Here is a 66,741-nt window from a genome sequence, read left to right on the forward strand (position 1 = left end):
CATGGCTACCAATGCCACATACTATGCAACCTTAGCAATGCAACTACATGCTATTTGGAAGATCCTCCTTACCAAGCTAGCTGTGTGGACAATGAGGAGACACAACGCCTTCTTGGTCCTTAAAAATCAGCTGGAACAACTCTGTGTAGTAAAGCCATGCTTAGAAATGAATTAATTTTCCCTTTATGTACACCAGGACTGCAGTACCACTAAGCGCATACCGTATTTATGTCCCTGCCCGGCAGGAGGCTTGGCGCTCCTCTGCATTTGCTAATGCTGCTCCTCAGCATCTTTTACCTGGATTTTTAAGGAGACGCCTTCAACTTTACAGAGCAGCCCGCTCGGCGCTGGGCGCTGAGGAATGGCACACGGTACGGGGGGGTTGCGGATGTGCCGAGCGCCGCCCGCGGAGCGGGGCACGGGGGGGGGGGCGCGGCCGCCCCGCCGGGAAGCGCCCACGGCCCCGGGGGCGGCGGGAGCCGCTGGGCCAGAGCGTGCGCGCGCCCCCGGGAGGCGGAGCCGCGGCGCGGGCGGGGCTCTGCGGCGGCGGCGGGCGGGACGGGGCGTGCTGCCGGCGGGCGGGCAGGGACGGACGGAGGCAAGCGGGGGAGGCGCTGGCTCGCCCGCCTGCTCCTCGGTCCGCCGGTTCCGCGGCGCTGCCCGGGCAGCAGAGCCGCCGCCGAAGCGAATGGGGAGGCGGCGCTGAGCGGGCTGCCCTCCGCGGGAGTCGGCAGCCGAGGGCAGCGGCGCGGCGGGCGAGCAATGCCCCTCACTTCTCTGCTTGCGCTGCCTTTCCTCCTTCTCCTCCCGCTCCCCGCTCTGAAGCTTTTGTTTTCCCCGGCCGCTGTGATGGCAGGAAACTTCCCGGAGGGATGGGCTCAGGCCGGGCTTGTGCTGCGCCGGGCTCCGCAGGGCTCCGGCCACACCGTGAGGTGAGGCGAGGCGAGCGGCGGCGTCGTGCCGCGGCCGCGGCAGTTCCGCGGGACCGGCTGCTGCTCCGCCCGGCCGAGGGCGGCGGGACGGGCGGCGGGAGCGCGGACAGAGTTGCGCCGGGGACCGCGGGGAGCCCCCGCGGCTGTGCCGCTTCCCCCGGCCGCGGTCCCACCGCCGGGACGGCGTCCTAGCCCCGGGGGTCCGTGCCCGTGGGCCAGGACTGCTCGGGGGTCGGCGCCCCGAGGAGGCTGCGTGGGCACCGGGCGTCTCTTCTCCCGCCGGAGCCGTCGGCGGGCAGCGGGGGCAGGAGCGCTGCCGGAGCCGGGTGGGCGCGCTCGGCCGCGTCCGGGGCCCGTGGAGCCGCCTGTGGGGGGCTGCTCCTCCCCCGGCGGCGGCGGGGGCCGCGCTTCCGGCCGGGGCTCCCTCCGCTCCCGGGACCGGCTCCCGGGACACTGCCCAGAGGCACGGGGAGCTGGCTGCTGGCTGTCACCTGCCCGTCTGGCTGCTGCTTCTGCTCAACTCCTGAGCCCGCCGCTGTCGGTACGGTGTGTGTGCGTGTCGCTCCTGCAGAAAAGAAATAGAAACGCCTTGCTTGGTTTTGATTGTTTTTCATCTACTTAAAAGTGTATGTAGTTTTTGTTTGAGTGTGCCACATGATGTTCCAAACTTGTTTTGTAAAAGTCAAATGATACAGTACAGCCTAGTATAGCTATATATGTAGATATGTATAGATATGTATATATTCATATATATGTATATAACAAAGCGTACAATAAACTTTTTCTTGTAAATTAACAAAAACACTTTTTGAAAGATACAGTTGATTTACAGGAAGATACAGATAACATAGGAATTTTCAATGGTCAGAGTTAGGCATGCCTGGAAAGTTAGATCCATGCCCAAGAAGCTTGCTAAACAAAATTGTCCTTACTGAAATGGATAATGAATGCTTAAGCAGTGGCAAATAGGTTTTACATAATGCATTTTCTGTGGGACATATTGCACATTCTAACATTAGAGCAAAGGCGTCAGAGGCATCAGATTGTGAGAAGGGCAGTTTTAAATAGACCATTTCAAGTTAACTGAAAATGTAAAGAAATGTCAAAGAGATGTATTTCAAGATTGGTAACATAGAATACCTGTGTATTGTCAGGTGTCAAAAATGGGGGTTTTTGTTATCTGTTATGAAAATATATTTACCAATGTTGCTGTAGCTCCAGCATAACAGTATAGACCCACTAGTAATTACATTCTTAGTCTACAGAAGTGAATTTGGTAATGACTAATAATTAGAAGTAGAGTAATTTCTAAATAATTTCCCTTTGAAATATCTACTGACAAATGATCAGCACTCTAAAGTACATTCTCTTAGCTGTTCTACCTTACTCCTTTTTTAGAGAGCAGCCTTACTGTAAGAACATATTCTAAATGTACAAAACTTTTTCTTTTAAGTGAGAAAATAAATGAGACTGGAAATTAGTAGTTCACATGCAGTGTCTGCCTACTCAGAGGAAACAGGAAGAAGGCAAGATGAGCTCTCCAAGTTTCTAATTTTCTTCGTGTGCGCTACAATGCGTAGGTGACTTTTGTCAGGTGCTGCTGATCAGGCATTGCTTGTGTGCTTCATCATTGCATCTGCCACTTCTAAAATATTCCTCTAGGAACAGTAGCACATAAAGCTTGGAGAGGCTGTGATTGCTTCTCTGCAGTTAATGAAATGCACCCAAGACCATTTTCTGGTTCTGAAGCTAAGTGCTGTGGGTTAGCCCTTGTCAATGCTGTTTAACTCTCTTGCCTTCCAGAACAGTAAATTTGCATGAGAGACCTGTAGCAGCCCTGTGTTAGAAGGATGCTGTGCTGGTGTGTGGCAGCTCAGCAGTCTGTGTGACAGTGAATTGCATTTCCAGGGAGTGATTCCTGGCATTGCTTGGTTTACTGGTGTGGCCGTAGTCTATCTGTAACACTGTCTATCTGCAGGTAGACTCCCTTAGCTCTGTACTCAATGGTAGAGATTTAATTTCCCTGCATTGAGGATCTCTGGCACTATAAAATGCTGCTTTTCATAGTCAGCTGCTTAGAAGTGCCAGGACTGCTTTCTTCCTGTTTTCTCTGCTTGTGCATGTGGTTGAAGACGGAGTAGGTGAAGGCATGGTGGTTTTCCCACTTGTCCATAAGAGGCTTTTGAGACTTGTTCTGGTGGTCTGGGAATGTTCTCCTAGGGCAATGCATGTTCATAGGCAGTCCTGATGGCTGGATGTGAAGGTCCTTGGCCTGCAGTCACGTGGAACTTCCATAATTATTTTGCTACAAGTAGCAAGTTGGGCAGAGCAAGTTGGGTTTGTTCTTTTTTTGGTGGTTTTTTTTTTTTATGCTACAAAGGAGTCAGACTTAGTTGTTAAAGATGAGGGGAGGCAAGAGGAAGTGTATCTATCATCTAAGAAATCCTACTTGTAGTATCCAGAATTCAGGTCAAAAATTGTCAGATCCTGCTGCCTCTCATAGACATATAAAATACTTTATTAGAATGGTGAACTTTTTATCTCTGTAATGTGTTGTCAATCTTTATTTTGCTAACCTAGATAGTAGCACAGTTTGAACTTGAGTAGTGAAATTGTTTAACCATCTCATTTCCAGCTGAGGGTAATACTTGGATACTTATGTAAGCCTGAAGTATGTGATGTGACTGGGCTAATGCTCTTAAGTACTTTCCCAAACAGGCAGCTTGGCACAGTCAGATTCCTGTTGATTTCATTAGAATGTAACCTCATAAAATACAATTCTTAATATTGAGCAATTTCTGTGTGTAGTTTAGGAGAAAGGTGAGCTATCTTTTTTTTTTCCTCCTTGCCTGTGTAAAAGCACTGTTTCAGTAAGGTGTATTATACTTAAATAATGTTGGAGGTATCTAAGGAGTCCCACTGGCTTGAATGGCACTTTGAGAAATCTCTTGCATAACTGTAACCTAATTTACCTCAATCTAGATGTTTATTATACACAAGCTGTGTTTAAAAGAATATTACCAAGACCACATAAGCACAGAAGAGTTTGGAAATTTAAAGCTTTGAAGTAGTGAAGATGTGGCCTGTGGGAACTGTGCCTTATACTATCTAGGACCCAGTTTTTTTCAGAATGCTTTGCATCTCGAATAAGGCAACCAAAATTAGTGACTGGTTATCACTTTTGCATCTCTCCTGGATTTTCTCCTCCTTGTAGTTACTAAAGCAAGGCTTGAATCATGTTGATTAAATGTAACATGGTGACATACAATAATTGTGGAGAAAGCAAGGGTTTGAACTCTTGTTTGTCTTAGTGACCTTCCGAAAGAAGATGGATTCTGTGGGATAAGCAGAATTTAGTCACATAGTTAAAGCCTATGTCACAGGGTTTGACTGCTACTTCTCAAGTCTTCAGAGCTTGACTTTTGAAGACTAATTTTTTAACAATTTTTGGATGTAGTTTTGGGTGTAATTTTCTCAGTGCTTTTTTTTTTATCCCTAAAAGAAATAGAAGCAAAAGTTGTAGTTTTTTTTTCCTGGGGTATCTTTGATAATTTCTGATATCGTTAGCAAAGTGAGAACCTCTAAATGCCAGCTCAGGCTGTAACTGTCTAAAATGTAGGTCATGATCCATAGGTGGATTGACAATTAAGAGAGATAGCAGCCTTTATACATTTGTTATGAAATAACCCGCCTACTCTTTATGTGATATAATATAACTGACTTGAAGCTTTGATGCCCAGTTCCAATTCTGTTGGCCACCCATTCTGTGGGCAGGTCTGTCTGGTGACTTTACTGTTGTTTTCCCTGCAATATTCTACCTACCTTTTTCTTCTTGGGTTATCTTATTACCCTGCTGCTTTCTACATTTTTCTGCCACATCCTTTTCTTTGTTGATTTAATAAACTGTAGTTGCTAGTCACTTCATTTGTGCAGTGTGACTATTTTGTCCTAATCTAGCTTGCAGCCCTCTAGTTGCATGGGTCAGGTCAGCTGGCCAAGCAGATCAGGTCTAGAAAGCAAAGAGAAAACTGGCTTTCAGACCCAGTGCTTGGCTTTTGCAGGCTGCAGTGAGGAAATAATCACTTTATAACCTAGGTGAACTGAGGCTGGGGCACAGAACTACAGAATAACTGAGATTGGAAGAGACCTCTGGAGGTCGTGTAGGCCACCTCTCTGCTGAGAGATGAGTCTGGTTGAAAGTTAGATGAGGTTTCTCAGGGTCTTGTCCACTTGAGTGTTGAAAATCACAAAGGATGGAAATTGTACAGCCTATGTGAGTAACCTGTTCCAGTGTTTGACCACTGTCACTGTGAAGTTTTTTCCCTAAGGCCTAATTGAAGTTACCATACTGTAGCTTGTGTCAGTTGTCCTGGTCCTTTGCTATGAGCCTCCAAGAATATTGAGGTTCTTGTGCTCTTAAAAGCAACAGATACTTTTCTAATGCTTAATAGCTCACTTTCTGTTTGGAATATAGATAACTTTTGCCAAGTACATAAAAAACAATTCTGTTCCAGCCATGGTTGCACACCTTATTCAGTAACAGGCTGATCAAATCAGTTGGATTACTTTTTTGTTAATGGGGGCAAAATAAAAGTCTTTGCCAGCCTTGCTCTTTGAATCAGATGAGATGTTTGAAATTTCTCCTTTCTCACCCATGACCATGCATTGTATTTTCCATCAGGTGACTACCTCATTGTGTGTAGTGAATAGATGCCAGTGGTTTAGGAGGTAAATTTAAGTCTACAAGCTGGGCTTCTGAAAGACAGCTTTGTCATCCTGCGGGGTTTTTTTCCACCTTATTGGGTGTATGGACCACCTGCATAGCAAATTTAAACCCACTGACTACTTTTGAGGGCTCTGTTAGAAATGATCTACAGAGTACTACATTGACACTGAAGTAGTCTCAACCAGCCTTTCAGGCACAATCAGTGGGGAGAAAATGAGCCTGTTCAGAAAGTAGTTTATTCTACCTATTTGCTCAGTGTCTCTCTGCTTTGTGTCATTAGAGTCTCAAAGGCTCTTAGCCTTTCTATCCAGCTATGTTAAGGCAAGGTTAATCCTTAGTGAGCACCTTTCCAGTCCTTTATTTTCTTGCCATTGCTCAATATATGATCACATGTCTTACTTGCAGCCAATTCTGAATGCTTGATAATTAACTTCAATATGTATTTCTTTTGTGGTGATGTTCATCTCTGTATCTCAGTTCTTCAGGAAAAGTTAAATTATCTTCATTACCCTACTGCCTTGTGCAAGTTATTCTGCCTCTTAAAAAGGCAAGAAGGGATAGGACGAGGGCAGAAAATTTCACAAACAAGAGGTTTTGATTGCTTTGAGCACAAGGGGGAAACTGTGCAACAAAGCAGAAGAAAAAACGTGTTTTTAATGCAAATTGTGAAATAATAATCCTGTCTTTCTAAAGCTGTCTAAGAACTTCAAAACTTGCTACTACTTAGAAGTGGTTATTGCTACTAGTTTTCCATATAAGTAGTGTAGTTCATAAAATTATCCCTTTCGAAGGATTGTACAAGGTTCATTCTGTATAATGATAGAAAGAGACTGATATCTTGTGAAAAATAGAGATTACTTTCTTTTTGTCAAAACTTGAAATGTAATTTGGAAACACATTATATATCTTGATTAAGTTCTTATTTTCAGTAGATGTTCCAACAAGCCTTTTATTACATGATCATTTTGATTTTGACTCTTTTGTCAGTTGTCACTTCTGAATTTTCTCTAGATCATTTTCTTGAGTCTTACGTGAGACTTGTGGGTGTGTTTAAAAGCACTGTACATCATATACATGTGATATTTTGATATTGCTAACTATATGTTCATATGCTTTTGCATATATAAACTTCAAATAATGATTTAAAATTCATGCCCAAATTTCCTGCACTTCATCCTATTACCAAAATGACTTTAAGAACCAAAGAAAATCTCCAAACAAAAATCTAAACTTCCCACAAACATCTAGCCCAAGACATGTTATGAAATGTAGAAGAAATGAGCGTGGTGTATTTGTGCTTCCATTCTCCCAACAGGGCACACATGCCCACTAGTACCCCAGACCTTCATATGCTTGAGTATTCTGGGAAAATCATGTGGCCTGCAAAGGAAGTACCTCTTTATTTCTGAAGCAAAATCAACTGAATTGCAGTAGGGCCTCCCACCACATGCCTTATTTCTGGTTTGAAGGGTTTGTGAGTTGGTAGAGCTGAGAAAAGCTAATTCTATTCTTTACACAACTGAATTCATTCAGCATGTCTGCCCAACCTCCAAGTGTGTCAGTTGTGATAAGGAGGTGACATTTAAAAGAAATTTGGCAATATTTAATAATGACTCATAAGGCATGTTGAGAGTATTTATAACAGGGAGAAGTTGTACTATGCATTACTGATATTGGGACATCTGCATCTGCTCTCAGAAATTTCCATTGCATTTATTATGGCAATAGGGTTGGGGTTGAGTGCATTTGCTGACTGAAGTTAGGAGTGTTTTCCCTCTCCATTCCATTCATTTTGATAAGAAGGCAATTTCCGACTGCATTCATCTTTTCTGGAGATATCAAATCAAAGCATGAAATCTCAGGTAATAGCACTTATGCTGTTAAACTGTTAGATCCAAATGAACTGGATTAAATGTGTTTTCAAGGCTGCCACAAATGATAGACTTGGAAAAGCATCTTCATGGTACACTGCCAATATGGTGATACGCTTCAAGCTATTTTCAGCAAGGCTGAAAATAAAATAGCCCTGGAATATTCTCTCTGTTTTTTCTGCACTGTTTGCAAAGTCTGTCTCTGTTCTTGGATATATAGCTATTTGAAAAAACAATCAGATTCTTTGTTTATTGATGCCAGTATAAATGAGTGTGAATTAGGCATTGGTCCAGAGACTCACCTGTTTCTTTGGTGGTCTTCCAAGACTTCACACGTGTGAAATGACGGGAAAGATGGGTTATCTTGATTCAGTTACAGTGTTTGTGGGATCCTGGCAAGCTCCAGAGCACACTGAGGATCTCAGCATCTTAACTCCAGGGAGCAGGGCCTGGTGAATCACTCCTTGGGGAGGCTGGTGTCAGCTGTTGACAGGGCAATTTCTGCAGTTTGCTGAAACTACAGAATTGCAGAATGCACCTATTAAGTATTACGTTACTCTTATATGGAGTCCTGAGTCAGATTTTCAGGCAGATGTGTGCAGACCATTATAGGTACCCAGAGGTGTTCATATACAGTACTGTTACAAAACAAGAGAAATAAAATAGGTACATGAAATGATTTGGATGAATTCACTTTCCAGAAGTGCATGTTCTGTCTGACTGCTGAGCAAGCTTATGTGGTTACCTGAAAGCTGTTGTTGAATTAGGTGGGATCAGTCTCAGCCCTAGTAGGAAGAAAAGGAGGAGGGGGATGGTGTGTGTCAAACCAGATGCTGGTAAGGAAATGGAATTCCCTAAGGTCTGAGGTTGGGGATTCATATTGATAAACACTTTCCAATTTTGTCACACATTGCCTAAAGGGCTACCCAGTTCAATCCTCAGCCTGCTCAAATATCTCTTCATTGCTGTCAGCAGGTCAGGCAATGAGGACTTGTGTGCCACCACTGTACAGCTGAGTCACACAAAGTTGTGCAGAACTGAAATGGCTCACTGCATGCCAGAGGTATTCTGTGGATTAAAGACTGGCTTGCTGTTAATGAGTCTTTGAGATAGAGGCAGTGGTGGTTCTATTCTGCGTAACTTTGCAAGGTTGAAGTTGCCAAATTCACGCAAAACAGTGTATGTTTAAGATGCATCCTGTGATTTTAAGTTGTATCCATTCATCCTGTGATAGAAGGTCTGATGTTATCCAGTTTCACTGGGAAATTGCTAGTTACCATCCAGTTCTTCGCCTGGATATCCTGAATAGTTTGACTCTGTTATTTATACCCCATTACTGTTGTGGACTGGATTTTTAGTTTAGTTTGTATAGATGATGCTTGTGGTTTTAGATGCAAAAAGTTAAAGAGTAAGTACTTCTAAGACAAGTGGCTGTATTTTGTAATGTGATCAATTTTCATCAGGGTTTTTCTGGCTGTCATTCATGGCATTGCATTCTGGGTCTTGCAAATTACTTCTCTTTGAAAAGTCTTAAGAGAACTGATTGACCAGGTGCAGTTCTAAAGGCCTCTTCAGCTGGACATGGTGAAACAAAGATGAAGTATTTCATTTCTGAAACTCTTGGTGGAAGATATTCTCAATATGGGAACCAGCTTTTCAAACTAGAGAAGTGAGAATTTGTGTGTGTGTTTTAAGGACATTACTGCCATTTCAGATTCATTTACATGCTCAGTAATCACGATAACTGTTTAAAATATAAATGGTTTTGAGCCTATTTCCGGTGTACGGGAGGATATGGTTTGAGAATTTAGCTTTCTGCAGCCAGATGGATTATAGTGTTGCTAAGGAAACAGACTATAAATGAAGTGGCAACTGGGTGTCCCTAGAATATCAGACTGCTTGAAGCTGGTATTTTAAACTCATTTGGGTGGGTAGCTAGATGATGTGATGAGAAGTTAATTTCCTGTATTTTATGGTTCATTAATTTTCATTGCTTTATTAGTACTTAGAAAAGGTACCTTAACTTCCCACTCCCACTACCTGGCGTGTGGGTCACTGAACCAAAAATTGCTATGGGAATTAGAAAATGGACAGAAGCTGTACAGGGACACAGGTTCTAAAATAATCATTCAAACTACTGGATAGGTAACAGTGTATAAAGACCTGGCAGCAGTGTGGTCTGACTGAAAAACTGATATAAGGAAGTGAGCTGAGTTGCTTCAGAGTACTTGGGAAAGAACAGAGCTTCTACAGACCTGGTGAAGTTACAGGTTTTGAACTTCATGTATAAACATATATTATTGCTATTTGATACACATACATGAAGTTGCTCAGAGTAGGAAAATGATACTTGCTCTGTTCAAGAAGATACTTAGCTCTTTTTTTTCCTAGTGCTTTTGCTGAAAATGTATCAGATTCCCAGACCAGGGTTAATGACTGATACATCAGAGTGGTGGTTTTGGTTTTTCTTTCCTTACCAGTGAAAAGGGCAAGCATACCTGAGCCATTCTAGCTAAGCATGCAGCTAATAGATCAAGACTTAAGTAAGCTGAGCCTGCAGGACAGACAGCAACCTCTCCTGTTGGGAAGGTGGACTGGGAGGAGGACAGGCAATGGTTCAGTCTGTGGAGCTTCAGAAACTTGCCTTAGCTACTTCTGTAACAAAAAGGTCTGGAGAGCTCTTGGTAAGACTGAAAATTGTAAGAACTTGCCAAGCAAAGATAGTTTGTAAGCTAAATATGAAGTGGAAGGCTAAGGAAGGTTTTCAGGTATGTACAGGTGGTGGGTAGAATTTACATTCTATGTTGTGAATTGAAATTAAACTGTTTCCAATAAAACGCATTCTTGAAACCTTCTCAACATACAGCATTTGAGCTGTTGTTTAGAGTACATTTGAGAGAACTGTTTCTGGTCTTTTCTGCCAGGTAGGCAACAGAGGTCTTTGCGGAGATGGCATTAAAGCACTATAACTTTTCCCTCTGTGATTGTCAAATGACTGGATTTATTGCATTTATATGAGTGCTGTCAGTTTGCGCACAGATCAGGATCTGCCACTGTCTTTTCACTGGAACAGTAGCTAGGCACAGGCTAGAACTTCATTGCATGTAAGACATGACCTTTCCTCTAAAATCACTCCTTTGCTGAGGGGCTTTGGCACTGAGCAGGTTCAATTGTCCTGGTGGCTGGTTGCTCCTGATGCCTTGAATCTTCCTGTGTCACTCTCTGTGCTCATTGTGTGGTGGAAGGAGCAGTAGGACCCCTGAGAAAGGTGTCAATAAAGAGGTTTTTTTATTTTTTTCTCCTGAGCTGGAAATACAGGAGAAGCATCACTTCTGATTTATGTGAGTTGGTTTTTTATGTCTTAGGCTGAATAATGTTATTTTCAGCAGTATCATTATGGTCTGTAAAGAGGTTTACAGAGAGCAGAGAGACAAGGGTTTAGTTTTCTGATCTCATGGCAGATGTCATTGCATTTGTTTTCCTATAAATCATGCCTATAACTTTGAGTTATTTCTAACTTTTGTGTGTTTTAAAAGGTTGGTACAACTCCCTCGGTCTGAATTTTTCAGCTGTTACTGAGTAACTGTAATTGAATTAGAAATTATATGTTACAATTATATGTTACATTTATGCTATTCAGAGTCATTCTGGTTGCAGGATGATAAATTCCATACAGTATTTTCTCAGCTTCAATTTCATGTCTAAAGACAGACTGAATAAACTTCTCTGTAACAGAAGAAACATTGTAATTATTTGCAAAATTCATTAGTTGAGCATATTTAAACAGCCTTTGGTTGAGTAGGGAAATATGATCTTTAGCTACCAAAGTGGAAGACAACAGGAATTAATGGATTACACCTTTCTGGTAAGGTAATACTTTGTAGGTTGGAGGGATTTGGGATGTTTTAATTTTTCAGTGGGTTTTTTTGTTTTGTTTTGGTTTTTTTGTTGTTGTTGTTTTGGTTTTTGTTTGTTTGTTTGGTTTTTGTTTTTGATTTTTTGTTGGTTTGTTTTGTTTTTTTTTTTTTTGTTGGTTTGTTGTTTGTTTTGGAGGTATGTGTTTTTTCAGATTTTTGGTTTTTTATTTCTCTACATTTTAAAAGTAGTGTAAAAATCCCTAACTTACTGCTGAAGAAGCTTTTCCATGGAAAGAAACCTTTCTTAAATATGAAGTTTGTGAACTCAGAACTGCTGTAACAGTCTATGGAAAGCATTTGATTTGGTCTTCTGTTTGCTTAAAAGGTCCCAAGTAGCACAGAACTAATTAGTAGTACAGAGTCCATTCGATTAACTGTTATTTTATTTGTAACAAGGAATTATAAGGTACTTTAAAAAATCATTCCTAGAAAGGATTTGAATTATTCAGTTGATATTTGTTTATGTTGCATATTTATGATTAAAAAAACTGGAAAAAATTGAAGTACTGATCTCTTGTATTGCTTGAAAAAAAAAGTGTGCTTTAAAAATCATTAGACTAGCTCATTTAAATGTTTTTGGCTTGCAAATGTAATCAATTTTTTTATCTTTTTGGGATGTATGTTACAAGCCCTGCTTGTTGGGTCTGAACAGAAATTGTTAGTGCCTGTATTGCATTGGGTCTGAATGTCTGCAATATGTCATCTCACCCTGAGAGTGTCCAGATGGGAACTCTTAATTTAACTGTCTTTTAATTCCTAGTGTGAATAGATTTCTGACTAGGATTGAATCTCCAAAATAGCTGCTATCTTAAAGTTTTATTCCAGTTGGCTGACATGACCCAAAAATAATTCTGAAGCTATCAAATGAGATGACACAGATAACTATCAATAATTTGATTGCTTATTTATTCCCCCTTTCTGTATTAGGAAAAAGGAGTTACTATTGTAACATGCAGCTGATTTTTAATAGACTAATTTAGACTAAAAGCAAATTATAGGGTAAATCTAGGGAAAGAATCAAAGGAACCTTATGACTTAGATGATTTTTTTGTATGAAACATTTTATGTTTGTCTTTGGTTGAATAGAGGTCATAATAACTATTTGAAATATATGCACATGTGTGTATATGAATGAGAAGAAAGGTTATAATATAAATAGGCATATAAAGTAAATCTTTGCTTAGTTCTCAGCTGAATCTTGCTATTGCAGCCTTTGAGCACTCTCAGAGCAGAATGCTGTGAGTGGGAGTTGCCTCATTTAACTCGCTACCAGCATCTCTTCCATGGGAGCCAAGAAGTGAGATCCACAACACCTGTATTGCAGCAGCAGCACTCCTGGGCAGGCACAGAGCTTGGCTCCAGCATGGCCTGAATCCCTGAGGGAAAAGCAGAAGCAGGGCTGAGGGCTTTGCTCTGGGAGCTAAATCAAATCCCAGGAATCTGTGAGCAGCACACTGTGAGAAGAGTGTACACATCTGGCCATTCTAATTGCTTTTTCATTAGCATCCCTGCATCTTTTCATAAAGAGATGAATTTTTGTTAAAATAAATTTCGTTTCAAGAAGCAGATATGTTTCTGTGGGAGATACAGCTTAAATTCCAGCAGTGTAGAGTGCTCCTGCTGGCATTACCATTTTTATAGGCTGAGTTTTCTAAGCCCTTGCTTACAAAAGAAGACAGTGTGCTAACAGCTGTTGTCCAAACTATGAACAGAAAAATTAATCTTCCCCTGATTTTAGCAGAAGGCAATGCAATAGTGTATGTTGGGTATGCTGGGGCACTACAGAGGAAGTAAGAATGATGTAATGCAAGGAGCCTTAAGGTCTTTACCTTAAGGTATGTGAAGGTGGAACATTTTCACAGAGCTCAGAGAATATAGTGGAGAAGTTGAAAAGCCAAAATAGCCTTAGGACAACTCTCTCAAAGCTTTCTGACTTGAAGCAGGCTTTTTTTCCTTGCTTATTGTCTTCTGATGGACTGACTCTTTTGTGAAGGAAGTAAGCTTTCAGTATTTCAGTTCACTGTTGCCTGTGGTTTGACTTAGTATCTTAAGAAAATGTTAGAAAAACTTGATAAAATATGGCTACAGACTAGGCATGAAGAGACATAGAGAATTGTCAGTAAAGTGTGTAACAAAATTACAACTGACTTGAAAAGCAATTTCATAATATTTCTGATCTTCTCTAGGCACTTGCTAAGTCTTTAATGTAACCTGGGTATTTGTGGGTAGCACCTTAAAGTTTAATTATGTGTAAGATCTTTGTGATTTTAGTTCCACTATTTCAGTTTTTTGTAAATGACAGCTCCTGATTTGGGGAATCAAAGGTGCAGATTTTTCTGTGATCACCTGTAAGTACAGGTTTTGCACTGTTCTTGCTTGTGGCACAGGACTGACTGTTAAATTAAAATATCTCTTAGTATGTAGAATCTAAATCTACATCTTAAGCCTTGATCTGTGTTCCCCAGCATCTCACAGCTTCAGGCCAGAAATGTGAGACTTTTAAATTTGCTTGTCAGGGTCAGTTTTAGTTCAGTTTATTCCTTCTGCTTTGGGATGGGGAGCTGGGTTCAGGAATGAGTGAATGAAGAAGGAAAAGGTCAGGACTACCCTTTCAGTAGCTCTGCCAGGTCTAAATGCTGATATCATCAAGGTTGTAATTCCACAGGTAGAGCTCCTTGCAGGGTCAGGAATCCTTGCACTCAAATTTCACGAAGGGTTATGAAGCTTTTCCCCTCTGTTCTTAGAAAAAAGCCTGACTAATAATTTATAATTGAGTGGGGGAGAAAGGAATTTCATTATGAAACACTTTTAACCCCTAACTGTCAACAGAAAACTACCCAAAGCAATCTTGCCCAGCAAGCTCTGCAATGTACTCCAATTTATTAAAATTTTCCAGATTTACTTTGCCAAAGTACTTGTGTTTTTTTTCTTCTTGGAGGTTAGAAGTGAAAGAATTTCCTAGTTCATCACGGTGTTTCAGATGCTTGTCTAAATTGATTTTAAAGATACTTTTATTTTAGTGAGAGTTAGGAATATTTTCTATGATCATGTAAGTAGAGATTGGAAATGGCACTTGTGTCAGAGGATGTGCTTGTCTGGTGGGAAGATCTTACAGGTTATTGAGGTATTTAATCTTGTCCAGGCTCCCAGTAGTTTTCTGCCTCCTTGCAGACCTATTCACTTCTTTGACACTTCAAAAAGCAGAAGAGGGAAGATTACCAGTTTATATTACTTATCTCACGAAAGAGGGAACAAACCAAATGGATAAAGTCTATAATAATCCAATGGCTAAATTTTATTTTTTTTATACAGAGGTATATCTGAGAATTGTTTTCCTTCCCCCCTTTGTTTTTTGGAATAAATGCAAAGACCAAATTTTGTGCTCATGGAAAACAACTTGTAATAATAGATTATCAGAAAAATCTTTCAGACACCAGCTTCCCTTGTGGCTAGATGATGTGTTCTGCAGAAGGCAGATGTCTCAGCAGACTCCAGTCTGGCAAATCAACCCTTATGTTTTGGGTCTTTGAAGTCCATGTTGGGTTGGCTGCAGATACAGAAACTCTGCACTGAGTGATTGCAGGGGTCAGTACATTATGGGAGGTCTGAGAGTGCAGCTTGTTACTGCTTCCCTTGCTGAAGGCCATGTAAACTCATTGGCTGGTTTGTCCTTCAGCCCCTGTGTGCATCATTTATTTAGAAACCTGTTCCTGAAGGATCCTGATATCTTTTGTTCCAGTGTGGAGGTGACAGAGATGTTCCTAAAGCGTATTCTTGCAGAAATTAAAAGTTGTGTAGCCTTTTAAAAGCAAGTATATAATGTGTCTCATATATTTGTCCTATCTATATCTAGGTAGATATAAATTTCAATATATAGATATATAGATATTTATAAATTAATTAGATCACTTAAAACTATTAGTGTGACATAAACTCAGTTTTCAAGGCTCACTGAAATTTTATGGCTTTCTTCTAAGAGTATAAGGAAAAGCTACCTCGAAAATTGACATTCTTAGATAAGAACTGATGATATCTGATAATAACTGATTCTGTCATGAGAATATGCAGCTTTTTAGCTATGTTAGGTCCAGTTTGCAGAAATAATTTAGCTATCTGAGGTATATTAGCAGCGTAATGATGATTGATTGGTACAATCATGCATAAAGGAAGTGCTGAGATCCTGCATTGAAACTTTAATTATTTATTCTTCTTTCTAGACCTGTTTTCTTGTCTTTTGTCCAATGCTGTTATCTTTGCTGTTCGGGAAAAATTTATTTGTCTTCTTTATGATGCTCAGTAGTAGATTTAAATGTTGCTGTTTTGAGCTCCTTTAGGGATTTAAGGATCAGCATCCCGATGGTTAAGGGTAAGAATTTATTTTGATAGATGCAGTAAGACTTACACCAGCTGGCGGCTGTGTGCTTGTCTACAAGCAGAATGAGACCTGAAACAATGTGTTACTCCAGCCCTGACAGATCCTAGTATGAAATGGTGAGGTTGTTACCATCCATAGATGACATAGCTGAGGATTTCTTTGGTTTGATGAAACTTTGATGCCTTAGTCCTTTCTATACCTTCTGCCAGAAAGCAGGCGTGCAGTCTGCCTTCTGTCAAGAGACACAGAATATTCTACTTCTCCCAGTAAAAATAAAGTTTTGTTAAAGGAAAAATTTTGCTATTCTTGTCCTGCCTTGAATGTGAATGTCACTTTTTTTTCTTTTTCTTTTTTTTTTCCCAGGTTATTTGGGAAGAGAATAATTAGCTGAACAAAACAGCACAAGATGACTTATGATTCCTGTTCTTCATGGGAGCCTGTCTGGATTGGTATGCTTTGAGTTCTTTGTGTGGAGTTGTTTTGGGGTTGTGATTTTTTTTGCTGCACTGACATACAGTTGCATGTCTAATTCAAAGATTCACTTAAAATTTAGGAATTTAGGAAGCTTTCAACTTGTTAGTCGCATGTTAATAACTAGGTGGAGACTATGAATGTTTTCAAAAATGTTCAATGTTTACTCAAGGTACTACAGTACTTGCTCAGCTCTTCATCATGGTGATGGTTAATGTGACCATTGAACTGGTGGAAAAGTTAGGAGTCAGGGCAAATATGACAGAACTAGAAATGAACCTAGAACTGCCCAAGTCCTTTCACATGATCTGCAAATTGAGAACATGATTTTTCCCAAGAGCTAAGAAAGTAGCATTATTTTTTACATTTTGAGTATTTGTGGTTTACAGTAGTGATAATGATTACCATGACTAACATTTCTTGACAGTTAATGGCTCTCTGAATGAAGGTCATAAGGAAATATCATCGAGAGACCAATTAGTTGTACTAAATGACCCAAGGCAGAGGTGACTGTTTCCCACAGTACTTTCATATGAAAATTGCCACAGCAGTGTTTATAGAGTGGAAAAAAGAACAATTTCCTAAATTAAAGTAATGCCTCTTGTGAATAGTTTTATGGGTCATCTGCTCATGCAGTGTAGTTGATTAGTTTCAATTTAGGTTATATGTAAATAGGTATTAAAACTGAAAACTGCTGGTTTCTTTTAGGTAAGAACATTGTCCCTGTTGCTTTGTGCTCTGACTCATTCTTTTCACTGGTGTTAGCAGAAAGGATTCCATTGTGACATGTTCCTGCCTCTGCTTAATTGCAAGGGAAGCAGTGCTTGATTCGTATTTAGAGGGGTGTGTCCTGGGCTTATTTGTACAATAATGTGGTGTCAGAGAGCACATACTTGAGTATTTTCTCATGGCACATAAATTCTTTTGAAAATAAAATAAACCCATGTCCTTCATGCTTCTTTTTATTGTTTTTCCCCTAAGAATATTTTGCTTTTTAAATGTTTTTTATGTTGTGAAAAATATTTCTTTGTCGAAGTTTGCCTGTAAAATAAAACCACTGATAGTAGCTATAAAGCATGCAAAAGCTTCTGGGACCACTTAAAATATCCCAAAGAAATTGGATCACTGTACCAGGCAGTGCTGCCTTCAGGTTTCTGAATTATTTTTGTGTGCTGGATGAAATCGTGGTGGTGGTCAGTATTGCCAAAATATGCTTGATTTTAGCAGACAAATTTATGAAGTCATTGAACATTTTGGCAGCTATTCATAGTGTGTTCTGATCTGTGTTAAACTTAACTGTTATTGTGACACTGTTGTGCTCCCTTTTTTGTCTTTTTTTGGAGTTCCTGGCTTTGACTGATGTCAGTTCTGCATATAACATATAATCTTTTATTTCCAGTTGAGCATGCTATCCAGATTTTGAACAGGAACCTTTTAGCTTCTGAAGCTATTATAAATAGACGCCATAGTTCTAGCAATAATTATATTTGATGAATGGAATTTGTGTGTTATTTAGCTTTAAGTATGTACTTCATTGAAATAATTGTGTCTATTATGTTCCATAAAAAGAAAGTTGTATATGAGTGAGAACCTTGCTTGAGAGAAAATGTGCATACACAGTAAATTTCAGCGCTGAAATTGAAAAAAGTGATTGTATGAAGCTTTTTTGCATCTGAAAAGAATCTGTGAGAGTGCATGTTCCAAAAGTGAGAATGCTGGGACAAGGTACCTATCTGCCTCTTGCTTGAGTACCTGACCATCAGCAGACTTACCCATTTAAACTGTCAAAGCATGGTTGTCTTTTACAAGCTGTGTGATTACCCTTCAGCAAGGACTGGGCTTTGAAATTACAGGATCTGCCTTTCTCAAAGAGCGAGTGAGGACTGAAATGCTGTTGCTTGAAATTGTCTTATTGGTATCTTTCATCTTATATTTCTATCTTTACATAACTTTGGAAACGTTGGAAGGGTAGGAAGAAGGGTGGAGGCACATGTTCAATGATCATGTACATGCTCATGCAAGAAGGCCTTTAAGTAGGAAGAAAAAAAAGGAGAAAAATTGATGTGTGCTGGCAATAGAAGGGAACCTCTTGAGTTTATTGGCTGAATTGGTCAGTCACTTCCATGAAGGATGATAGGTAAGAAAGAGCATTGCCTGCAGGTTAAATAAGTGTAAATCCAAACCAATATCTGAGCATGCTGATTCTGTGTGTGCTGCACAGAGATATTTCACACTCAGAGTGATAAACAGAGCCTGGAGAATGGTGCTGCTGGAAGCCATCAGGAAGTAAGGAACTCAGGAGCAACACAGGATCCAAAGCCTGCAGTTCTCTTACTAGGTTAGGTGTCTCCTTTGCAACAGCTGATCAGCGCTCACTCTCTCATTCTTCTTGAAAAGATAGGGCTGATGACTTATGCAGCAGCCAAATGGCTTGTGCTCTTTCCACTGTAAGCATTAGGCTGGGTCCAGGCAGCAGCTTGGATGAGATCATTCTCCTCCTCTTCTCTTAATGCTCTATGGAGAAACATGCAGAATCACACAGAGGGGACAAAGCACAAAAGGGAATGTAGCTATTTGCATAGAGAGTTGGGGTGGTGAGAGAACATATGCGAGATTATTTTTCTTTTTTTTTCTGTGTTTGTTAGGAATAAACTGTAGACACTTGCGGGTCCTTTGTCCTTTGCTTTATACTGTGTGCTACTGACTTGAGAAATGCAGAGTAGCACAATCTTTTCAGCTGAATTAAGGATGCAGAACACTTTTACTCCTTCTCCCCTTGTCTGGTTCCTTCTGTTAAGAAGGAAAATTTAGGATGTAGCAGTATTTCCTGAAGCTTTGTTTACTATAAAACATTAGTAGTTGTTTCTCTAGTTTTTGTTTGATTTGTTTTCCTCTTTAAACCTTTTATGATACATGTTATCATCTAAGCCTCTGCTGAACTTCATATTTCAGAGTGTGAGGTTGTGTGTGAGGCATAACGGATGTAAACTTAACTTGATGAGTAAATTCTGTTATGGGTATTTAAAGCTAGTCAAGTAACTCCATGTATGTGCTCAGATGTCTGTATTCAAATCAGAAGGCCGTGCATCCTTTGCAGTCAGCAGAGACAGATGGGTGATTCACCTCTTTCTACATGGACATCTGTATAATGATACGAAATATGCCCCAAATGCTGTCTGAATTCACAGAAGCTCTATGCCTTCCACAACATCCTGTAACAAGTGTTTTCATAATTACTTGTGAAATAATAATTTCTAAATGTGGGCTCCTCAGTTTGAGAGAGACATGGATATATTGAAGAGAGTAAAGAGTTACAAAGATGATGAAGAGGCTGGAGCATCCCTTCTGTGAGGAAAGACTGAGAGAAGTGGGGCTATTCAGCCTGAAGTAGAGAAGGCTCAAGGGGATCTTATCAATGTTTATAAATACTTGAAGAGAGGGTACAAAGAGGACAGAGCCAGGATCTTTTCAGTGGTGCCAGGTGATAGAGGCAGTGGGCAGAAACTGAAACAGAAAATTCTCCTAAGCATCAGGAGACATTTTTTTTCTCTACTGTGGCCCTTTAGTAGGTGGCCCTGCTTGAGCAGAGGGGTTGGAGAAGATGATCTCCAGAGGTGTTTTGTGATTTCTTTGACTTTTCCTGTTCTTATGCTTTGAGAGACAGCAATCATTCACTTTCCCTAAAGTGTCACTAAAAACTTGGTAGACCTCTATGATAGCTTTTTTCAGTTGCTTTTTAATAGAGATCAAGTGGTGCAGAACTGAACATAGTACTGAAGAGATGCCATAGATGTGTATGGCAGGTGGTGTATCTAAATATACAGTGTATATAGCTAGCTCCTGGTTTTCTTCTCAGTTCCTTTGCTAACAATTCTCAGCACATAGCTGATGTTTTCATGAGCAGACTATGAAAATTTGAAGATCTGTTTTTCTTCTGGATTGTAATTATTGGTTTAGCATCTGTTACTGTCTAGATAACTGTTTTCAGTACAGGCATAGCTTTATCTCTAGCACAGAATTTTATGGGGTAAACTGTTGGTTTGCCACTAGCTCTTGAGAGATCCCTCTGTACCTTTTTGTAGTTGACCTTTTTTTTTATTAAATTGACCTAAAAAATAGTTCGTGTTCATCATCAGCAAATGTCATGGTTTTGCATTTGCCTCTTCTCCTCTATAGATTAAAGAGCTTGAGCCCCAGTAAAGGTTTTATTTTTTAGGATCATTCTGGTGACCAAACTAAACACTCCCTTTTTTTGTTTCCTATTTGAAACTTATTATTGTCTGTAGAAGGGTTTTACATTTATCTAAGGGCAGATTAGTTTCTTTTAGAGCCTTGGTAAAAAGACCTGTACAAAGCCAATCAGAAATACAGAAGTTACTTTTGCTGACTTATTGCTTACAGAGCTCTAAAAGATACTACCCTGGGGATCTAATTTTCTTGCTCCAAGATTTTAAATCCAGAATTATTTGTTGAGTTTATGTTCTTTTGCAGTTCCTGCAGAATGCTACAGCTTCCTTTCCTTCATAGTGTTCTCAGCTTGTGGAGTCATAAACCTCAGTGGAACTTTGGGTGAGATTTTCTTGTTCATTGCTAAACTATTTCTTGTTTATTCTGGAAAGTTCTGTTTACCTTTCTCCTGTTGGTTACGTACTTTATTCTAAAAAGTTAAAGAAGACTAGTAGAGGAAAAGTTTATATAGATCAAAGAAAGAAGAGCTTTGGCTAGTATATATGCTTTAGCCTGTAATTAACATTGTGGTTTTCTCTAAAGGAGTTAGTGTAAAAATAAAATATAAAGAGAGAGAATGGAGGGAAAGAAAAATCTAGGATTAAGTTAATGGAATTGGTCATTTTTGCAAAATGTCAATGTACATAGCTTTATATACCTCTGATGAGTTATACAATCTTTGAAATATAATGGGACAGAATATAAAATTATAACTTTCATTCAAGCAATAAGACCTCTAGAAAGTGGAATTTGTGTGACTCTATTGGGTTTGTGTAATGAGGTTTTGGTAGCAGGAGAGGCTTCTGTGAGAAGCTGCCAGAAGCTTCTCTATGACCCATAGAGCCAATGTCAGTGGAAGGGACCTACACGTGAGTGTTCCAGAAAAACTGCAGCCTGTGGGAAGGACTGTATTGGAGAAGTTCATGGAGGACTGTCCCCCATGGGAGGAATCCACACTGGAGGAGGGGAAGAGTTTGAGTCTTGCCCCGATGAGCAAGGGGCAGCAGAGACAGCGTGTGATGAGCTGGCTGCAGTCCCTGTTCCCTGTCCCACTGTGTTGCTGGTGGGGAGGAGATAATTAGGCAGAAGCTTAAGCTCAGGAAGAAGGGAAGGGAGGGATGAGGTGAAGGTGTTTTTATGATTTAGCACTATTTTCTCATTACCCTACTGTGATTTAATTGGTAATAATTTAATCTAATTTCTCCAAGTTGAGGTTTTGCCTGTCATAGTAACAGGTGAGTGATCTCTCCCTGTTCTTACTTCAATGCATAAGCCTTTTGCAATACTTCTTCTCCCCTGGCCAGTTGAAGAGGGAGTGAAAGAGCAGCTCTTGTGGGCGTGTGGTGTCCAGCCAGGATCAGCCCACTACAAGAGTAAATTAAATTAGGATGTTTATAACAATATCTTCTGTGATACTGTTGAAAGTTAAAGGACACAGAGAGGTTAATCATTTATCTGAAATAAAAATGCTGATGGTAGTCTGGTCCTGGAAATCATCTAGTGATAGGGCTTGCATAGTCAGGGGATGAAAGGAACAGGTCGTAGTGCTGATTTTATTTGATAAATTCCTGACAGCAGCCTGAGCAGGCTTGCTTTCAGACTGCTAGAAGTTCAAACTGGGGGTGTAGATCAGATGTTGTTGTCTTACAGTTAATTTGTTTGTTGGTGAAGAATTATCCAGCAAAAGGTAAACTTTTTGTCCTACACAAAACATGTGGTTCTTGTGTAAATTCATAAAAAATATTCCTTTCTCCCTTTATTTTTGACTGATATTGATACTAAACAGAACCTGCATAAATACTGTGGGCAGGGTTTGTGTTACCCTAAGCTGCTTGTGTTAGTAGAACAAGCTTGTCTTGTGCAGAAATGGAGGAGGAAGATTGCCCTCTGAAGATGCCTTTATCCCTTTTCTAACGATAAACATGAAAACAGCCAGAAGGGACTATTGCAGTCATCCAGAATGAATGAGGTGAAGTCCACTTTGTTTCTGGCTGTAGTGATTGTTTTTGAAAAGGGCATTGAATCCTTCTGGTTTCCAGCCTGATCAAATGTCAGTGTGCTCTGAGAGTGTTTAATTTAGTAGTCCAAGACAACGGGGAGGAACTAGCACTGAAAAGGTGAGGGAGCTCTCAACTCCTTTGCATTTTCTTTGTTAAGAATATGTACGTACAAATATATGTAACAATACAATACTAGTAGTAATAGTGCAACAAGACAGTGCTTGGAACTAAGGAAATGGTGGATTGTGTCAGTACCTATAGGGGCCTGCAGGAGGGCTGGAGAGGGGCTTTCCACCAGGTCATGGCCATGGTCTTAAGCTGAAGGATGAGAGATTCACACTAGATATTAGGAAGGAATTGTTTACTGTGAGATTGGTGAGGCACTGGTACAGGTTGCCTATGGATGTTGGGGATGTCCTATCCCTGGAAGTGTTCAAGGCCAGGTTGGATGGGGCTCTGAGCAACATGGTCTGGTAGAAAGTGCTGCTAGAGCAGGGGGTCAGAGCTAGAAGATCTTTACAGACCCTTCCAACCCAAACCATTCTATGGCTATAATCACAAGGGAGGGAATTCAGCAGCATGTGTGAGGATTAGATTTACAAGGAAAAAGAGAGTGCACGTGGTTAAATTATATGGGATACCAAGATGAATTAACAAAAACATGCCCAGGCCAGTGGAAGCAAGAAAGTTTACTGCTAGTGGAAGAGTTGCAGTAACCAAAGAAGTGATGGTTTCCTGTACCTGAATGTGAGTCAGTCCCTAAGTGAAACAAATTGAAAAATTCTTTTATCCTGTGGACAAGTTATTTCATAGTAACAGGTTAGGATATATTCTGCATGTTTTTCCTGAGGTGTTTGATGTGGATGACTGACATGGAACTAAGAATTCTGTATTATGTGCAATAACTTGGATAAATAGGCTTTGAGTGCTTACCAAGCAGGTAAATAGGCAATATACTGATACCATTTAAGCTATTTAGAAATGTTATTAAAGTTTCTATCTGTAGGCAATTTCAAAACAAAATAAAGAAGTTAGTTCAAAAATTACAAGATTGAAATAAAAATACATTTTTGGTTTAATTATTCTTAATCAGTAGAGTTTGTTTTCAAACACAAAAGTTCTCCAGCCTTGGTTGTGGTAGAAAAAAGCATGATGACTTGGGAATATTGTACAATATCAGCAGTACTGCAGGAATAGGACCTATGAGAGAAAGACCAACTATTACAAGACTTCTATATTTGGTGCTTAAGTAAATTGTGTCAGCCTGATATTAAGGATACTATTCTCATTAAGGAAAGCTGAGCGATCATTAGGTTACCGCTGGTTTCAGAGAGTTTTCTATTGTGTATTTACATTTATTTCTTCTTTTTCAGATGGAAATACTGACATGAACTTAAGAACTTTGATGCTTTCAAACCTTGAATTTTGATTGTTAAATGACCAGTTCAAAATACTGCCTGAACAAGATGAAATGCCTTGAAGACCTTTGGTTCTGCTTTCATTTTTCTTGAAGCAATGGTTTTCTCAGCAATGTTGACGCTGGCCCACTCTGGGACCTCAAATGCTACTTTCATTGTTTATGAAAATGCCTATACGAATTTTACCACTCCCCAGTTCTTGCTTCGTAGTGGCACAACGCAGCCATTGAGATATGGTTCAGGTGCTGTGCTCACCACTGAGAGAGGTACTTTCCTAGTAAACACCACAGCTACTCTGCCATCACAAGAAGTTTTCAGGAGCTTGAGTTTGCCACTCCAGATCATTCTTTCTGCTGCTATGATATTTATCCTATTGGTTTCTTTCCTTGGAAACTTTGTTGTCTGCCTGATGGTCTACCAGAAGGCAGCTATGAGATCTGCAATTAATATCCTCTTAGCAAGCCTGGCTTTTGCAGACTTGCTGCTGGCAGTGCTGAACATGCCATTTGCTCTGGTAACAATCATTACCACTCAGTGGATTTTTGGGGATATATTTTGCAGAGTTTCTGCCATGTTCTTCTGGCTTTTTGTCGTAGAGGGGGTAGCCATTCTTCTTATTATTAGTATTGACCGATTTCTTATCATAGTTCAGAGGCAAGATAAACTGAACCCCTACCGGGCAAAGATTCTTATTGTGATTTCCTGGGCAGCATCCTTTGTTGTTGCTTTTCCGTTATCAGTAGGGAATCCTAATCTGCAGATACCCTCAAGAGCACCTCAGTGTGTTTTTGGCTACTCTACAAGCCCAGGTTACCGAGCCTACGTGATAGTTATCTTGCTAATTGCTTTTTTTATTCCATTCCTGGTAATGCTGTATTCTTTTATGGGCATACTCAACACTGTCCGCCACAACGCAGTTCGTATCCATAGCCACCCTGATAGCATATGTCTCAGCCAGGCCAGCAAGCTTGGTCTCATGAGCTTACAGAGACCTTTCCAGATGAATATTGATATGAGCTTTAAAACTCGTGCCTTCACAACCATCCTGATTTTGTTCCTTGTCTTCATAGTCTGTTGGGCACCATTCACCACTTACAGCCTTATTGCCACGTTCAACAGCCACTTCTACTACAAGCACAACTTTTTTGAGATAAGCACTTGGCTCCTTTGGCTCTGCTACCTCAAGTCTGCACTGAACCCACTGATTTACTACTGGAGGATTAAGAAGTTTCATGATGCATGCTTGGACTTGATGCCCAGGTTCTTCAAGTTCTTGCCACAGCTCCCTGGCCACACACGGCGGCGCATCCGGCCCAGCGCCATCTACGTGTGTGGGGAGCATCGCTCGGTGGTTTGAAACTGCAGTTGTTTGACAATGATTGTTGTTTGCTGGGGTAATTTGCTTTTAGGCTTTGGGTTGAGTTTTGTTTTGTTTCATATGGCTTTTTCAGTGTGGCCATATCTTATAACTTGATTAAATTTTCAGTACTTTGTGCAATTTTGGGAAGATAGAGGGAGGGAATGTGATTGGTTATAGTTGGGTTTACTACCAGAATAAAATGTAAGCAGAATAACAAATGTTACCTCTAGGATTCCATGGAAATCCATTCTTCTAATGAAAACTATATTTGGAACATCTTGTCAGGTTTATGCTTACTAGGCCTGCAATTTTACCTAATTGTAGGAACTTTTTTTATGCTGCTAAGATACGGTGTATTTAGTTGGTGTAATTTTCTGGAAAACTGTTGCTGCTGTCTGCCAGTATATTAGAGCCAAAAAGTCTCATTAGATTATTTCTATCTAATTTAATGATATTTCAGAAGTTTTCATGGTAACATTAAAAACCTGTTTTTTTAATATTTCCATTAATATTTTTGTGCACTTTACAAAATTTACTATATAGTTTGTTAATTTGAATATTTTGTTCTGTAATGAAGATGTATTATTATTGCTTATTATTGTTTGTTAAGTTGGTGAATTTCAATGAATGACCCATGTAAGCTCTAGGATGGTGATTTATGTTGGTACAGCTATGTATACAGTCATAGATTTTCTTGTTTTCTAGCAATTGATCAAAATTACCTGCTCAGTTATCAGGAGACTTAGAAGGAGAAAACAGAGGAATGAAAGAGAAAGAAAGAAAAATACTATAACCTGAGATTTAGGCTCACACATGGTTTAGAAGAATAGTGTTCGTGTTAAAATTGTTACAGGGTAAAGGGTGACTGCAGTTGTTACTTGAGGCTATTACAAGTCATCCAAACCTCATGATGTGCCTGAAAACCTATCTGAAATGGAGATTTTTGGGCCTGCACCTGTGTTGGTGTAAGGTTGTTTCTGCTTGGAGCTCCTATAAGGCTAGGTGTGCTCTACGCAGCTGAAATCATGCTGTCAGGCATTTATTGGGATAGGAGTAGAAATCGTAGGGTAAACCAGCACACAGCAAATGAACCATAGTTGAGGTTAGCATTTGGTCTATATAGTAATTGCAGGGAGAAAAAGAGTTCTTGATGTGTTTTGCAATTTAAGTATTGGATCAAAACCGTAAACAGTCACAGAATCATGAAATGGCTTGGTTTGGAAGGAACAATAAATATCATCCTGCTCCAATACCCCTGCCATGGGCAGGGACAGTTTTCACTAGACCGGGGTACTCAGAGCCCCATTCAATTTGCCCTTGAACTCTTCCAGGGATGGAACATCCACAGCTTTTTTGGGAAACCTGTTCCAGTGGTTCACCACCCTCACATGGAAGAATTTCTTCCTATATCTTTTCTAAATCTACACTCTTTCAGCCATTACCCCTTATAACAGTCAGCCAGCAGAGTTTGCTGGGGATGTAATTTAAATTCCCCTTTTCGCTCTGATACTACTTCACATTGATTTTTTCATTACCTCTTTGTCTCTGTAGTGGCTGCTGCCTCAAGGATTTACTCACTGTTCTCATCTATTAGGCGTCAGCTTCTCTCCCTAAAATGCCAAACTACCTTTCTGATTAATATCAGACTGTGTTGGTATCCTCCTGGAAAGCAGAAAAACAAGGATTTTCTTTGATGATAGCAAACCAAACTCAGATACTTTTTTTTTCAATCAGCTAAATAAATATTTATTGTGAAACAAGTAGAGTTAAGACTTAGGTTTGGGCTTTGGAGCCAGATCCCCAGTTGCTCTGGGGCTGGGAAGAATACCTGCAGAATCAGCTTTTTGGGGCTGTGACCGAGAGCAGAGGGATTGATGAAGAACCAGAGCTAGGGTTTGGGCTTCTTTTGCTTCCATCTGTCTTTCAGTGCCCCAAAGCATGGGGAGCTCTCTGTTGTTCTTGTAGCAGAGGAGCAAAAATAATAGCAGTTTTATCTGCTTCTGTGTGTCTGCACAGTACATGTGTGTATGAAGGAAATGTCCTATGTGGGTGTCCAGGGACTCCTTGCTTCCTGACAGCACCAAAGCGTTCAATCCCAGATTTTTTTTTAAAGGTCTTCAATAAAGAACTAATTTAAGCTAAGTTAGCTCTGTTCTTCTCATTGACAGCTATTGGTAAAGCTGTTGCCTGTTAAATTTTAGGAGTATAAAAGGAACAATTTTGAATTCTGTAATTTCATTTTAAAAAAACTAACAACCTGCCAGCTGAGACTGTGGATTACGTGTAAAGGCATCTGGCAGTGGTGGTGTTATTGATGGCCATGCTTTCCCTTTCTTGTCAGTTTTACTGATGATGGTATAGATTTTTCTGATCTAAAGGAGTTCCACTATAAAGCAGAATGTTTTAGTATGTCTTTGCAGTAAAGCTTTTATTTTTCAATTACATTTACATTGATAGCACAAGTTTATGACCTGGTTAGTATGAATTTTCTGTTTCAAAGCTGTCATACCTGTTTATCTCTGAAAGCAGCAAAATTCTGCTTAGAGTTAATGTAACAGAGTGAGAGTGTACATTTTCTAAATGGCAGGAACAGGTATTTTTGCTGTCTTCCAGCTCTATGAGGCAAGAGATTTGAATGTTGTAAAACACAGTAATTCAAGAAGGAAAGAAGATGAGCAATACAGGAAAATTAATGAAATTACATTCCTGAAGGAAGAGGGAAAAACATTTTGTGGGATTTTTGTGATCTCTGATATGTACCGGCTGTGAAGTATAAATTGCAAACATCAGACAGTTAATTTGTCTTGGTAATTAAGCACTTGTTTGCACTGACTGTAACAAGGTTTCTGGTCAAAGCTGCATCTGCTGATCCTTGCAGAAAAGAAACCCAAATTGTGTGGCCCAAATTCAGAGGTGATTTCTATAGAGATAGAGTATTCACACTTGCCAGGTTTTTTGAGGCGATCAAAGCAGATAGTGAACAAAAGTGTGTTCAAAAAAAGAAACAAGGTGTGGTGTAGAAGTATCCCCAGGGTAATTATGTGTTTACAGAATCATTTGAGCTATTGTGTCTATGTACTGTCTCGAGAGCAGTGCCTTGATAATTACAGCTGAAGTCCTAGGACCAAGTTGAAGACCTCTGAACTGCTCAGTCTTGCTGTCTGTGATCCTACCAAGAATCCTGCATAACCTCACTGAGATTTGTAATGTTAAGACACATCCATATTGGCAGAAGTGGGTCTCCTGAGGCAATTTAATGGTCTTGACCAAGACCAAGCAGTTTAAAAACTCAGACTGATCCTTCTTGACTTTAAAGGGAAATTATCATTTTCTTCTTCTCCAGAGATGATAGTCATTACTAATCTGTATTCCCTCATGTTCTATTTTCAGACATCTTTAGTATGGAGGATTTAAATGAATGTATTTTGAAGTATGTTGCAGTTTAATTCATTCAGTCAAAGCATGCTGCTTACACAGGTCTCAATTGTACAAATCTATTGCTGAAATGATTCTTTTGTACTCAAAATTGTGTATTTTTGACATTTCTTGTTACTTATGTAAAAATATTTCTGTATATAGAGAAGAAAACTGTTTTGCCTCTTACTGCTTTCTGTCCCTATTTTTTTCACTTGTATGCTTAATGCTTTTATATTTTATTTTGGGCATATGCATAAATAACTGTGAGATTTCAGTGATCTTTCTGAACCCATTTGAGATTTTTAATTCCTAAATCATTCAACAATGCCTTCTTTGAAAGAGATTTTAATTTATTTTAGTGTGAAAACAAAAAATTCAGAGCACAAGTTTGTTGTCGTTGGAATGGTGAGAAATATCTTAAGTCTGGTTTTCCAGGAGCCACTACTTTGCCACTACTTTGGTTTCATTTATTTATTTATTTTTGGCTAGTCATTTTCTGATGTGGAGAAACCTTGAATTATTGTTTTAAAAAAGTTGTTAAGTAAAATTGCATTGTCTTTTCTGTATATAATACACCCATGAAAATACCTGAGAAACAACAAAAAAGAGAAAATAAACATAAACATTCTCAAAAATGTGGCAAAAGACTTTAGAATTGACTGTCTTGTTAGTATATAATCTTGTTTCTTGTATTTAATGCCTACCTGCGTAATTTCAAACACTTCTTTTATCTGTCTTTGAAATAACCAGGATTGCCTGACACACGGGGTTTTGTTTAAGCCAAAATGTTTCTTGTATAAAGCATTTGCAAAATGTTCTTTTGTGAGACACTGTCAAGATATCTAGAATAATTGGGATAGTGTCCAGCCAGCCGAGAGAGAGCCTAATAAGGAAGTAACTTTCCTAAAATACTACCTGAACTGGGTGTCCCACCTTTTAGCTTGCACGAAGTAATTAAGATCATCTTGCTGTGCAATAAATAAAGCAGGCAGTAGTACTGCAGGGCATGATTCATATCCACACAAGGCAGTGACCTTTATGATTCAAGTGCTGCATGTCTGTATGTGATGGATTATTCCTCATATTAATAGAGTGAAAAAAGCGTCTCAGCTGTTTTGGGGAAAACTTTCAGCTTGACGATGACTTAGCAGAAATGCTGCTGGAGTAATTTCTTTAAATGAAAAAAGACATGTCCCCAAAGAGTGCCTGAGAGGGGATGGATATTTCTGGTTGTTTGAAAATGGCTGTGCTCAGCTGCTGAAGGGCCTCATTCTGAGACTCCATACCTCTGCAACAGCCACTTTTTCCTCCCTCATCCTCTCCTGGTGCCCCCCCATGCCCCCAGGGTGGCTATTTCTGCATCACTCTGTTGCAGCAGGTGGGTACAGTGGTGGCAGGAGGAGGTGGAGGTCCCTGGGCAAGCTGTGGAGGCAGCAAACCTCTCACCCTGTGCCAGTCTTTCCTATCTCTGAGTTCAGGTTGGACCATCAATGACAGGCTGAGGATGAGTTTTACCCCCTCTGGTTTTAACATCATGCCAGGATAGGAGAGGTGTTACAGGAGCACATAGGATTGCCTCCAGTGCTAGTGCAGGATCCTTGCTTTATCCCCAGTAGGGTTAGAAATTTTATTCTACCTCATCTTTCAGCAACTGAGCTTCATCCATCTTCAGCCAGTTCACGACTGAATAAGAATCCCTGAGCTGACCTGTGTCTCTGTGAGTGTTCTGGGCACAGGATCCACCAGTGAGCTTCCAGCTTAACAAAAGTTCCTGCAGCTTGCTCCCAAAACAAAATGGAGACAACCACAACTCTGCTCAGATGTAAGTGGTAAAACAGTCATAAGTCGGTGGCTGCACTGTATGATGGAGGAAAATGTGAGTTGTGATGGGACTTAAGTGCCCCTTACAGAGACGGTGTTTGTTTTTAAAACTGATGTATGGATATTTATTCACTGACTCTTGGATTGTGTTGTTCTGCCTCATTGTGTGACAGTGAATGCAGCTTGATACCAAATCATTACAGTACTGCTGGTAGGTAACATAGTGTTCATAAATACCAAAGTAGAACTTGTTCCTGGCTTGTATTATTATCCTGACTGCATGACCAGCTTTGGCAATGTGCGGGCCCAGAACATAGCAGTAATGAGATATTCTCCTCATTTAATCGGTGCTCTGCCTTCAATAGGTTACTGCACTCCAAACCTCTGTGGTTGACCTGAAATAAAATTAAGCCTTTTTGCCATCATGAGTAGAAATTTCACTAACATTTCCCTGTCTTTTGAAAGAGAATGTCTTGTGAAATAAATGACAGTTCCTCCAGAGTCAGTCTGAACTCCAGAGGGGATGTAATCACAGCTGTAATAAATTTAACAAGATCTTCCTTTGATTTACTTGGCTTAGGCTCTGTTTCAAAGACAGAGGGAAGTTTTTGGTGGCTGAGGGTATTGCCTGAACACCCAGGATGGCAAGAGGGAGCCACTGAAGCCTGTGTTAAAATCTCACTGCTACAGTTTGAGCCCCGCTGTTCTTTTGGGTGTCAGTGCTGCTTTTTCTATAAAGGTTATTCCTTTCAAAGGAAGAGAAATGAAATGGCATCTCACATAATTTCTTGCTTCTTTATTGACACCTTAACTGTGAGAATAGTAATTTTGAATTTGGTTTCCTGGACTTGGGCTTCTTTCCCTTCCTCACTGAAGGGGAATTGAAGCTGTCATTTCTCAGGCTGTGTTCTGCATCTGATCTAGAGGAGAGGATTGGTAGCATCAGCCCCTCCTGCGAACTCCTTCACATTTAACGCTCCTTGGGCTGGAGAGAAAGGGTGAGTGTAGGAGGAAAGTGGGAGGATGTGCTGCAGCCACTGTTTGGTACCAGATGATGTAGAGTTTCACAGTTTGGCTGTTGGGAGAGCAGCAGTGAGTGGAAGCCAGGCTCTCTCCATCAGTGCAGGAACTACCCCAGCCCAGGTGTCTCCCTTCTGCTGAACATTTAAGTAATCTTTAAAACTGAAACAGCTTTTACAGAGGTGAGGGAGGGTGCCCATTCTGTTCCTAACTGAGATTAGGTAATAGGATTATCACTGATTCAAGAGGTGAGGAGAGACTGTTGAAAGTCCCCTGTGATCCTGAGAACAACTGAAACCACATCCTCTTCCTAATATTTTCACTGCTGAATTATTAGGTTAAGGGAGTGGTCTACCAAGACTTATTGTTTAATTTATGGGCTTTTTTTTTGCAGCCTAAACTGTTGGCTGAGCTCTGAAAATGCCTATGGCTGGATCTTCTCGGTGGCATAGATAATGTAAAGCCTGTTTTGTAAATTCTAGTTTGGGATGGGCATGGCTTACTGCCATCAGTGCTGCAGCACTTCAGGACATAGGCAGAAGCAGGTGTACATTATAAGATACATCTCTGATATTTCAGCTATCTATAGCATAGACAGCTCCACCAATCACTTGAGGCTCTTTTGCAGCCAGTGGAGATGAGTGGATGCTGTGAAGTTTTAAGCAGCTCCTCTTTAAGGCTGCCTTCCAAAGGGAGTGAGAGAAAGAGCATGAAAAAACCCTAAACAATTTTTTTTTATTTCTGGTGATAACTCCACTGGAAAAAAAATTGCGCACTTCCTCTACTGCTTCTTTGTAGATGAGATGCAAATTCCTGTACTTCTAACCATGATGTGGTTTTTCATCTCAAAAATTAAATTTGGCTCGGTTTGGTCCAATTTTTCAGAAGGAATTAGAGCCCTTTTCTTCTATGTGAGAACCCCTACAATGAGAGTATTGTTAAACTGGGAATGCATTGCCCCTGTACCTTTAATTACTCGGTCTTTGATTTCTTGTGTTTCAGTGTAGATAAGATTTTATAAAGTCACTTCTAAAATTACCCAGCCTTCTAGCATGAGTTTTAAAATTATACCATTTCTGTTATGTCAAATTTAGAAATCCAGAAGACATCACTGCATAGGCTGAGCTGCTCTCATAACTATTTTGTTAGACTAGATAGAGGGAGCAGTGGAAGATTTGTAAAACTCAATTTTATAAAGAATGAAGCCAAGGGACTCTCTTGAGGGGATTTGACTTTGCAGCCTACTAAATTGGGCAAGTCAGAATCCTTGAAGACAGTCTTAACAGCCCGTTTGATGTCAGATTTTGTTTGGGTACTACCTGATGTGAACTGCAGGAGCAATGCTGTAAATGTCAGTGGGAGCTGAAGCTTTCCATGCCCTGATCTCCAGGCACCAGCATCTCATTTATTCCTGCTCCCCTCATTCTGTCCCCATGAAGTTTTGTGGCCTCTTGCACTGTGCTGTGCCTCCCAGGTAAGTGGTGGTAGAGGCACTTGGATCTCGCTTTGCCTCCTCAGCAGCACGTGCTGAACCATCCTGCTGAGAGATAAGTCCTTTTCCATGTGTCTGTGTTTTAAAGGAGATGAGGTTTTTATCATTAGATCCCTGCTTCCTCCACATGAGCTGGAAATGTATTGTTTCAGGTAGGTGCTGTGGGTTATGGAAACCAGGACTTCAGCAGGAAGGTGTCAGTCCTGCCAAGTATTTCTGCTGGGCAGCTGCTGGAGGAGCTGAGACAGCCTGCAGGGGTGGCTCTCTTCACTCACGGGGCAGCAGGTGAGGGTCCCTACCTCTGACCCTCTCGACAGGAGGCTGCAGCAATTCTGGTGCCCTTCTGCTCCTTAATGCCTCATCTTTATCACATAACAGGAGACATTTTTAACACTAAAGCAGATCTTCAAGAAAAAAGAAATTTTCTAAAAGTATTTTATATTGAGATAATTTGAGAAGTGCTTTCGTTAGCACAATAATTAATTCATGTGATTCATATTACATAGGAGGCCAGACTACATGACTGTAGTAACTTTTTCTGGCTGTATTCTATATGAGAGCCTGATTCCACTTACAGGAAACTTAGTTTTATTAGAGCCATTGTCAAGGTAAGCCTGACTATTGATAGAAAGAATTTCAAACATAATTTAAAGAGGACAAAGAAATTGCACTTTCGAGAGGCTAATTCAGCCTAGGTCAACATTGGTGGCACTTGATTCTGGAAAGTTTGCTTTTCTAATCAACTTTCTCAGAGGAATTCATTAACTGAAAACCTGTGACTAATGAAAGATGTTTTGTTCTTTTGAAGTTCAAGCTAATTTCCATGAAGGTTACTATTACTAAGCAACAGATTCTGCAGAATGTCTCCTGGGGGGCTGAAACTGTAATATGTACAAAGAATAAAGCAAAACACAGCACAAAAAATGATGAAATACTATCCCCAGACACAGAGGCCACAAATAGCACCATGGCCAGGGCCTGTTTTGAAGTATCCTTCCTTGAAAGCTGTTTTTTGACCAATGGGAAAGCTCCTGCAATAGCAAAAGATCAGCATAAACCATATCACCATCTGTGGTGAATGTAATGCAAGGTTCAGCCTGTACTCAAATGTAGAGGTACACCAGAGCATGACCAAGGGGAAAAAAGAACGAGTCTCAAATATATTTCAGCACCCATTATTCTTTGGACAAAAGCAATCACCTGTAATATACTTTAGTTGTATTAAAAGAAGAATGATTACTCCAGCTGTGAGAGCTGAGGGAAATGAAATACAGGAGTGATTTCTTGAGTCACAAAAGATGGTGTCATCTGCTATGCAGCTTTGTGTCAGAGTAGAAATATGTATTTGCACCTTACTTAAGTAAAAAATCTCACCTGGATATTCAGCTTTTTGAGGATAGAAATTTCATTCTGTCCTTTTAATTTGCCTTTATCCACCAGCTTAGCTAAATACAAGGTACAAATGATAAAGAGGGGAAAACCCCAAACCCCTCGATTACTTCCAATAACCTTTTAAATATTTGAGTGAACTCATTTGGTCTTGTTCTTTTCTTTCTTGAGTTCAGTTTGGGTGACTCTGCAAGTGGTATAGTTTTCTGGCATAGAATTTGCATGAGGTGAATTTCAATATTTGATCAATAGAGTTAATGAACTTTACAATTTCATGCAACATGAGCCACTAACCATGGTACATGTACAATTTGAAAATAAGTAAAATATTCTAAATATTTGAGTTAAAAATGTCTCCCCAAAGGTAGGAACAGAATATACAAAGCACTCGTTAGCAAATAGAGAAATCCAAATATTTTCTAACTGCTCTGATTATTACGTTCACGTTTTTTTTTCCAAAATATATCTTCTGGCACCATGAAAGAAAGGTTTATTATTATCCAGAATTTTATGAAGTGACCAATGAGGCACAAGAGACACTAGTTTTTAGAGAAATGAACTAAACATAACCTCTAGCTAGATGCTTCCTTGTCCCTGGAAGTACTGAGGGTCAGCAGGTGTCTGCACTCCCAAACTATGTGAAGCAGGTTCTTTGGGCATTTCTAGGAGCAGCTGTGTCCTCATCTGGCTGTGATGGAGGTGCTTAAGTCACACCAAAGCCCTGCCAGTCTCCAGGCATTAATGCATCTCCTGCCTACAGAGGCAGTACAGTTGTCTCACGCCCACTCTTTTCCTCCAGAAGCCAGGACTTTAATAAAACACGTGTATTCATTACACAAGGACTTAAATCCCGGTCTCTCTCCTTCCACAGAAAGACCCTGCAGCCATCACACCTTGTAGCAATAACTGATTTTGGGCTTAATGAGCATCTCAGCACAGTTTGGTGCTGTTCCAGGAATTCTCTGCAGCTCATGTTTGGCTGGCTGTTCTGGGAGATGCCCTGTCACATGAGAATGGCAGTACCACCATGAAGCACTATCTCAGTACTCAAACAGGCAAAGAAATTGAAAATAGAATTGGACTGACCTGAAGCTGCAGATAAGGGCTGTGCTCAACGTCAGGTCTGTTCTCATTTTAGACCTGAAATGCCTCACACCTTTTCCAGAGCGTTCTATATCTTGAACATAACTTTTGCATGATGGATTTTTTTCCACATGACTGATTCTGAATGTTAAACCTTACTCAGTTTAAAGGAATTGAGATTTTAGAAAGGGCAATCTGTTTCCCCATGACTTCTCTGCGAGAGTATATGAAGTAAAAATAATCAGGGACAAAATGTCTGGGAATCTGAACCCATTATATCTCTCCCATCCCAATCTATGCAGAAATTTTGCAGCTCAGTTTAAAGATCACCACTTCCTCTGCTTCCATTATGTGTATCAAGTGACTGAAAGGCTCTTAAAAATTAATGTGCAGTTAGAAATAAGTTCTCTTCTTTAATTTTATGTTCATTTTATGTTGTTGGCTGTAAATCATTTAAGCAAGGGTTTGGAATAAGTAAGTTGTGAGAAGTCTGATTAATTGATTACAGTAAGTATAGCTTTCAGTCTTACAGCAGTAAAGATTTTGCGGTGCTCCCACAGGTCAATTGCATATCTGGAATGATGCTTATATTTTATAAAAATGTTGAGAAAATTAATGGTTTTCAAAATTTTGATACTAGCACTACTTCAAAATTGGCATTCGAGTGACATAGAGCAGTTATTGTTTTTACTGGCTTCAGTACATTTTGTTATATCCAAAATTATAAGGAACAAAGAGAAAAATGTAGTTAATGTAGGGGGAAGTGCATAAGCATGCATAATCTGTAAACTGGGAAACAAGAATTCCTTAGTTCTGCTGCTGGTGGAGTAATTGTTCTCAAAAATAACTTGGAATGGAAGATTTTGGGTTATGTTTCTGCAGTAGGTCCTAGTTTTCTGAACTTAGGCTGATGTCGGTATAAAAGGTATGACACTCTCCAGAACTAAATAAATTTTTTTGTATGATTCTACACAGAGCATGGTGCTAATAACACCAAGACTGTGGGCTCTATCCTCATATCAGCCATTCACTTAAGAGTTGGATTTGATGATCCTTCTGGATCCCTTTCAAATCAGAATATTCTGTGGCCTGTGATTGAGTGTGTGTGTACTTACATATTGTTGTCGTCAATGTCATCATTGTCATTTATGTTTACAAATTTATCTACGCTAAACTCCATAAAATGAATCCTATAATTTAGAATTGGTCATCAAAGATAGATACAGCCACAGTGGAAAAGGGAAGGCTCTACTGCTACACATTTCTTACTGCATCTTGAATATGTAAAAATAATGAGATTACTATAGTCCTTTGTACTGGCCTTCTTCCCAGCTGCAGTGGAAAATGACAAAGCCATCATTCATGGTGATGTAAAATGCATGTCTTGCCCAAGGAAGGTGGTACCATTTTCAAATGACCTGATTTGCAAAACTCAAGCTATTTTGGGGTGGAAGGTAAAGAGCCTGAATCATCATATCAGATCAATTGCTATCACTTAGTATCATGATGTTATGATATGTCATGATATATCATCATATCATGATCACTGTGCTCTGATCCCCTAGAACCAATCCTCTGATTGAAGCCTGCTCTAGACAGACTGACTAAAAGAAAGCATGCTGAAGAAAATATAAACCTGACCGAATATTTCTGACATGGAGGTATAATGGCTCTTGTAGAGCAAAAAAACCCTGGTATTTGTAATGCATTCATGACCTATATATCACTTTTCTTATCCAGACTTCATAACAATTTCTTAGTGAACAAGTCTCAAGAAATCAAATTTTGACTTTTTTTTCCAATGAACTTATCTAGCCAGTGCTATTTTAATTTAACTCATTTCCAGTCAGGAATATTTAATAATAGGTTTCTATATGAACTGTGCTTCAAACAGTAAGATACTCTGCTGAGCTCTGAGTGCAATAGAAAGCTTTGGTTTACAAGAGTGTAAAATAGTAAAATATGGATAGTAAAATCTGTGCTTTTATTGCTTTTTTGAACCTTTAATTCAATACTAAGAATGCAACCATTCCTGACAAACGGAGAGTAAGTGCAATTATTGCTTGGGTAGTAATGTGCTTGAACTTCTGGAAAAATAAACTTTTTTCTAAATATGCCTGTCAGAACATGCTTTTGCCCAGAGTTTCCTGCTGTTCCCTGATATTCCCCTGCATCTGAGAAGTTAGTTTAAACATGTTTGCCAGAAATTGAGATTATAGTTTTTCAAGGGAATATTAAAAACAACAAATACATTACTTTTTAATGTCTCTGCTCTTTCCTTGCCACCAGGAGGGCCAGTATAACACAAGGATTGTGGCAGCCTCTTGGTGCCAGTTTACTCCTGTCCCATGAAAAGAGTTGCATGTGGAGTGAAACCTCTTTCTGCTGAAGAATAGTTCAAGACACACCTTGCTATGAAATATCCTCGTGTGAACCTAATACAGAGGATGCTTCATTTTGGGATTAAGGGCCTATTACTTCCAGTTTCTCTATATTATATCCTGACATATTTTGATTAAAAAAATGGCCCTATAGCTCCAGTAGGGATTAGGGGCTGGGAAACATCCACCACTGTCAAACCTGCAGGGTGTGTATATTCAGTTCTACCACTTTGACACATTCATTTGACAAGGCAGTGAATTGAACTTGATTTTTTTTTTTCTTGAGGTCAATGTAGGCTGGTGGGTTTTACAGACAGGCTGGACGTTTCTTGAAGTTCTTGGTGCTGGTGTCTTGGACCAGCATGATTTTGTGCTGTTTTTTATGTCTTACAGAGAAATGCACATTGCATTGAGAGGTTTGTATTTGGAAGTTAATAATAGGACTCATTATGGTTTCCTGAACTGTGTGCCTCCTTTCCATAATAGCAATGTGAGAAATAAAAGAAACAGTAAAATCTTAGTTTGTTACTGCATTTATCTGACCAGCACATGTCTTTTAACAGCATTTGCTTTGAATTTTGCCAAGAATGAACTATTTGCCAGCTCTGAAAGGCAATGTAGGTCTAGGAGAGTGAGGCAAATTAATGAATCTTTTGTGTTGGTTTTTCTTTTTCTTTTTAATTTTTTTTTTATTTTTTATTTCTGGATTCTGGGAAATATCAGATAGTTACTGTACTATGGTTTCATTTTGCCTAACATTCAGCACTAGAAGATTAGGCATCTAATCTAAACTACTCCCATGTGCTCTCTAGGTGTCTTCAGGTGGTGAATCATCTCTTCTATCCAAGAAACTTGTTTTAGGAGGATTATTCAGAAATGTCCACCTGCTTCCAGTGACCCTTGAGCAGGGTAAACTTAAACTGGGGGGGGGGGGGAGGGGTTTACATTTTGTATCTCCGAAGTGTGGTAGTATGAAGTTAAGAGTTTGGTTCTCTTCATCTGTGATTTATTTTATCACTGTGTTTGTTTCAAAAAGAGAGAAGCACAGAATTACACCATGATTATCCCATGGTACTTAATTGATAGTTTTACTGAATCAAGTCCTATGTGAGCAGGCAAATGAGATACCTGATATGGCATTCCCATTGTCTTTTGAATATATACAATGGTCTCCTCTACCCAGAGGTATAAAGAGGCAGTAGATTGCTTTAGTTCAAATTTTGACTGGCCAGTGTTGTCTCATCGTTGTTTTTTTCTTGCTTCTGTGTCAGCAGCAGAAATAATGAGCCCCTTGTTTTCCTCCTGTATGACATTACTTAAAGCTTGCAAATAACCCCTCAAATTTTTAGGTGAGAATTCTCAGACTCTTCAGTGTGATTCTTATGACAGGCCTTGCACTCACCCTCACCCTTTTTTCAGTACTCATCTTATTTTACTTTCTTATGGTAACTTAATCCATTAATTTTACCTGTAGCTAACTTACTGTATCTTTGCATCATTACCTTAAGATTTTGACTTTCAGTTGCTAAAAGTATAAGTCAAAGCTTATGTTATGGCAGATATTTCAGCATTATAAAAATAACAACAATGTTGTTACTGTCATGTTCTGTATCTAATAACTGTATTGTTAGTGACATTTAGTTAGGTTGTTTTATACTTTTCCCTGTTATGGCACAGTTATGTGATAATTTTTTAAACTTTTTTTTAAAAAATATTGATATAAAATACAGCACAGAGGAGAACTTGTCTAAAAGTTTCTCTCTTAGCTCCAAGCTGTGTCCAGCAGCATTGCTCTCTTTTATCCACCCTCTCCGATGATATTTTTGATATCTTCAGCAAATCAGTCTTTCAATTCCACCTACAGAGAATTGTCCTCACAATGCAGGACCTAAATATAGCTACAACACAGCTTGTGATGTACTGTGGTACAAGAGCACCATAATAGTTGCTGTAATGTTCTCTGGGACCGTGGTGCTCAGCCCAGGTTGCTGTAACCCAGAGCTGTGTTAAACAGGAAGGAGAGACACTGCCCAGTGGCACAGCAGAGAGTTATTCCTGTGGGGTGAGCAGGATGAGTTTCCAAGAGCTCCTTAGAAACTTTAACCAGCTGCTATCAGCACGTTTGCAGACACACCAGAAGGGTTTCCTGCCAGCTCTGTCCAGGGCGCTGAGCAGGTCTTCATCTGTTGATTAGAGGTCAAAATAGGGGTCAGTGACTCGGCAGGAGCTTCTTCCTTGCTACACATGCTGAAGGACTAACTGGTTTTAGCTCATGCAAGAACCGGTACAATTATTTGAAAAGTGTGGAAGCTGCAAAAAGTCAATTTTTTTGAAAGCTACTTGTGCACGAGGAGGCAGCTTCTGATCTGTCAGTGTAGCTTTACTGTCTGAGCAAAGGTAAGTGTGAAAATGGAAATTATTTATCCAGAAATGGAGGTTATATTGTGATTACCCTGCTATATGGGAGAATCATAATAAAATAAGATAATCAGTGTTTCTGTGGGCACTCTTAGTGAGTGTCAGCCATGGGAATGTGCAAACAAACCCATTTGCCAGATATTGCACTGCCAGGCAACAAAGTCACCCTGCAGGAATGCAGTGAGGAAAGTTTCTTAATTCCAGACATTGCCATTCTAACCTCACTTATTACACTGTGTCACGGCAAATATTTCCATTGGTCATTGTCTCATCAGGAAATGATGACTGTGTTTCTAGTACTCAGGCTGGACAGAGTTTAATGAATTTTAATGAATTTTATCAGATACATTTCATTGTTTCAAAGTAGATTTCTGAAGTTATCAAATAACGGGTAGGCCTTCCAAATGTAACATCAATTTATTTTTAATACTCATTTCATATATAGATTCAGCAGCCAAGTAGAAAGTACAGCAGTGAACTTGAGATGCACTCATTTACTACAAACGGATTTATTTCTTAACACTTAGACATGCCATTGCCTTTGAGAGAACTTGAAAGATGCAGAAGTGAAACAAAATTCTAATTAGAATTGTAGGTTTGAACCTATATGAATAGTTTAGATTAGAGGCATCAAATACCAAGATAAGGAGGGGTTTCAGCAAACACTAATGTTCTCAGAAACTGATAGTGAGTTCCAACTATTCTTACCAGAAAAATCCTAAAATGGAATTTTCATACAGTTTTTCCCAGACCTTTATATGGGCAACAGAATATCTCATCTTGTTTCCACCCTTTAATATGTTTCTACTCAGAAGCAGACTCCAGCTTTTGCTGGAGACTGAGAATGATCACAGATTCTTTAGCTGCACTCTAAGGTCTCTCAACTTTATTTCACTTGTGGTGTCCATTGAACATGAGAGTGCAGAGTCTCATGTGAGATTTCATATGCTTATGAAGCCATTTGAGACACAGAGTGGATTGATTTGAAGACTATTGTGACCTGAACCCTCTGTAGCTTTGCTCCATGCAGGGTGAAACTTGATGTTTGGAAAAGAACTTTCAAAACTTCTTATAATATCCCACAGACATCTTATTGTCTAATTAGAGAACAAGATACTGGAGAAAATGTTGTTTGGAGGTTTTTTCCTACATATTTAATAAATTGTGGGATCATTGTATGATGCTTTTCTAAAATATGATGCCTTAAAGCAGATTGCCCAGCAGTTAAACAGTGGTAAGAGTGTTTACACTGATCTGCCAAACAATTACTTAAACACTATTGCAGATAAGCATTATTATTCCCAGAAGTATTAGGTAGGTCTCTAGGGAGATTTTTTCAGAAGAAATATTAGATAGGGCTCCAAGGAGATTTTCTAGTCTTTCAAGAGCTGCCAAACAGGAAACAAATTTTATTCTATATTAAACCTGAATACATTACTGTCAAAGTGGCTATTACTGGTTTACCTCAGTGTACTTCTGAGTAGAAATTGGCACTATAGATTCTGTCTGGGTGGGTGCTAAAGATGAACAGATGGATGCTTTTGGCCACATTTTATCTTAAGTAGTGAATGAAATGGTAATGACGTATTTAAGTACGGCAATCTCTGTAACTGAAAGTCTCAGAAGCAGAAAATGTTAAATTAGTGCATATGTCTTCCTAATTTATAAGCTATTCTGGTCTGCCTCAGGATGACTGAACTTTTCTGCTTTACGTGCTAGTCTAAATTTACTTGTTTTAATATCCCCATCTAGGTTAGACTTGGAAAGCAATAATTATTCCTCTGCCTGAAACCACAGGCAGTTTGTCATTCTGCTGGAGTGATTTATCTCCCTTAGATTAAACTGAATATTTTGAGTGAACACTGGATTGTCCAAATCAAATAAGAAGCAATCACATTGTCCTGAAATTTGGTGGGGGTGGTTGTATTGCTTTTGTTTGTTTACTTAGTTGGTTGACTTTTCATTTTTTCATTTGTTGGGCTTTTTAAAACAGCAAGTGAGAGTACAGGACTTCCTAAAGGAGGAATAAGAAATACAAGTGCTGCTTTGGTAGGGAAACACTAAGAAAATTTGCAGAATAGCTGTGTGACTTTAAAGTGGAAGGAACTTTCCTCTGTTAAGATTAAGATTAGGTTAGGCCTAAAAGATTTTCAATGCCTCATTGGTTTATTTAATTTTAGAGTTGTATTTTAATAAAACAAATTAATGATTAAACAAAACTGCATGTTATACTTTTCCTTAAAATTGAGTTAATTATCAAGTTTGGTGCCATCATTTTCTCAAGATGTTTATTAATGTATTTTTTTCAGTAATATTCATGGAATAACCTTTAGTGGTTGGTGTCCTAGATTGCAAGTTAAGGCTCTGTGTTTAACGGTTTGTCAAAGTGTCAGACAGATGATATAGATGATACAAATTGTGCAGAAAATGTGTGAGGGACTAATTTGACTAATCTCTGCTTTGGATATTTTTATCTCCTATGTGTTTCAATTTTTAAAGACTTTATTAGTTTTGTTGGAATTGGCAATGACAGAGGGTGACACCATCACCGAAATAGCGGTGATGAAAAATATCTTCTTATTTTAGCTATCTGACTGTGTGGGGTTTTTTTCTTGAGGTCCATCTGCTAGCACTGGCTCAGGAATCTTATTTAGATGCATCACAATGCCCTTCCATTCCAGAAACTGCATAAATGCAGTACTGAATCACAGTCTTAAATCTAAGTGGGTGGAAAGCGCATTTCATTACACTACAGCTTGAATTCTTCAATTTCCTTTCTCTATCTTCTGGGAAGCCTGGGTGCTTTGCTATTCTAGCCCTGAAATTAGACATAAACCTTAAAAAGCCTTTTTTTCTCGAAGAGAGCACTACAGGTTGCCTGGCTTTTGCTCTGGTCTCCACTTGCTTTAATCACAGCCATTTATCTCCAGCTTGCTTCAGTTGCATGCAAAGCCTGGCAGAAGCAAATCCCATCTCGCTGTTTCGTGGACTTCTCAAGTCTCCCCAACGCTGGTTGCTCTACCCACACCTCTCCCTCAGCTTGTCTGCATCACGTCTCCAGCGTCACTTGTATCAGCTCTGCCTACTCTTAATGGCAAGGATTCAAGGGTTGCAAAATTCTCTCTTCTTTGACTCACTGCTAGAGGGGTGGGCACCCATCTGCAATGGAAAAAGGCTGTGCCTAAACTTGGGACACCCCTTCAAACCTCGTTCAGCCTGCCCTTGTTGTCTGGAGCTCAGTGTCTATCCCCTCAGTGCAAGGGGAAGAGTTGTTCGGGGTTTCTGTAGAGACAAACCTGTCTCCTTTGGTGAATGGATGCCTCAATTAGGCAAGCAGAAACATCAGGATCAGCTTGCTTATGAGCACTAACATCTTTTGGCCAAATATGAGCCCCATCTTTTTCAGTGCCAGACCCACAATCTCTTCCTTCTAGTGGAGTAACACCAATAAAGCCAGGCTATCAGCTTGTGATGCGACACATACTACTCTGTCCTTTTTCCCTGTAAAAATAGGGAGTCTCCATGTTCTCTGTCTGGATAGAAAATGCATTTGGATGCCTACCTGACATTTGATGGTCTTTCCTAAATGTCCTGGATTCCTGGATGGCCTGAACATTACATTGAACACCACAGAGCCAGCACCAATGGGGCCACTATCCGGTGAGTGTCCATTGTCTGCATCACCCAAGGGCAAGGTGAAGGCAAGAAACTTGTCCTTGCCTCCAGAATCAATAATGACAGTGATATCACTGGGGCAGAGCCAGCCTCTTCACCTCTTTCTCCCTGACTGCCACAGAAATATCCTTTCAGGACATTTGGGTCACAGCAGAAGTCTGTCTGTGCTGGTGGAAACCAGCACCTAAAATATCTCTTGCTGTCACTTTATGTCAGTTTCAGGTCTGGCTAGGAGAGGGAACTTTGGTGGTGTCCAGAAGCACTACAGTGACCAAAACTTGGCTCTATAGTTAAAATTTTATGGGGATCTTAAAAAAAAAACCCTTGACATATGCCAGCATTGCAAGCTTGCAGCCCAGAAAGTCAACTGAATCCTGGGCTGCATCCAAAGAAGCGTGCAGCAACACAAGGAAGATGATTCTCCCCCTTCACTCTGCTCTCACTAGATCCCACCTGGAATTCTGTGTACAGTTCTGGTGTCCTCAGTATGAGAAAGACATGGAAGAGTTGGAGCAAGTCCAGAGGAGGCCACAAAATTGCTAAGAGGTCTGAGTGCCTTCCCTACAAAGACAGGCTGAGAAAGTTGGGATTGTTCAGCCTGGAGAAGAGAAGGTTGTGTGGAGACCTCATGGCAACCTTCCAGTATCTGAAGGGGCCAACAGGGAAGCTGGAGGGGGACTCTTCACTGGAAACTGTAGGGATAGGACAAGGAGTAATGGGTATAAAGAGAAAGAGAGGAAATTTAGGTTAGATATTAGGAATAAATTTTTGAGGGTGGAACAGGTTGCCTGAGGAGGGTGTGAATGTTCCATAGCTGGCAGTGTTCAAGGCCAAGCTGGATAAGACCTGGAGCAACCTGTTCTAAAGGGGGTTTGTACAAGGTGACCATTAATGTCCCTTACAATCCTTAACATTCTATGCTCTTGCATCTTAGACAAGCAGATTTCCTGTCAGACTTCTTGAGTGGTTTCAGTGGGAGAGTAGTGTCCAAACTCAGAACAGGAAATATAATCCTAGCCCTCAAGATGGGAGCTATTATTTTTTTTACTACTTAAATCTCCTTTGTCACTCTGTCTTAGTGTGCCCCACTTCAATTTATCCAACATGTAACTTCATATTCCTTTTCAGACACTTTCTGAGTAGGAAAAAAATGTGTTCTTGAAGGGTTTCTTCTTGGCAACCGGTATAGTACTGGAGAAGAAATGGCTCTCCTCCAGTAGCAGGTAGCTGAAACCAAGCATGTGTAGAACTATGAAGCTTGCTGGAGCCAGCTCAAGCTATTTGGGTGCTGAAGCCCCTTTTTAGGATCTAAATGACAGCCAGAACAGAGCCAGGGAAAAAAAAAAAAAAAAAAAAGATCCCACTGAAAAGAGAATGAGAAGAGGTCAGATGTGGTCTGTTCTATGGGCTGGTAGTAGCCACCTGCCCAAAGAGCACATGCACACCTCTGTTCTGGCTGTCGTTTAGATCCTAAAAGGAGGCTTGCTGGGTCTTTCTCTAGCACATCTCATTGCTTTGCAATATTTCCAAATCTAATTTGAGTGTTTCTTCCTAAAAAAATCTCAAACAGTGAATATAATCTGACAGACCATGTAGCAGAATTTCTGAAATAAAATGTTGATGCTGACTAAGGCAGCCTAATACTTCCCACTGCAAGTATTATTAACAAGGTTTATCCTAAACAAAGGGTGCTTGCCCAACTGCTCTTTCAGTCCACACAGTTAACTGGTTTCATTAGAAACTAAAGGATCACAGATCTTCCCAAAACCATTTAGAAACACTGAATTAAGACCTTTGTGATTGAAAAGAAAAACTAACATTGCTTCTTCATGGAAGAAGTCTGATAGATAGATGACCTGTCTAAAGGGTTAGTCAAAGTTTGAAGGCAATTGGGAAAATCTCTTAAATATATGCCTTGGTACATCCAGCTTCTCAGAGAAGCAGAAGACAGTGATTGTGGCAAAAGGCCACTGAAGTAGTTATATGAATTTCCCCTGGGTGCTCCTGAAAGTCAGAGACACGTGCCCATGGCCTCCTTCAACTTATCTCCAGCCCTGTCTTTTTTTTCCTCTTGTCTTCCTGCAAAATCAGAACAGGTGAAATTACAGATGCTGTAAAGTAAATCCAAAGATAAAATGGGAACTGCCTTCTGTTCTAAGTCTAATTCTGGCTGCTTCATCTTCATCCAACCAACAAATGATTACCGCTTTTCTTGTTCTTTTTTTAAAGTATTTTCCGTCTAAAATTGCCAGGTAGAGTGAAGCTGTGGCCAGAGGTACATTTTTTTCTGGGAAAGTTTCAACATAATTAGACAATGCCTATTTTGCAGAGAAGGGCCTATAAAAAATGTAGGTGCTTCATTTTTTGAAATGCCTTGTGGTAAATTCTATAAAAATCTTATCTCAGAACTGGCTTGACCTAGAAATGCCAACATCTTGGAGACCCTTACTAGTGTGGATTTTGGCAGTCCAGAGTGTCTCAGCAGGCTATAACAACATTGCCAAAAGCCCTGCAGTGAAAATTAATCTCTTGCAGAGCCAAGTTGGGAGATAACCCAGGGGCTCAGTTGATTTGCCATTGTGAAGTAACTTTAATATCAATATTCTGCCTTGCTCCCCTCTCATTCCTTTCTGAATGTGCTCTTGACCCAAAACCATCTCCTATGTCTGGAAGCCCATGGCACCATCACTTCCCTCGAATGGCTGAGGGAGTGTCAGGGAGTAAAATCGTGATGATTTTTGGTAAAGGCAGGACAAATGTCACTAGAGAAAGGTCACAAAATTGGGCAGACAGCTTTTGTCATTTTGTTACCTTGCTGCATCAAAAGTGAAAAGAAGAAATCTAGGTGACATGTCAGTAGTAAATAAACGGAGAATGTGGCAAGACAACAGGTGACTGTATCAGCAAGAATGTACATGGCCCTCTGTGTTCCTCCAAGTTTCTGTTTCACAGAAAGCCTTAATCATTTTAGATAAATAGAACTGTAAGCTATAGATAGACAAAAACACATAAGAAGGAAATAATTCAGCGTGCAGAGAAAGCAAGCCTGCTCTCTTCAGCTTTTTTCCATCTGTTGGTGTCCATTAAGAAACCAAAAGGCAGCTGCTGGGGAGTCCTTATCTTATGGCAATCCAAAGTGATTATGTGATTTGCTTTCTCACTGTTGCAGTGCTGAATCTGGACGAGGAGCTGGGTTTATTATTTTAAGAGTTTTTTAACCTTCACAGTCATTTGTTTTATCCTAAGGCTTTAGTTTCCAAAACATGCTGTAATTGAACATAATGTAAATCTAAAAATTATCAAAATTTAGATAACTTTAAACTGATGGGGGAGGAGAATGATATAGCCATTTTAAGTTTGTGCTAGTTTTTTTTACCTTTGAATTGCAGAAATAATAACAGTGTTTAAAGGAGTCAGCAAGGGGCTATATTAAGAAAAATGCCTTTCCTGGCTATGAACACAGTATGTACAGTTGGGTGTGATTCATTCAAACTCACCATGTGACTAATTTTTTTTTTCTCTTTACATTTGTTACAGTTTGCAACTGTTCTTTCTGCCAGAGAAATCCACATATTTACTTTCCTGAGGCACTCGTTTCTCTAATACTAAATTGAAATAGATCAAGCTGGTCTGACTGATGTTCATTTTCTCTGCTCATTTAATGAACTTTCTCTTCTCATTTCTTACTGTGTAATGGTTACAGCTCAACCCCATCCCACACACCAAACAAAGACACATTTAAAGAGAACCATTTAGAAGAAAAATGTTGCCTTTCTCTCTAAACAACATCTTATTTCCTGGATTCACACTTTTAAAAATAAAGAGGATAAGCATACAGTGGCCTCATTTTCACTTCTAATATGAGTAGACTTTGGCATCTTCAGGGATGTGCGTGATAGAGAAACCCTGGAAGAAGAAGAGTCCAAGAAATCTGATAAATAAGGGTCGCCTCCTCCAAGCTCAGGATTGATACATCCTGAAGATGCCTCCCAAAGAGAAGAACAAGATGCTTCTGGACAAACTCAAACACTAAAAGGAAGCCCACAGAGGATGGAAGCAAGGAAAGGCAGCTTGGGAGGAATACAGAGAAACTCTCTGAGCAGACAAGGATCAGGTCAGGAAAGCTAAAACTGTAATAGAAATAATCCTGGCCAGGGCCATCAAGGGCAACAAGAAAAAGTTTCTATAGGTATGTCAATGATAAAAGGAAGACCAGGGAAAATTTGAGCCCTCTCTGTAAGGAAAGAGGAGAACTGATTACCTGAGATGTAGAGAAGGCTGAGGTACTCATCAATGTTTTTGCCTCAGTCTTCACCAACAAGTGCTTCAGCCACACCACCTGAGTCACAGAAGGCAAAGTCAGGGACTGGGAGAAAGAAGAACTGCCTGATTTAGGGGAAAGTCAGATTTGAGATCATCTAAGGAACCTGGAGGTGCAAAAGCCCATGGGACTTATGAGATGCACCCATCAGGTCTTGGGGGAAGTAGCAGATGACAAAAATTAACCATTAAGAAGGATATGAAAATGCTGGAGCAAGTCTAGAGGAGGGCCCCAAAGGTGATCAGAGGTCTGCAGCACCTCTCCTATGAGGACAGGCTCAGAGAGTTGGGATTGTTCAGCCTGGAGAACAGCAGGCTCTGGGGAGATCTTATAGCATATTCCAGTACCTAAGAGGGCTTACAGAAAGGCTGGAGAGAGACTTTTACAAGGGCATGTAGTGATTGGACAAGGCATAACGGCTTTAAAATGAAGGAAGGTGAGTTTAGATTAGAAATATGAATAAGTTCCTTACTGTGAGGCACTGGAACAGGTTGCCCAGGGAAGCTGTGGATACCTCATACCTGGAAGTGTTCAAGGCCAGATTGTATGGAGCTCTGGGCAAGCTGGCCCAGTGGAATGTATCCCTGCACAGGGCAGCAGGGTTTCTTCCACCAAGAAAGGATTTCATGGGAGTCCACCATGATGGTGATGATAGGGTTGTGTTCTTATGGGTAAGAATCAGGGAGAGGGCCAGCAGGGCAGATATCACGGTGGGAGTCTATTAGGGACCACACAAACAGGACATAAAATAGACAAAATATTCTGTATGCAGCTGGAAGAAGTCTCACAATCACTAGCCTTGTTCTTGTGGGGAACTTCAATTTACCAAATGTCTGTTGGAAACACAGCACAGCAGAGAGGAAGCAGTCTGGGACATTCCTCAAATGTGTGAAAGATAATCTCTCAAAACAAGTGGTGAGGGAGTCAGCTAGGGAAGGCTCCTTGCTGGACCTGTTGTTCATGATCAGAGAAGGACTGGTGGGTGATGCTGGGCACAGAGATCACAAAATGGTCATTTTCAACCCTCAGAGAAGTAAGGAACTGAACTGGTTCAGTTCAGGGTGCCAGCTGAGCTGTGGGGCAGACATGTCCTCATGAGCCAGGCTGACAGGGTCAGAAGATAGTCCTGGAAGGCAAAGGAGTTCAGGAAGACTGGATGTTCTTCAGGAAGGATATCTTAAAAGCGCAGGAGCAGGCCATTCACATGTGCTGAAAGATGAGCCAGCAGGGGGGACCAGCCTGGCTGAACAGATCTTCATCTGAAGCTTAGGGGAAAAAACCAAGAGTTTATGGCCTCTGAAAGATGGGGCAGGAACTCAGAAGGACTACAAGCATGATGTGAGGTTATGCAGGGAGAAAAGCCAAACTAGAATTTAATCTGGCCACTGCTGTACAGCACAATAAGAAGGGTTTCTGTAAATAAATCAGCAGCACATTGAGGCTTAAGAAGACCCTCCACCCTTTATTGGGTGTGGGGGGAAATAGAGTGTAAAAGGATGATGAAAATGTTGAGATACTTGATGTTTTCTTTGCCTCAGTCTTTAACAGCAGGACCACTTTGGGTATCCAGCCCCTCTGAGCTGGGAGAAAGGAAACAAAGCTGGTGAAGGGTCTGGAACAGAAATCTTTTGAGGAGCAGCCAAGGGGGAAAAAGAAGCTCAGGAGAGACCTTATTGTTCAGGCAACAAGCAATAGGACACGAGGAAACCATCTCAAGTTGCTCCAGGGGAGGTGTAGATTGGATATTAGGTAAAATTTCTTCATAAAAGGGGGTTGTCAAGCCCTTGGAACAGGCTGCTCAGAGAAATGGTTGAGTCACCACCCCTGGAGATATTAAAAAGACATTGACTTGGGGACATTGTTTACTGGTGAATATGGCAGTGCTGGGTTAATGTTAGATTCAATAATCTAAGAAGTTTTTTCAAACCTAAAACATTAAGTGGTCTTATCAATGGATGGTTAAGAATCAAGGGGCCAGAAATGTTTTTGTTTTCACGTTTGAAATAGAGAAATATTTAAAATTCTCCATCCCTATTTAAATTATAAAGTTCTGTGAATTTTGACAATCATCTAAGAAATTCAGGATGAAAATACATGACATATCTCAGTTATGAAGAATAAAACTGAGAAAAATGATAGATGAGTCTTATGGCAAGATCTGGGATAAAAAGAGGGAACTGGAACAGAAACCAGCTCCTGGCAGCACTGACAGTGGCATCCTCTTGACTCATAATGCCTGAATGGGAGCTCCACGTTGCATGGTGGCCTTTGCACATGTTCACTCTTCACAGGTGCAATTTCCATCAGCTGAGCTCAACTCGTGAGTTGAAATGCTGATCTGGGACCTAGAAAATCATAGGCAGCTGGCTTGAGATATCCATTTGAATTGGCCAAAGTCTTCTCATGAAGGCAGGCACTGTTGTATTTTACTGTTCCCATGGCCAAGGACTTAATAAATTGTCACTGTCTGTGCAGTGAAGATTTTTTGTAAGAAGGGAAGTGCTTTCCTTAATGATGCCAGATATGCAGGTGATGTGGCCAGGACCCTTGAGAACATTCTGTGCCTAAACCCAGCATCGAGAAGCCTGAATTAGAAGCTTAATCACACAGCCTGCCAATTTAATCAGTGTAGAGAGACAGACGCCTCCAGAGAATGGTATAAATCTTAGTGCAAGGGCATCCTAAAAATAGTTGTGAAGAATCACACCTGAGCCTGCTGTATCTAAGAGTGGCTTTTCTGAACTGGACAAAAGGAAATGTAGTGAGGAATTTAAAAACATAAAAAATTAAAATGACAAAAAGTTACTGCATGTGCTGGGAACAAAGTAATAGCATATTCAGAACACCCCCTCCCCTTTTTATCTCCTAAGTAAATTCATACATGCATAATATTTGGGGAATTTAAATTTAAAATTAAATTATAACTGCAGAGTAATACATTTACATAAAATAAATTCAAACAAATAAATATGCAGACCAGAACAAAGGAATAATAATTTAATTCATTTTGAATTTAAGTGATGAATTATGACAGCTGTATGAAATATGGGCAAACACCAGAGAATAACTAGGATATATACACACCAATGTATACTGTCTGAGGTTTTTTTGTGTGAGTATGAATGCACAATCCTTCCTTACTTCCTCACAAGATAACAAAGCAATGAGATAACTAAGAATACCAAATGCACCTGGAGGAAGGCACCTGTACATGTGGCTGCAGAACCTTGTAATCTTATGGCCATGTTTCAGATACCTTATCCAAATGAAGTTATTATAGTCTTTTGAGTTTCAAGAGGAAGTTTGGATGGATTTTTTGACACCAAGACCTCAGAATTTAGCACATTTTTCTTCTATTAAGTGTACAAGAATATTTTTATGTGCAAGTAGTGGTGTTTGCAGACAAGCTAAGGCACTTAAAAGCGAATGACAGCAAGGTGCTATGTGCCTCAGGAAATCAGTGGTTTCATGAACACAGTTTTTGTGTTCTTGAAACTGTTCTGTTTCATTTCCAGTCCTGGATTTCTTTTGTGTTATGCCAGCTAATAAGCTGTTCTCGATCCATTACCTCTGTGCAGACTTGAAAAGTAATGTTTTAAATTAGGATAGGGAAGAAGGGAAGATATAAATGGCATCTGGTAGTGCGAATCTCCTGCTAATAAAGAGACTCTTTTCAACTAAAAGAAGCACATTGCCTTGATATTTTTATTCTGAGTGAGGTGTCAAGTCTGTGGCTGACAATCATACAGGAAGTTTCTTAAGGCTTATGTGGGATTCACAGTATTCAGGGAGTTAGGAATGAGGAAGAAAAAATGCCATGCCATTAATGATGCATCTGACATTTGTTTATGCATTCCTATGTCCAGTTTGCATGCAGCAAAGCTCAATATTCATTAAATAGCTTTTCATCTCACTGTCACTATTTCGTCAGAGGCAATTTTAATGACATAGACATACATATTTCTTTTTATTGTACATAAGGAAATTATATAAACTTCTCTCACATGTTTTATAAATTCTTGACATTTTAACACCTGAAGAAATTGAATAAAGTTGGCTGAAACTGTTCTATTTATCCTCTGTGGTTGTGTTTTGCACCTGAAATTCAGCAGGGTTGCAAAAGCTCTTGAGGTCCCAAGATAAGCAAAGAAACTTTAGGGAGTCATAAAGAAAAGAGCCACCTTGTTTTCTTCCAAAATTAAGATTTTACATCTTTTTCTTGCAATAATTGTCTTCAAAATGGAAAATTATACTAACTAGGAGCTAATGAATTCCACCTGGACTTGATTTCTTCATCAGGAAGACGAGGGTGAGGCAGAACAAACACCATTGCCCTGGAAAAGCACTTTCAGGGCTTATAAAATGAGCACAGTCTAAAGCCAGGTGGCAGTATAGTGAGAGCAGAGGAGGAAATCCAGCTATAATTTGGGGGATGTGGTGAGTCTGGCCAAGCCCCTGTAAAGCCTTGCCCTTTGGTACACAGCCTGGAACCTTGGCTTTGTTCAATGTCCTTCCTGTTAAAGGTTCATCCTGCCGTCAAAGGCATTGGCTGTTGCTGTAAGCCCCTCATAAGAAGAACCCACTCAGTGGATTCCTTGCCCAGGCACCTGTGACCCCCAAGGACACAGAAGGTTTTCCTCCAATACAAAAGTGGCACAAGAAAAGGAGGGAGCACAGGTGGGGCCAAGCTTCCATGATCCTGAATAGTATTTCCCTTTTCTATTGGCACTGTGTTGGGTAGAGCTGTTTGTATCCTCTCTCAGTTGTGTCCTTTCAATAAAACTTTCCTAATTTAGTCAGTATCTCCTTGTCAGGTCATCCTTTCATCTACCCTTGCCTGTTATCTTCAAGATGAAGTGACAAAAACTATATGCAGTGTTCAAGAGAAATTTAACAGATTTCCCTCCTTTACTTCTCAATTATTTCTACAACAATTCCTCATCTTCTATTTCCAGAATGATACATTGTTTGAGGAACATATTTCAAATGATTTATAGATTTCCCTGATTACCAATAGCAATTTATTAGAGTTCATGAAGGTATTTTTATAATTACAGCTGCAGGGAAACCATTCCAGTCTGTCTGGATTTTTATAAACTCCTCTAACACTCTTGGGTATCCCTCCCAGACATGGTCTTCTTTACTATTTAAACCAATCTCCTTTACATGGTTTAAGACATGGATTTAAATAGCTGATGTACATTATTTTTGAACAGATACATTTATTCTACATTATGTAACCTAGTACGGTTATAAGATGGGATTAATAGAAAGCCAATACTCTCTTGGTACCCTGAGGTAATTCCACAGAAAAAGGAAAATGAATTTCCCAGTCATCTTAAAAACAGTCTAGAGCATCTTAATAAACAGAACCAATGTCTAATTTGTCAGACTCCCATTTGCTAAAGCAGAAAAAAAAGGGACACAGTTATTAGACAGGATTTTGCAATAGGCATCCATGTGAGCTAAGCTGGAGACTTAGATTTGTGTGCCAAATACAGATCCTGCAATTTAACAGCTCAACACATTAAAGGGTATTTTAAGCTGCCTTGGTAACTGTCTAGATGCCTAGATGTAATTCATTGAATGCCAAGTCTCTTTATATTTAGAGAGTTTCAGTCTGGATAAGCATATCTCAGTGTTCTATAATTTGCAAGTCATGAACACAATGATATGTGTTGCCTTTTTGTTGGTTTTTTTATTGGTTTGTTTGTTTGTTTTGTTTGTTTTGTGGGTTTTTTCTTGTTTTTGGTAGGTTTTTTTGAGGAATGAGTTGTTTTTCTCTTTATAGACCTTACCTGGGTTTTACTTTAGCTTTATGCAGAGCTCCTGTTCGTGTAGTGGTACCATCTTTAAAACTAGAACTGACCATTGCTTTGAACACTGGCTTGTGTCTTGCCTTAGATTTTATGATGACATTGAAAATTTTTAAAGTGAAGTGAGTTCCAGGCTACGAAATCAAATGATGGAATTTTTACAGTGATGCCATGAGTCATGCTTAGAAGGTTTCCTCGATGCAACCCCCTGCGGAACTGTCATTACTGGAGGTGTATCAGGGAGCAGATACTAACTCTGCAGTTCTGCCCCCCTCCAGATGGGAGGAAGAGCAGAGCATCAGTCTGGCGCCTCAGGACAAGTTTTACAGGAATTTATGTGGCAAAAGGTGCAGACAGACATCTGCCATGATGCTTAGGAGGAGTCAGGCACTTAGCACCTGAATTATCTGGCACAATTCAGACTTAGGCATATCTGGAAAGATCAGCAGGTGCCTTTCTTCAAACCTGTAAAATCCAGCCCTTGTTTGCTGCGTTTCATCCATATCTGTGCAATGGGGTGGTAACACCTCCCCGCCTCAGAAGAGGTGCTTGGGAGGCCTTTTCAGTCTTTAAACTGGATAGACAGTGGAGCATGGCATTGCAATGCAAGATCAGCTCTCACGTGTGTCTGACTACAGCAGGTTTTTATCAATGTCTTCTTCCTTTACTAAGACCTGTGAGCAATCACTGACACTTAAACTGAAATTATGGATTATGTAAAGGTTTTTGCATAATATATAGCATTTTCCTTTGTATTTTATGCAAATGTATCTACACCTCTTCTGGCAGCTAAGCAGAATTCCCCTCATGAAAATGTTTTAACATAAAAACATGCACTATTCTTCTTCTCACTAGATGGAGGTCCAGTGCCATTTAAACCTTAGCGTTCTTGATTTTTCCTGCTCTTGCTGAGATTGAAATAATTGCCACTGTGATCTAGACAAAGCCTTACAGTGGAACTGTGCTCTCAATAGAGGACACAGAAAAAGGAATGCATATTTATAAATACCTTAAAGCACAGAATATGCTCTGGTAATAAAACATATAGAAAAAGAATGCAAAAAATGTCATAAAGTTGTGAGGATTTAGATGCAGATGTTTAGATGCAAAGAAGATTTTATAAAATCCAGTTGTTGTCCTGAATTAATTCCTTTTGGCAAAAGCAGAACTAATTAATAGATCACATCTGCCTGGCTGCTGCTGCATTAATCGTGGCAGTAAATTGCTGTAACTAAACTGTTTTAATTAGGGAAAGTAAGGGCTGCCATTTATTTTGCTTTTCAATTCTTTTACCAATCATTCTGAAGTGCCAGTGCATTTAGCACTCATCAACTCTGGTACAATAACTAAAGGAAGCAAGACCTTTCTTGAGCAGTACTTCCCAATTGCACAAATTACTCCCATTTAACCTCCTCCAATCTTCTTTTCAAGCTTTGTCTTTCACTACCCAGAAAAATCTGTATCCCTTTAGTTCTCTTTAAACCTCTTTAATATAGTTAGACTTCTCTGAGAATCAATTCCAATACAGGAAATATAAAATCAAAATAAAGAGTCAAACAAGTAGGGGTTGGGTTGGTATTTCTAGGATACTGTTTTCCAGGCTAGTGAGCTGTAAGGTTGGATGGGCCAGTGCTTTAGGTGACTGAAGAGAGAGGTCCAATTTCTTCCTTTCCTCCTGATGTTCTTTATGACAAATCAAGTAATTTTGTCTCAAGTGTACAGATCTTCCTTAGTTTGTCTGTGATACAGCAAAGTCTTATAAAATTCTTCATGTCTACTGCTCTCAGTGTGGGCAGTATCTTCCTGGTGAACACTGGGTGAAACATGCCCACTTCATGCCCAAACCCTATAAAATTTTATAAATTTTGAGTCCTTCAGTACTCCTGCCTATTCTGGATTTCATTTTTTAAAAATATGTTTTAATCTCACCTGTGCAGAAATTCCTGGTTCTTGTGAATTCCCCCACCTATGGTGGGACATAGATAAACACAGGTGCCAAGTGACAGTGGAGATGGCCTTGGTTACCAAGATGTCCATGTGGAGCAGACAGATACAGCACAGTGGGTTTGGAGGTGTGTTTCTTCCTGGAGTGGCACATGGAGAAAAGCTGGGGTACCCTAACACACTTAAATGCACACTGTCTGCCCCAGTGTGGGCACTTAAATTGCTCAGCTTTGCAGAACAAAGAAATCAAGGACCTGCTGAAGAATCGTGTCTCTTTAGGCACCTGACATCTGAAAATTTACTGCAAAAGTGCTGAAAGATTGTTCAGCCATCTCCCTTGGTGGAGGTAACTTTAACAAATATCTTATGTGTAAACTAGGAGCCTCCGTGTTTCACAGAGATGAAAATACAGAACTTGCAGTTTATGAGGTGCTGAGCTACCAAAGAAATATTGGCTGAGCAAATATTGTCATTAAAACAACCTAGGAAGGCAGCTCCACATTTCTATCCAAGACTTTTCAACCCCACTGAGTCCCGTGGGGCTGGCAACAGACTCAGTGCTCACTGCAAGTCAGGGCTCAAGTTATGAGCTGTGAAAAAATTGTTTACTTTAGAAATTAATCAACATCTCATTTTTCTGCATTTGGGATGGGTAAAGAACTACTAATAATGAAACAGAGCATGAATGCTTCAACTCGTAATCCTTTTAAACCTGAATTTCTACAAAAAAATAAATTTAAAAAAGGTTTTTCTATAACTTTCACATTGATCCCTTTGTCAAGTCCCTTCTCCCATTATTTTTGATGTTGCATAGTTTTAACTGGCTTTGAAAAATGGTGGAGTACTCAAAGATGCTTTCCTACTAGTCTAATGGAAAAAAATATCAGGATAAAGGAGAAATTTATGACTCCTCCAAGGAAGGCACAGCTCAGTCATTGTATTCCTCTTTCATAGCAACCTCCTGGGTAATCAGGCATGCACGTACAAGGCTGGCCTATCCACATGGACCCTGCTCCAGGTGAGTCATATTAACTATCTCTGTTGCCCAGAGCATGTGGATGAGCTGGGGTGAGCAGCAGGGCAGGGGGAAGAGAAACTGTAGATTGATATTTCCAGGCCTCTTCTGTCTCTCTGTTCATGTAACATTTTCTTTTGTTATTGCTTCTGCAATTACTCTCATAAATTTTTCTCCCTCCCTGATTATACTGTATTTACTTATAAACAGTGATTGTTTTCAGTGATTTGAAATGTAAATTTACTCTCAAAAATGCAGATGATGAAGCAACTACTTGATTATGAAGGCAGGCTCAGAGTTCTTCCAAGTAATACCTCAGTTATCCTTATTGCTATATAAATTAGTTTTACCTGACACATACCACACCCATGCCTTTAAAACAGAAAAATTCAGAAGTTTTTTACAAATAGTCAAGGTATATTAGTTTTTATGACCCATTTCCAGTTGTGAAGATTTTTTCAAAATTTTCCTGAACCCATTATATCTTTTCCCCAGATTTATATTGTAGCCAATGAATATGAATTATAGCATTGTTTTTATTAAATAAATTATTCATATATTGCCAGTCATTTATTAAAAATAATAAAAATTTATGCACATCAAAGCCTTCATTGTGTTTGACTCATCTTAACAAATCGGTTATTCAGTTATGAGAACTCTTAAGTGGGGTAGGACATTATTAGGATTAATATTAAAAGGACCACCATAAACAAAAGTGAAAAGAAAAATCTGTGCAGTGGAGCAAATTCTGATTACTCCAAATATAAGAGTACAAGAATATTAATTTTAAATATTAATTTTCAAAATCTCTCTAGAATATGCATTTAATCTGAGGTGTCTAAAGATTATTAGAACCCTCCCAAATCTCAGATAAAATGCATGGTAAAAAGGGAGTTATTTCATCAAAGGCCATCTGAGATAAATACACCCACCTCCATGAAACATTCTCCATATATGGAGTTAATAATAACAACCTTAAAAGGGTTTTTTTACATAAGAAGTCATTGCAGGGCACACATGTGGAATTTACATCACCGTCTTCTACTGAGATCTGAAGGCCAACAGAAAAAATAAAGGATGTAACTCATGTTTTTGGAAAGCAAATGAATTTTCTTTCTGGCTTTTTTATGGCAAAGTTCAGCAGAGTGTTATGAAGCTAGAGGGAATTGCCAGAACAGTGAGTGGAAGCCAGACCTGAAACCCACACAGTAATAATGGAGAAAAGGGAGATGTTTTTCTTCAGACAGGTAGTGCTATGTTTTTGGCATAATCTTTGTCACATAAAGGGGAAATTTAGAGTCTGGTCCCTAGTCCCAGGCAGTTTTGGAATCCAGGTATTGGAGTACCCTTTACACACTCTTTGACAGACTAAATTCTCTTCATTGAACATTGTGCATTTAAATGGATAAAAGGATGAAAGAAGAAAAAATTATTGGGGCTTTAACATGCAAAAATTGTCACGCTGTCAAGTGAAACTCCATATCCTGTGCTCCTTCAAACACCTACCAGGGAAATACTAAAGCTGGAAAACCAGAAAAAACCAGCATTTAGATCTCCCTCATGGCTCTTACAATGTGATCAGAGTTACAGTAAAAACTATGAAACACTTCATTTAAAAAAAGAAGCTATATGATTTACACTGAAATAATGTTTTCATCATAAACTCTGTCATGCTGCTTCTTCACTGAACTCTTCTTCAGTTCACTTTAGGCCAGAAAGGTTTAATTTTCTCTGTTGACACAGAAAGGGAGCTAGCCTGTCAATGAAAGTGCAAGGGGAATCTCCAGGGAAGGAAATGCAATCATGTTGAGTAACACGGGTTTTACTTTATTTGTAATAAATAGGAAGGTTTATAATGCCAAAGGACCGTACTACAGTTGTCTAAAGATTGAGTATGAATGATAAAAAAGGAAGAAAATGTAGCTGAGTTATATTCTGAGCCTCTGTTTTTCCCCAGTTGCTATAGTAATGTTTAGCACCTTAGTTAGTTATTCCAGCGTGCTCTGTCCCTGGGAGATTTGTCAGCTCGGGAAGACTGAAAATGATGAGCCTGCCTTGGATCTGGAGACAGACCTCATTAGTTCTGAGGATTAGACACAATACCTACTGTTGGCACAGGTTGTCAGCACACAAACACGGAGAGGAATCCCTGGATGCTTTTAGTGAGACCGCATGGCCGGGATATTGGATTGCTCTCGGCATTCCAAAGGCAGGTGGTTGTGAGGCTGCTGGGTGACTCTGCTCAGGCTGACACCCTGACAGTGGCTGTTCCTTGTAAGCCCAGACAAACCAGCTCAAAGCCTCCTACACCTCAAGGGAGGTTGCCTTGCTACTCGGAGTTCAACAAAAGTCATAAGTGCCGAAAGCTTGCACTTTGGTACCAAATCAAGTCTTTGGGACATTTTTGCTCTGGCAAGTGCAACTTGCAGAAGAATTAAAAAGGAGCAACTCTTTGCAGCATTTGGTTCTTTCCTTTAGTCTTTTCACTGTCAGTGTTTCTGTGTTTTTCTGGGAAGGATGAGGGAAATGGCATCAGTACTGCCACAATTCTCATTTTTCGACCTGGTTTGTGGTGTATATTTTTTCCTTCTTAACCAATTTTTGTTGATTTTTTTCCTTATTAACCAATTTTTGTTGATTCAGTGAGAATATCAGATATTTTAAAAAAGATACGACACATTTTAGCTTCTCTGTGCTATAGACAAGTGTCCTCCCAACTGGAATAAAACTGCTGGAGACCTTGAAAGCTGAATACTAACAAAAGCTACATTAGTAACAAAAAGATCTTTTAGTTCATCCTGTTGCTTTTAACTATTTTTAATCTCATGACTGAGGTCTTAAAATTTTGGACTCTCTGACATTGACCATACTTCATAAATTTATATATTTTTTAAGTTCCTTGGCAAACTGAAAAGAAGATCAGTGAGGGAAAAGGCATTTTGAAACCTGTGCTGTAAGAACTGGCTGCAGTTTCACTCCTTTCCCCAAAAAAATTCATCTGTTTTTAAAATTGCTTGTATGTACACAAACCTGCCTGGAATCCTGGTAAATTTCTTGAGAAAAGCTGAAGTGGGGAAGTAGAACTCCATAATCAGACACAGTTGTTAAGCCCTCAATCACTCACAACACTGAACTTGAAAATCAATGTGCCTTTACAAACCAACTTCCAAAATGGGATTTCTTGTTGTACAGCCTGTTTAACGGAGAAAATCCATTTGGCAACTGAATAATTCACATGTGTTGGATTCAGCTAACTCTGAAGATTCCTAACACCCATTTGGAAGTTGGGTTCTACATGGCTTGGAGAGCATTGCAAGAAGATACAGGAGAACCGAGGGATGGTTAGACATGGAAAGATACAGGAAGCTTAAGAACACCTGGGAGCAATCACTTGAGGCTGGAAAAAGATGTAAGAGTAGAGACAGAGAACTTTGGTGGATAATCAGAGCTGTCAAGGCTTTAGTATGAAAATATCCAGTGTAGTCTGCTGCATTTGGTATAATTCAGCTGCATTGCTCTTGAATTTGTCTGAATGTTTTAGGAAGCTCATACATTCTGGACGGGTGTGTATTTGTTCAATAGAGGTGAATAAGGTACAGAATATCTTGTTTGACTGAAATTAGGTTTTATGTTCTATTTAGATGTCTCTCTAGAAAAGTGGTGACAGTAAAAGCCTCATTTTTTGTCCCAAATTAATAGTATTTGGGACAGGGTTGTAATGATATTGTCCCCAGTCCAGAATTAGAATCCAGTTAAGAAACTTGGAAACACTTCGTCATAGGAACAAACGTACTCATATAGAGAATAACATGAAGAATTATTTTTCATTTTATTTCAGGTGTATTTCAAATATAATTTTATAATGGTATTTTTTTGCATCTTTTATTAGGAACTTTGTAATAGAACTCCTTTATTAAATTAGGAGAAATGTCATTGTAGGTTAAAAGATAAAATTCTTTGATTAAGTGGCTTTAAAATGGTTTTCATTAATTTTGGTGTGAACTGAACATCAATTGCCTCTGTGAGTCTTGCCTGGAGCTTGGTTATTCTTGTCTTATACCTTTTTCTCCTTGATTGTATTAAACTTAGTTTACAATTTTCAGAGAGTAGTCACCATTTTTCAATCGTCATTATTTTCTTATTGCAACAATTATCTGATATTTTGGGGTTTTTTTGTTGTTTCTCTTCATGCTGGAAAATACTTAACTACATGAGACTTTGAAGGGGGAAAACACAGACCTCAGATTTTAAGATAAAATATTATTGCACTGCAACAGATTTTTTTTTTCTTCAGTTAACCTTTCTTCTTCTTGATGAGAATGCCAGATTTCTAGATACCAAATTGTGGAATGGTTGTATTGGCTCTAGAAAAGGCCTTTCCCTGTATTAGCAATAAACTGCTGGCTGTCAGCTAGAGAATGTTCTATTGACTGCTTTAGAGCTTTTCTGCTTTTTTTCAAAACATCTGGGCTATTGGTTTAATGAAGGAGACACTGGAATTAACTGTCCTAATAAACACAGGATTAACCACCAGAAACTAATTTTGGTGATGATGTAGTCACCTTCTCTTTAATGAGGTCTCAGGCCCAACAAGGCTCTGTTTTTCTTATCTACTTTTCCAGTATATTGTGGGTTTTTTGGCTAAGTACAGGTACTTAGTGTTAGTTCCATCATCCACCAGCCCTCAGATGTCTATTTCCCTGCAGTCTTACATGGGATATAGCAGTGGCTCCAGGCTGTGGTTTAAGCAGTAGGATCCAGCCAGAAAATGGGAATTTTCTTTTGCTTTAGTAAATATATGGGTTTGTTTACTCAATACCACCTAAACTGCATCCAAGCAAAACTTAATTAGATGTTCTGCCAGGAAAAAAGCTATGAGAAGAGAGGAATGGAGAACAGCTGTTTTTGTTATCTGCTTCAGTCCTCAGACCTACCAAGGCAAGAGAAGTGTGACTGGCTTATTTCCACCAAGAGAGTCAGTAGGTGAAGAAGCATGGGTCTTTCACCCATGCTGTCTTATCTAGTAAAACAGGAGGGAAGACAAGCCTATTTGCTGGTAAGCCAAATTGAAGCCCATGTGCTGGATCTAAATCCTTTGCAAAGTTGTTATATCAACAGATTTCTTACCACAGAATTTCTCCTATGTCTAGGATATTTGTTTTTAAAGCAAAATGTCTTAACACAAATATATTTACTAAATAGGTTTTTATTATTTGGGATGTTGTTGTTGTTGTTCATACAGGCCTAAGATGCATTGTATTCTGGTATGCTCATTTTTTGCTACTTGTACTTTACATATTTTTACTATATTTAGATCTTGATGACTGCTTAAAAGAGCTGTTCATGCTTCAAACCTCCTTTTTCTTCTTCTTCCCCAAAACTTAAAATAGCAGCTGCTGCTCTAAGTTGTTTTTCCCTTGGGTATGCTGCCACCCCACCCATTGTTACTGCCATGGATAGCTGTCATTTGGCTCTTCCTCTGCCATACTAATCAGGTTTGTGATGTTGTGTGAGCCAGAGGATCACCAGCTGAGAGCCACCTGGGCTTTGTCTCAAAGGCAATTTGTCACCTGTCAGCTTTCTGTCCCATCATGATCTACCATTACCTCACACATGAGTATTCTTTTTACCCAAAGGAAGATGTTGTGTGCTGAGCTTGCTTCAGCTAGTTCCTTCACCACAGTAGAAAGGGAATGGCTAAACTGGGGACAAGCTGTATGAAGGGCAGCTGAGGTCACTTGGTTTGGTCAGCCTGGAGAAGGGGAGACTGAGGGCAGACCTCACTGCAGTTTTCAAAATCCTTAAATTGGGAAGAGGAGGGGCAGGCACTGATCTCTTCTCTGTGGTTACCAGTGACAGGACCCCAGGGAATGTCCTGAAGCTGTGTCAGGAGAGGTTTAGGTTGGATATCAGGAAAATTTTCACCCAGACGGTGGTTGGGCACTGGAAAAGGCTCCCCAGGGAAGTGGCCACAGTACCAGCCTGACAGAGTGCAAGAAACATTTGGACGACGCTCTCAGGCACATGGTGTGACTCTTGTGGCTCTCCTGTGCAGGGCCAGGAGCTGGACTTTGATAATCCCCATGAGTCCCTTCCAATTCAGGATATTCTGTGATTCTATGATTCTATGAACTGTTTTCTCCTTTTAAATTTATTTTTTTTATTGCTCCAGAATTAGCATTAGCAAGTGCTGTTCAACAATGAGAAAAAAAGTGGTTAAAACTCCTTAATTTCTGCTGCAGTAGTGTCAGTGCAGTATTGACTTTCTGGGCTGATGCAGATCAGCCTCCAAGGCTGGCACAGCTGCAAAGCAAACGTCTCATATTGACAGACTGGCTACAACTGAGATTATCCCAAGGATGGCAGCTGAGAACATCCAATGTAAACATGCCACAGTGGTCCAAAATTATTTACTTTATGGCTTGCCCCATTCTCCAGTCAACCCTATTGTACTTCTGTCCCATTTTGGTTGTCACAAGCAGCCTCTTGACTGAAGTTTAAGCCTTTGGTAATAAATTGATTTCTCCCACGTGTTTGTGCAACTGACTCACTCTACAGAGAGTTTTTACATTATTCTGCAATGTGACAAATATGTTAACACATGCAGAACAATGATTCTAATTCTGGCAGACAGTTGCTGTGTTTGCGTCAATAAAGACAAATTTTTTCATGCTATCAAGTACTCTGATGTGACTATAATGCCACAGCTCACTGAAATTGCTTTAAATTGACTTTCAGGCTATTGATCAGATTATCAAAACCCAAAGAACTGCTCCCTTTGCTTTCCTGTAGCAGTAATTTAAGAAGGCAAAATACCATGGAGTTCAATGAGGCATGATTATCACTCAAACACACAGAAGTGAGAAGTCTATAAAAATGTGATCTTGCACTTAGCTATTATGTCTCTAGGTATTTAGGTAGTTTGGAGAAAATTATTTGTGTGGCAGAAACTGGTCATCTTTCAGCTTTTCTATAAAAATCTCTCACTGATATTCTATTTTGCAGCCGAATACTGTATTCACATATACTGGCAGTAGAACTGTTGATGAGATTTCCTATTTATGGCCATATATGTTTATCATGCCAAGCATAATTTATATCCTTGTGTTTTGCATATTTAAGACAAAATTAAGTTGACAAAGCCTATGGGAAAAAATCTCAATCAAATTGTGTTTCTATGTTGGTAGAATAGCCCTTGAGGAGACAGAATGTTCCCAGAAGATGCTAAAACAAACATGCAAACAGAACTCTAAAATAGGACCAAGGCAAGAGTTCAAGTGCTTTATTTTCTTTCTGAGACAGGCAGCTTAACTGTTTGCTCCAAAGATACAGGTCAAACAAATCTGGAAAGTTACATTGCCTTGCTGAATCATTGTGTGAAAGGTTATTTTAAAGATGTTGGAACACAAACTTGAGGTCCCATCCAGGGTGAGGTTTTCACTGTATGGATGAATGGCAAGGATAAGCCTTATACACCAGTAGAAGTTAACTAGAAAAGTTTAATCATGGAAGAAAGGAATGTCCATATTAATGGGCACCAAATGGCATCACTTCAGCTTTATCAATTGTGTTAAGGAAATTTTTATTATAAAAGGTCGCAAATATGGTGTTAGATGATGTTGACTGATTTAGATTTGTAGAAGTGGGTCTTGAAAACATAGGAACTCTACACTGTGCATATTGAAGTATTTTGTAATGAGCGACTGTGGATTATGTTCAGCACAGAAACAGATTTCATGGTCTTGTTTAGAAGTCATAGATGTTCAAGCAATTTTAACCCAGTGAATTTCAATGTGTGTCTTGTACTGAATGGCACCTGACAAGCTTCACCAACATCTAGGGGAGTAATATATTTCAAAAGATATGGGAATGCAATGCATCAGCCTGTGAGGGCTAATGCCATCTGCCAAAGAGAGTCACCAGACAGCTGCTGCACATTCACACTGGCTGGGCATGACCACGTGCACATGTACAATGATTAATCTGGGTCAGTCAGGCTGTCTGGCAGCAAACTGAATGCAGCAGGGCTGACAGCACAGAAGCCATTCCTCTAATCGTGGGCCTTGTTCTCAGCTTGTTGAGGGCCCTGTACTGCTCCTGCCTCTCTCAGCGCATTCACATGAAAGAATCAGCCCCAAGCCGACCTAATTAAGTATCAGTGGTGGGAGGCTGTTGCCTCTGAGATGTATCTGGAATGAGCTGCTGGAGGAAATGATTCATCCTGTCTGTAAGCAGAATGTTGTGTGATAGTCATTGGTTTGTCAAAGCTTTCCTATAGCAACTTGAGTCTGAGAAACAGCAGAGAACATAAAGAGGAGGTTCTGGAGAACACTGGTTAAATTTTTTTTTAACATTTTCTTCTATGCTTTCTCCCTCAGACTATTAATTCCATTATGTGATATAGTAACTTTTTCCTTTATGTAGAGGGAAGGAATTGAAGGAATTTTTCCATGTTGTTTCAAGTGTCTTCATTTCTAGTGTCTGTTTCAGAAATAAGAATGGGATATTGACCCATCCATTCCTCAACAACATGGTCCCTCTTGGACTGGGAAGCCCCAAACTGGGCACAGGGCTGTGGATGCAGCATCACCAGCACTGAAGTGAGGGCAAGCATCACACCCCATCACCTGGTAGCAGTAGTCCTTCTAATGCAGTCCAAAATATGTTTGGCCTCCTATTCTGCAAGTGTACATTGATGGCTCATGTTCAGCTTGATGTCTGCCAGGCCCCCAGATCTTTTTCTACAAACCACAGTTTGCAGTTCAGCCTGTAGTGGTGCGTGGGATTGTTCTGGTCGATTCTGCATTCCCATAATTTGATTTCATCAGGTTCCTGTTGGCCCATGTCCCCAGCTCCTCTGGGCTCTCTGGATGGCAATCCATCCCTCTAGCACATGAATTTCCCCCTCCAATTGCATGTGCTCCAGAGCCTCCTGGGGTACTTTCTCTCCTGCTACTTGGGTCATTAGCAAAGTTAAGCAATATCAGTTCTAATGTCTCAAAATGTGTCTACATGGTTAAATGAGCTGTATTTTAAATGTTGCTTTATTACCACTATGCTTCTAAAGATTTTGGCTTTGTTTATCTTGCTTGCTGAGGTTTTTATGAAGGTGAGATTTCTGTTTCGACCCAGAATAAAGAACTGCAGTTACATGCCCATTTTCTCCTGCTTCCCAACTGCCCATGACTATAAATACATCAATCATTTTATTTAGCTGCTATTCTGTACCTTTAAAATGTGGTTAATGTTTCTAAAGCACTGTGAAGTGCTGTGGTGAAAAACTGCCAAATATCATTAAATAAAGTTTGTGCTTCTGGAATTTAAAAATAAAAGCCTAATGTTTCAGATATGAAAAAAAGAAAAATCAAAGTTAAATAATTTTATGAATATAATTCCAATTCTAAATGCATCAGTGTCAGAAAAACCTCCATCTTCTTTCTTATGATGGTCCTAATGAAGCATTTTCTCTCCTATCCTGGGTGTTAAACGGATTCATGGGCAATTTGCTGCTGATGATCTTCAGAAACAGCCCCAGACCAGCTAGCCAGTACTGACAGGCCTAATGTAGAGATTCTCTTAATCTTGAGTAGTTCTCATCACAAGGCCACAAATCCACAGCTTTTGGAGACAGTCTCCAAGTCTATCTTTTTCC

At 39.7% G+C, this 66,741-nt stretch overlaps 1 protein-coding gene across 1 annotated transcript; it reads left to right on the forward strand.

Annotated features, from left to right (window-relative positions):
* Positions 1-595: 595 nt before the first annotated feature.
* GPR63 (G protein-coupled receptor 63) lies at positions 596-29,315 on the forward strand. Its single transcript, XM_064707264.1, has 4 exons — positions 596-932; positions 16,185-16,270; positions 20,784-20,861; positions 23,893-29,315. Exon 4 carries the CDS (start codon positions 24,035-24,037, stop codon positions 25,292-25,294), a length of 1,260 nt encoding a protein of 419 aa, XP_064563334.1. The 5' UTR covers positions 596-932; positions 16,185-16,270; positions 20,784-20,861; positions 23,893-24,034; the 3' UTR covers positions 25,295-29,315.
* Positions 29,316-66,741: the final 37,426 nt, after the last annotated feature.

Source organism: Zonotrichia leucophrys, chromosome 3, assembly GCF_028769735.1.
Source record: "Zonotrichia leucophrys gambelii isolate GWCS_2022_RI chromosome 3, RI_Zleu_2.0, whole genome shotgun sequence".
NCBI lineage: Eukaryota > Metazoa > Chordata > Aves > Passeriformes > Passerellidae > Zonotrichia > Zonotrichia leucophrys.

Bases quoted from the DNA above. Each gene is read 5' to 3' on its own strand.
- GPR63 (XM_064707264.1), top strand. From the start codon at position 24,035: ATGGTTTTCTCAGCAATGTTGACGCTGGCCCACTCTGGGACCTCAAAT.